Source organism: Centroberyx gerrardi, chromosome 19 (assembly GCF_048128805.1).
Source record: "Centroberyx gerrardi isolate f3 chromosome 19, fCenGer3.hap1.cur.20231027, whole genome shotgun sequence".
Taxonomy (NCBI): Eukaryota; Metazoa; Chordata; class Actinopteri; order Beryciformes; family Berycidae; genus Centroberyx; species Centroberyx gerrardi.
In genome coordinates this window covers 12,033,345-12,105,433 of record NC_136015.1, presented here as the reverse complement: position 1 = coordinate 12,105,433, position 72,089 = coordinate 12,033,345, and the positions used below count along the sequence as shown (strand labels likewise).

General features: G+C 43.0%; 3 protein-coding genes across 4 annotated transcripts; all 3 read left to right on the top strand.

The window, feature by feature from the left end:
• The first annotated feature begins 12,053 nt into the window (after positions 1-12,053).
• Positions 12,054-29,141, top strand: poc1bl (POC1 centriolar protein homolog B (Chlamydomonas), like). Its single transcript, XM_071920160.2, has 11 exons — positions 12,054-12,199; positions 15,627-16,081; positions 17,966-18,135; positions 19,537-19,726; positions 20,243-20,428; positions 21,223-21,340; positions 22,922-23,098; positions 24,711-24,842; positions 25,446-25,556; positions 26,884-27,036; positions 27,236-29,141. The coding sequence occupies exons 2-11, from the start codon at positions 15,696-15,698 to the stop codon at positions 27,365-27,367; spliced, it is 1,755 nt and encodes a 584-aa protein (XP_071776261.1). The 5' UTR covers positions 12,054-12,199; positions 15,627-15,695; the 3' UTR covers positions 27,368-29,141.
• Positions 29,142-31,564: 2,423 nt separating this feature from the next.
• galnt12 (UDP-N-acetyl-alpha-D-galactosamine:polypeptide N-acetylgalactosaminyltransferase 12) lies at positions 31,565-47,322 on the top strand. Of its 2 annotated transcripts, XR_013507495.1 has the most exons (11): positions 31,565-32,486; positions 32,965-33,134; positions 34,184-34,373; positions 34,508-34,693; positions 34,977-35,094; positions 35,923-36,099; positions 38,311-38,442; positions 38,708-38,821; positions 41,621-41,776; positions 43,563-46,446; positions 46,483-47,322. XR_013507495.1 is itself a non-coding variant. In XM_071920132.2 (10 exons), the coding sequence occupies exons 1-10, from the start codon at positions 32,134-32,136 to the stop codon at positions 43,698-43,700; spliced, it is 1,734 nt and encodes a 577-aa protein (XP_071776233.2). In that variant the 5' UTR covers positions 31,565-32,133; the 3' UTR covers positions 43,701-47,322. The 2 variants fall into 2 exon arrangements, 1 of the variants encoding a protein (XP_071776233.2); XM_071920132.2 differs by having other exon boundaries at positions 43,563-47,322.
• Positions 47,323-50,712: 3,390 nt separating this feature from the next.
• spata46 (spermatogenesis associated 46) lies at positions 50,713-52,608 on the top strand. The gene is made up of 2 exons (XM_078290121.1): positions 50,713-50,765; positions 51,718-52,608. Exons 1-2 carry the CDS (start codon positions 50,747-50,749, stop codon positions 52,212-52,214), a joined length of 516 nt encoding a protein of 171 aa, XP_078146247.1. The 5' UTR covers positions 50,713-50,746; the 3' UTR covers positions 52,215-52,608.
• The last annotated feature ends 19,481 nt before the right edge of the window (positions 52,609-72,089 follow it).

The following is a 72,089-nucleotide window of genomic DNA, read 5'->3' as shown; positions in this document are numbered from 1 at the left end:
CCTTGCATTGTTGCTCCAACAACTGAGACCTGACTAGGGAGCACTGTGTGTGTGTGTGTGTGTGTGTGTGTGTGTGTGTGTGTGTGTGTGTGTGAGAGAGAGAGAGAGTGTGAGAGAGGCAGAAGGAGGATGGGGAGCAGAGAAGTAGAGGTATGTGTGTGTGTGTGTGTGCGTGTATGTGCGTGTGTGTGTGATTGTCTTGTGTGTGTGCATCCTCGTATTAGTGGCGGGTGTGTGTGTGTGCTGTAGAGTAGTGAAAATGAAGTCATATTCTGACAGGGGTGTCACTTGATTGGAATGTAAATCCGGGTACGGATGCTTGCTGTTTTCAATCTCCCCCACCCAGATTGTTTACCAGAGGGATTGAGAGGAGGTTGTGTACTGAATGCTGTGAGCTGATATTGGCTGACTGTGTTTGCCCCCGAGTTGGCGCAGATGTCTCAGCAGCAATATCATTTATTTACTAGTATCTGGCACCAATGCTGTTTGTCTCAAGCTCAGCCAAGTATTTTAGTGACTTACCTCCTGGAGTATTTCCTGACCTGATCTTGAGGTAGGCTTGCTGTGAAATAACATGTTGTGATTTGTGTACATCTTTTCACTGCTTCTCCGAGATGAAACTTTGACATGAACGCTTCAGGGAATGGTAGCTTTTTCCATTTTTTTTTTTTTCAGTTTGAAGTTCCCCTTTCCTCTTGATTTGGATGTTCTCAATTGAATTTTTGAATGCCAGGGACCTCAGTGGTCCCTGTTTTGCTTGCTCAGCTCATGCAATGATCACTGAATTATTAAAACTTCACAATGAGTTCTGCCTGTTGTCATCCCTTGATGTATTCTATCTCACTTGCTCTGCTGTCCGTGACAACACAATTCACAACCACACACCCCATACTAACAAAAGCCTAACCTTATGAAGTACCTCATTAGCTAAATGAAACATTTGCATCTTATACCCCGAGAAGTGAGAAAGAGAAGACACTGTGAGATCTAACAGATTGCTTGGTCTTAACAAGGATTTGCTGTGCTGCATATTTTTCCACGCCAGTGCACTTTGCGCCTGCAATCAGCAGTTACAGATTGAGGGAGAGGGAGCTATCCCCTGCGCTGTTGCGGTTTAAACTCCCCCCAACGGCCTAGTCGGTATGGTAATGCTACAGCATCATTATCAAGTCAAGGAATTTATTCAGTTCACAGCGGGGGAGACAGAGAAGACAGAGAGTCAAGGCAGGGTTAGGAGTGGGAGGCAGCCAGGAGCAAAGTCCTCTTGTTACAGGTGTCTTGTCACTTTTGGTTAGGAGATTGGTTATGTGTGCAGCGTACGGCATGGCAGGCACCCTAGGCTGAATGTCACACCTCCAGGTTAGAAGACCCGACATTTGTCTGATGATGACATGCTGTGAAATGTAGTCGCTGCTGCGTTCTGAATAAGAGAAAAGTAAGTTAGAGACAGACAGATGAAGTGAGAAACAGAGAGAGAGAGAGAGAGAGTTGTACCACTGGCGGAACAACTGGGCTATTTCTCACAGTTATCAGTTCCGCTGGATTTCAGTGCTAATCAACTATTATTTATGTGCAGTCATTCATTATCTCAAACCGCAGGTATAGATGAAGGAATAAACGATTACATGGTTGGATACTCATAATCAATTACAGCATTTTATATGTATTCTAAATACTGTCAAAGACAAAAAATGGACACCAAGGCCTCATAAAGTCTGGCTCGCTCACTGTGATGAATAATAAAGAGGGTTGCCATTATACCTCGGGCTCATTTGTGAGTTGGGGTATGTAGCAACTTAATCAATTCCTCAGACTGCTCCATTCACTTTAGATTCATTCACACACATACACGGTCGTAATGCGTTTTGTGTTTTGACGCCTATTAAAAAGGGAGAGGAAGCGACAGAGAGAGAGAGAGAGAGATGGCTGGAGAAGGAGAGATTGAGAGCATGTGGGCTACGAGAGGAGAGATGGCATGCTGAAAAGAGAGAGACAGAAAGAGAAAGCTTCTTCTCAGTTAATTATACCGTAGCTCTGCCACTTTGCAAAGAGTGTGGAGCCCACAGTACCTGACTCCATCCAAGGACTCTGAGCTTTTAGAACAGGCTCAATATACCAGCACTCCCGGGGGAGACGATAGAGGAAGTGGCTCTTTTTGAGCAACTCAGCACCGATAAGAGCTTCGAGAGAGAAAGAGAGAGGGAGAAGCAAAGCAATAGAAAGAGGGGGAGGGAGAGAAGGTAGTCAGGAGAGGGAAGGAGGAAGATGGAGGGAGAAAAGAGACTGGCAGCTCGGAGAGATAAAGAGAGAGAACCAGAAAGGGAAAAATGAGAAGAGAGAGAGAAAGAGAGTGGCAATGGAGAGATAGAGAGAGAGGCGAGGAGAGAGGGAAAGGTAGACTTAGATAAGTAGTGAAAGGGACGACGTAGAGAGGGAGAGAAGGCGGGAGATAGTGGAGGAGAGAGAGAGAGAAAGAGAGACAGACAGAGGAGGCATGGAGAGAGTGGAGAACACACTGGCTGAGGATGATTTATTAAAATTGAACCAGGCAGCGCTTCAGAGACAGCTGCCACTTGTCATGGTGTTTCAGACAGGCCGAGTGACACAGACACATCAGTCAATAGACACAAAATCACTGTCCAAGTTCTCAGTGAAAAAGTTCTGAGCAATGTTTGAAGTCTGGTGGTTAAGGTCAGTGAGGTTGTGAATACACAGAAAATGTCAAGAGGAGAAAAGGTTTCAAGGTTCAGGTTAGCACTGACACCTCACATTCAAGTTCATCTGGGTTTCCTTCCTCCCATTGCATGCTGGGATAGGCTCCAGCTCCCCGTGACCCTGAAATGGAATAAGTGGGTTAAGAAAATGAATGAATGAATGAATGAAAATATCCTCCATACTAGAGTTAGTGTTTCCAGTGTGACAATTAGTGTGATCTGGCAGTAGGTCTTTGTATCTAGACTGTGTGTGTCTGTGTGTGCATGATTTTATGTTTACTTGTGTGTGTACGTGTTGTGTGTGTTTGTGGGGTGGGGTGGGGGCTGGGGTGGGGTTGGGGGGGGTGCACTGGGGGATGCCCTTGAAAGGTTCATTGAATTGATGGGGAGATAGTCACAGATTCCCTGTAAATCCACTGAGCTGTGTCTCAGGAACAGGCAGCCAGACATTTTGCGATGCCCCTGGAACCACTTGTACGCTGTTGAAGTGTGACTTTGATAATGCAAACGCCACCATACGCCGCGCTTCGCCGGGCTGATGCCTGCAGTTTGGGGCAAATATGCTTGAGATTTTAATGAAATCCCCTATTTCATCACCGTGTTGATACCCGAGGTGAAATCGATTCTGCACTCCTTCAAGTTATGGGGAACGGATTGAAAATCATTTTTTCAGGGCTGTCGCTCTCGTTGCAGAGAGAATAAATAGACTTGAGCTTTATTTCCCAGGAAAGAAATGTATTCAGACTAAATAAAAAATTGGAGTTTGTCTTTTGAATGTCATATTCACAGCGAAATGGCATCATTTCTCGGGGAAGAAGTATAGCATCAGAATGAACTGTCCTCTCTCGTCTCCTGTGTTGGATTGGGTGACCGCTATCTCTCTCGGTGTCTCTGCTCCCATCACCGCCACTGTTCCAGCCCAAGGGCTCTGGGTGTGGAGGGTGGGGGTGGGGGTGTGGGTGCAAAGATAGACACAGAGAGACAGACAGCTGAAGACACGGAGAGAGACAGACTCTCAATCAAGATGGAACAGCATCCAAAATTGGAGTATGGGGAGGGAGAGGAAAAAAGAGAGAAACTTTTACAAAAACAAACAGACAAATAGAAGATATTGTTCAGAGACAGGCAGAGTCGGGGATGCAGAGGAAGTGGTAGACAGAGATCAAAAGGGAGAGAGAGAGTATGAGAAACAGAGAGACAAGCTGGTAGAAAAATAGAGAAGCAGGCAAACCGACAGAGACAGATTAGGAAAAAAGCAGAGAAAGAATGAGACTGTTACAAAGACTCAGTCAGAGAGGAAGTGGTAGATAGACCAAAGGTTCTTGGGATAAAAAGTGAAAAAAGAGAGGGAGAGAGGGAGAGTGGGAGGGAGACAGGATGGAGAGGGAGAAACAGAGGACAGAGAGAGAGAGAGAGAGAGAGTGATACAAAGAGCTTCAAAAGATGAGGAATGAGAATAGCCCAGAGTACTGAGTAGACGGCAGAGTGGGGCTGCCAGGCAGGGGTCAGTTATGATGAGTGTCCCCCTCTCTATCCTCAGTGGGAGTATAGTCCAGTGCTGAGTTATCATCAGCCAGTCCTCTGCTCAGGTCTTCCAGACACAAGGTGACCTTCTGTGAATCAGCCAGTCAGCCAGTCAGCCAGTCAGCGGCAGGGAGCTGGAGACTGCTGACAGTGACAGGTGTTCACTTTCAGCTCCCGGCCCCAACTCCCACCGGCACACTGTCATCATGGTTTATTCATCCATTCCGAATTCACACAAAACTTTAAAGGGTAAAGAGGGCCCCCGCAAGGCTGACATGAATCAAGTGTTTATGCAAATATTCCATGCATGGTTGCAAAAAGGGCTGCGATGTACATTCATTGAGGGAAATCGCACCAAATGCGACGGGGAGCGCTTAAATGTCGACACCCTGTCAGATTCACTCTGAAATGATGCGAAACCAATTATGAGGGCATTTCTTAAAGGCGCAGTGCTTTAAAAATGGGTGGAGACAAAGACATAAAATGAAGTACTGCCATTTCCAGAGTGCCTGGGATAATGTGTTTTCAACACGGCCCGCTTTGCCAGTAAGAAAGATAACTGTTGTAATATATCAGTGAAATGTGAAATTAATGTGCCCAAGCTTCTCGTCAAGACGGAGAGATATGAGAGGGGAAAACAAGTTATTAATTTTGATTTGCTATCAAGACACACTTTTCCATTCCTTTATCAATGGCACCATATGTTTCATTTGTCACCAGCCAAATAACACATTCATCTTATATTCATCATTAGAAAAAGGAAGCAACCAAACTCATCCCTGATGAGGACAAAGCACACAGCTGTCCTAAAAAACAACAGTAGGCAAACATAACTGCAAGTCAGCTAGATGTTTTCAGGGTCCTCTAAAATCTAAACTTGGTATGTGAAGCAGTGTGTTGGTTGTGACGACTGGACTGGAAAAGGCAGATATTAAAAATTCTCAGTCATGCGCCGGCAGTTGCCAGTCGCTCATTTGGGAGCAGGATTGCGGTGTGGCAGCCGCCTGATGATATATTTGCCGGTGGGTTGAGGATGTTTTTACGAGGCCAACGGCCATGAAAGCACCACAGTGAGAACTGGCTCTGAACAATCGTATTGTCCCAGGGCTTTTGAGTAATGTGAAGGGGGTCTGAGGAACAATTCCAGCAGTGTTATCAGGAGCAAACAGAGGGAGACAAGGGACCCGAGCTCAGTAGGGGCCCCATCAGAGCACCGCAGAGTGGGTCCCCACACCGCCTGGCTCTGACTCATACAGCTGGATTGATGCTGTGCGATTTGTGTGTTTTCCTGCATGTGTGTGTACGTGTGCGTGTGCATGTGTGCGTGTGCACTTGTGCTCACAATTGGGAAGGAGGGAATTGTGTTTCTGTGTTTACCCTGTGATTGAAAATCTCTCTTCCATTGCACTTAACTGCTGATTGATTTGACCTTGCCGACACACTCCATTTGCTATAGCAACTACTTCAGAAAAATAAACTCCATCGCACTGCATTTCACATCTAAACCTATTTGTGTTGTAAATATTTGGGTTTGAAATAAAGATTATCAGATCAGGGCAAGTAATTATTTGCCTGATGTAGCAGTTCCTTTGAAGACCAAGCAATTAAAGTAAATACCATGGTTATTTAAAGTCTAGACATGCACTTTTATCTTTGGCAGCTGTGAGATAATTCCCTATGATGATATCTGTCTCGCTTCTAATTAGAAATATTACACTGTTTCCCTACAAATGAGGCTGATATTCGAACTCTTCCAGTCTACCAGTCCTTTGGGTGCTTGGTACCCAAATGATGTCCAAAAAGTAAGAGAAAAAGAGAGAAAGGATTCTTTCTCATCAAAAAACCCCCCAGAGCGAACCATCAGCAGCTGTCACACTCATTTAAGATGGAGCCAATTATAGCAATTGACAGTTCTGCCCATTTCTGAACAGATCCCATTTCAAAGGACCAGACCTGGCAGTCTGCCTGGCACTCAGAACTTTGTGCCTGTTCTGGCTAAGCAGCTTGGTTTTCATGCCTTACCCCCCCTAATTTTCTCTTTCTCGCCCCTTTCTGTCTTTCTCTCTATTGCTGCCTGGCTATCTATCTCTCTCTCTCTCGCTCTCTCTCTCTCTGTGTGTCTCTCTCTCTCTCTCTCGCCACCTCCCCCCCTCCAATTGTGAATCAGAAGTGAAACAAACAAGTTAGATGCTCACTAGACTGAATGTGATGCGTTGCCGGGACGACGGGAGGACGGGCCTGGGGAGTTTGGTGCTGGAGAAGAGAGATTGGAGAAGAGTGAGGTGGTGTGTGTGTGTGTGTGTGTGTGTGTGCGTTTCTTTCTTTTAGACACTCCCAGTGGGCCCCCTGGCTGGCGAGGAATGGCTGCTGAGTGGGCTGATTGGCACATAGACAACCCCCCCCCCCAACCCACACACACACACACAGATACACACAGACACCCCTTCTCCTCTCTCACTCTATAGTGCTGATGGTACGTTCTGCTCCAAGTCTACTTCAGCTGCATAAACAAGTGGATGACGCTCTGTCCGGTAACCTTGGCATGGTCAACCAACACACACACACATAAATGCATATACGTGCATGCACGCACACACGGCATCAGCCTTGGTTGGCAGCCACTCAAGAGGATGAGACACTCGTCCTCCATGACCAGACCCTTCTCCGCACACAATTAGAGACAAACACACACACACACACACACACACACACACACACACACACGCACACACGACAGTATTTGAGTTTTGATAATCTAAATCAACTTTGTTTCATGTGTGGACAGAACATGAGACTCAGGGAGTTAGAATGTTCACCACAACTGCCACTGGAATGTACATCCAAATGATGCCGTTGCCATGGTAACACATCAGCTTTCTGAGTCTCAGGCACCAAATCAATACTGATTTCCATGGCAACATTATCAAACAAACTATGGCAGCCATAAATGACCATTTGAGAGTGTAGATTTTAAAGGGAATGACTGTTCTATCAATTCAAATTCTATCACACACATACACACCCTGCTGTAAAATCCGAGACCACTTGGAGCATTATGAGCTGGTTTTAGCTGGTCATGAGACCAGATTGGTCGAGCTGGTCATAAGCTGGTGCACCTGGTAGATTGGTCTGGTCATGAACTAGCATTGCTGTTTATTTGTAATTGCTGATTAGGTGGGACTGGTGGACCAAGACCAAAGGAAATCTTGACTCAGTGGAATGAGTTCATGTGCTAACCAATTAAAACAGGGTTATTATGCTCTATTTATCAGATATGAATAAAGATTACTACCCACTGATTTCACTTAATTTTACTACAATTACTAATTTATTTTATACTCATTGATCTATAGATAACACCATAAAATGACAAAAAGATTACATAATTAACATTTATTCTTCAGATAAAAATAGGAAAAACTTTCGAAGGATGAAGAGCTGAGGTTAGATCTGTGCTTTAGCTGTCCCTCTGTACCACACACACACACACACACACACACACACACACACACACACACACAATCACACACATGCACACAGCAGCAGCAGTAACAGCATCAGTCCTTGGCAGAGAATCAAGAGGGGAGTGGCAATTGTCCTATCTCTGACCCTGCACCACACTGTAAATGCCCGGCTCAACTCTCCCTGCAAGGTGAAAAGCATCAAATTGATACCAGAACACGAGCAGAAGGCATGCTCACTTTCTACAATGTTACATTTCTATCCTGTCCTTTTAGCCAGAGAGGAAAAATTGTGTTTTTCGCAATTGTGTGTGCATAACTGTTCGACTGATACCGAAAAAGTGGAAAGTGAATTGGGCTTTTCTCTGTCTCTGCCTCTCTCGGAGCCACTCATGTATCCACCCACTTCCGAGAGAGAACACAGAGTGCCAGTGTCTCTGAGGGAGAAAATGTAAAATATTAACCAGTGCCGTGGGCGTGATGCATCTCTGATTGATTGCGTATACTCTCGCCCATCAATTTGGGGACGCCTAGTTAAGTGAGTGAGGTCTGACTGGCCTATGTAATTATGAGTCATTCGCTCACAGTGTGGCCAAGGTTAAAAAAGAGGCCTAACCTTCATTACTGGGATCACTAATTGATAACCATATTCACTCCTTATGGCTGAAGGTCAGCGTGTCTTCTGCTCTACGGGGAGCTAATAAGCTAAGAGAGAGAGAGTGTGGGCCAGAATCCATCTCCATTAAATTAAAGGAGCCTGGTCCCTCAATGTGACCTCTAGTCACTGTGATTTATTGCACGGACAGTGTAAATGAACAGCAAGTACAAGGGACACCCGACTAATGAAATCATTGGCCCAAGAGTTAGTCAGTTCAGATTTGAATAGAGCGTTAATTGAATAGAGTTGTAGAGAACTAAATGGCCCTGTGGCACTTTCCTTGCGTCACTGTTGTGCTGCAGCAGTTATTAGCCCATTGAGATACTTAGAATTCATGTCCTTATAGTCGCTCTGTGCTCTTAGTTTGAGGGGTTAAGTGTCTGATTTGCTCAAAGAAACTGATGTTCATTTGTGGAGAACTGAAACCAGGATTTTTCGCAAAGTGACCATGCTATAAAAGCCTTGCATGTAATGGTCTTTTCATGATTTGAACCTTCATCCAAAAAGATGAGTTGACCCTGAGTTATTGTAGCCCTCTTGGATACACGAGTGAGCACATTCCACTTACTTTTAGTATTTTATTCTTTATTTAGTCTGTGGGAAAGTAACAAGGGCAACAGAGACACAGGAGAGGAAACTCCAGCGGGACCGGACCGCTGCGCCCACCTGGCTCCAGAGGTGAGAGACTTAACTACTCAGCTATTTCTGAGCACAGTGCATTCCTCTTTTAGGGTAGAAAAAGTGCCCTTTCTGTACTTATATTAATTTAGCTGTGCAACCAATGCAGAGCAGGTCTTCACTTCCATTACACTGGTGAGGTATTTAAGTCTCAAGTCTGGCCAAGTGTAATTAGATGAGATATTCTGTACAGTCACTAGATGGCGCTCTTTACTTTGACTTATGTTTTCCACCTCATCTTACTGCCAACAGCACCAGGTCAAATACTGACCAATGCCGTTCTTCAGAGCCACTGTTTTATTTATACACACACACATACGCATCCTCTGAGTCAGTCAAAAGAGAGAGCTCTCGATCATAAGCTCTGCAGCTGCTGACCTGAGGCCAACTGCAGATTATAATAAAAGACAGCAATAGGCTTAGTCAGACTCTGACCAACACACAAAAAGGCTCTACAAGCCTATTTTAATAGGATAAAAACCCTTGAAGTGGCCTGGATTTCCTTAAAACCATTTTAGGATTTAGGTCATTTTTGTTTCATTGTACAGTAAGTTAGTGGGACAAAGATGTTAGGATCCTCAACAAATACATATGGGTAGGTAGAAAAAATGTTGTTTACTCAACAAACAGGTTAAGTAGAATAAAGTATTCTTACAGAATCTCTTGCATTTGTTGTCTCTTGATGTAAAAAATTAGAAAGAATGCTTGATTCTAAATGAATTGAAAGGCTTTTGTCAATAATTTAGTTACAAACTGTAAATGGGACATGTTGTGTCTGTAAACTAATTAAGAGTTTGAATGGAGGAGAGGTTGAAATGCAAGACCTGTACAAGAGCCCTCCTTGTAACTGTGAAAGCCCCAGATCCCTATCACGGAAACGGGACCCCTTTCAGTTCCGGATGGGGGCACATCAACCTCACAGAAAAAGAGGTGTCAATTGGTTTCAACTGGGGAGAAGAAAGGAGGAGGAAAGGAAAAGGAAAGAGAGAGAAAAAAAGACATTGGCATGCCACCAAGTGGTGCAGGTGTCTACCCAACAATAGGCTGCAGTGGCGCATTACACACTGTAGGCAAGTGTGGTCCGGCCTGAGCAGGACCTGGAGACTATGGGAAAACAAACCAAGCCCATAACAGCAAATACACAGAGGGGTGGGCTGTGTGTGTGTGTGTGTGTGTGTGTGTAAACACTTGATTTTGCCATTTTCTTAAACACTGTCATTGTCTATTCATGCAGTGGACAAACAGATCCTTTGAGCATTCTTGTGAACTTGAAAACAGGATTTAAGACACTTGATGACTTTAAATTCTATCAGATCTATCACAAGCTAAAGTGAAGCTACATAATTCAGTAACTTCAGTCCATAATTCACTAATTCTGAAAGCTGAAACCATAAGCCTCTTCCCAAAATAAGCCTGTGGTCTTGACACAGGAATATAAGAAATGTCTCATATTTGCCTGATAGTTAACATACATCTGTCAATTAAATAAACTTCATTTCTCTTTTTCTAGCCTTTGATCTCGATGACCTGCAATCTATAAAAATGTGTCACCTGTTCACCTACACAACTTTACTTATTGCATTGTGCCTGATGTATTAACAGTTGCAGCTCTTGGTGTGTTGAAATGTCAGTACATATGACAAATATTAAAATGAATTTGTGAGCAACTCAAATAAATTTTGAGTTAATGTGTTTACATTTGTTAGTTGTGTTGGAGTGTGAAAACAGAGACAATCTGGACACAATCTAAGGCCAAAGTTCATTCTCTTCTACATAGCCCATAAATAACATTTTGTATTCTGTATTGCCACATATGCCTATTAAGTAGTAGCCTAATATTATTTGACTATAGCTTTGAGTGGCTATAGTCCATCAAAAATTGATCAGCTTCAACATATCATTGATATCAAATCAATCAAATTGAGGCATTTGCATGCATTCAGTCACGCACACTCACTGACACGCGTGCACACCATAGTGCACACACACACACACACACACACACACACACGCACACACACACACACACAGACTGGGTTCTTGCGAGACTTTTTTGTCTTCTTTTGTAATTATTATTTTTAATAATGAATTTACCCCTGCCAGATGTACAAGTTCAGCAACAGTATAATCAAAAGAGATAAATAATGAAGTTAATATTTTTTTTATTGACGGGTCACGTGGTCTTCCTTGACATTTCCTATTACTTAAATCAGCTGTCAAAGCTTTTGAAATATCTTCACTCTCTTTAAATGTCAAAACTGATATAAATTAACGACTCGAGGTTTTCAGGAGCTACATTGTCATCCAGTACAGAGTACAGACTGACTCAATCATTCATTTTAAATAGCTGGAGTAGCCATTATAACGACAAATCGCAGCAAAGACAAGTGACAGCTAGGTGGCTAGCATTAGCCAAGTAGCAACAGACTAGCCTGCCACAGTCACTGCTGCTTGACGACTGAAGACTTTAAACTGCTGCGTCAAGCTAACTACAGGTAGCGATAATAAGACCGGATGTTAGGCAATTTCGCAGTCTAAATAAAAGCATACATGTATTTATTTCTGAACAAGTAATAATTAATTAGCAGTTTTGCAAGCAAAGGCAATTTTATTGGTGGCTTATTCTGGCTAATTGACACCACCAGGTAACTTACTGGGGCAGCTCCCATTTAGTAGCCTGTAGGGCCAATGGAGTCACTGCTGTGGGTTAAAATAGACTTTTTCAAGGTTGTAGACCTTCCCAGGTTTTCTGGTGTAAGTTTTTGATTAAGTCTTTTTTTAATGTCTGTGTAGTTTTAGCAGCCCATATTTGCGTAGGCTTATGGCTATGGATAGGACCTTTTGGAAAACAAAAGCAATTATTCATTAACTACAGATTCCAACGTAAATACATTCTTCATACTCACTTGTACTTTGTTTTCCCCATAAAACGTTGCCAGACGTTCGTTAACAAGGATTTTATTTTGAAGGTCCTGACCAGAAGTTGTGTTGTTTTTCTGTCTGTCTTGACACTGGTCAGACCATCAACGTGGAGCAGGAGAGGATGTGGGTATGCTGACATCTGCAAGCCAGAGGTTTAACGAGGAGAAGACAGGCAGACAGGCTGACAAACAACGGCCTTAACAGCCTCGAAGAAGCTACAAGAAATGTAACTCGTGATTAAGGTAGAGTCATTTCATGCTAGCAAGCTAACCTCGTCATTTCTTTTCAGAAGTTTTGTTTCGCTTATTGGCAAATGTTGCTGTTGCCATGTCTGCTGTAGTTTGGTTGTTAACTTCGTAGCCGGAGTAACTACCGTTTTAAAACCTAATTTGATTTCCCGACTTGCTTACTTGTTTACCAGCAAAGCCACGCAGTTAGTCGGTGTGATGATGGTTAGGTAACGTAACTTAAAAATGAATAAGAGGTCATTATCCTACTAATAGTGCATTGCCCTCTATTACAAGCGTTGGGATCGTCAGATTTATCTTTATTATCCCTTTGAGTCACGGCTGTGCTACTCTGCATATTTTATGAGACGTCAGATGACAGATGAGGTGAAGTTTTCTCCCTTTCTGCTGATTGTAAGACAACTTAATATCCGAACCTTGATATAATCTGACAAATGATAGAACCTGTTGCTGTACTGTGTGTTGACAACCCAGCTATCAGACTCTTGACAGACATTCACAGCCTGTCTCTTTCCTCCTGGGAGGTCATAAACCCCTGCAATCAACTGAACTGGGATTTTCTTAAGGGTAATAGCTGGACTAATAGCTTGGCCATGAAGGCGCTGACTGTCATTTCATTGAGGGACAGGAAGAGGAAGACTGTTTAGTTTTACTTTTGTTTTTAAGTGAAGCTTTTGTCATGCCTAACCATCGAGAGACAAGCAATGCAGCTCTTATCATTTTTATATTTTATATCACCGGTCAGGGCTATTTGGCTTTGGTTGTGTGTGTGTGTGTGTGTGTTAGAGACCTTTTGATAAAAAAATCTCTATCCACCATTTAGATTAAGTCCGTCATCACTCATCACAGCCTGGCTCACTTCAAATGGTCTTTGTATTGTATACACTGAATGAAATCCCCCAAGTGCTGTTTGTGTTGTTGAGAGGCACTTCTGCTTTCAAGGAGTCAAGTATCTTATCGGTTTTCGGTCTGAAGATGGCTAACTGATCTGGGTTTGTTTTTTTGCATTGGGTAGGTTATGGTCAGTGGGGAAGTTGCTCAGCTTTGTGAATGACAATGGTGTAACCTGTTTGACTGGTGTCACTGTACATTACACACTGTAGAGGTATTTACCCTTCTCTCTTGACTGTCTCATGAGGAAATGAGCTGTGTATTGTCTGCAGTGCGTTCGTGTTCATTCCAGATTAACCAAGAAGTGTAATGTGGATCGTTCCCAGATGCTATATAGTGAACCTCAATGCTGACAGTAAACACAGCATTGATCTGAGACTCGTATAACATCACACCACTGACTTGTTTCTTCTGAGCTATGCTACTGTAACAGAGGCTATATGATCAACCTATCTTGCTCATTTGCAAGCTTATTAAGGTGACAGTGTGAACCCCTCACTAGAGATTGCTGCTTGGGAAACAAATGCAAATCTTATCCCTTGCCTACTTTTTTTGTTGCACTGCCACTTACCCAAAAAAAGTGGGGCAGGATTTAGGCTCAGGCTGCATCTTAAGCCCTCTGTCAGATCCTGCTAGTTCCAAACAGCTCCCCACTAAGGCTATCGGATTCAGAGAGGGAGGAAGGTGTGATGGACAGCCAATAAAAGGGGGTTTTGTCTGCAGCCGAGAGGCTGTCTCCATTTTGTAACCTCAGGACTCCCAAGTCCTCTGGCCAGGGCCCAGGCCGGAGTGAAAGAGCTGCGCTGACGCCTTGAAGGGCTCCAATGGAAATGGAGCCTCCTCTGACTCCGCGACTCCACAATACAGTGCGAGATAGGTCTATAGGCTCTCACATAGCCTATGCACACAGACACTTTCTCTCTTATTTAACTAGCCTACATTTTCTCAGAAGCTAGATTTATTCAAACTGGTTCTCCCAGAGTTAGGAAATGTGACACGATCATCCTTTCTCAATTGGTAGGAACATATAACATTGTTTGTTTTGTGCTCAGGTGTGTGGATATCGCAACCTGTGTGTGTGTGTGTGTGTGTCAGCAGTGGCATGAGGCAGGCAGAGTGGATGGGGAAGGAGGGTTGGTGTAGCGGGGATGGGATCAGTATTTCTGCTAAGCCTGTCTGGCACTGGCACTATGGGCCTAAATAGCACCCTGCTGTAATATTAATGCAACACAATTATGTGATTACATTCAATGTCAACATAGCTAAGTGCTGCTTTTTACCACAACCCGCTCTCAAATGCTCGCATGCTAAACCGAGCTGTCAGACCTATTGGTCTAAATTGCTGTCTTTAATGTATCTACAAACCCAGGCCAAGCCTTAATTTAAATGAGCAAAAGTGAATCCTTGTGCAAATATATCCCACTTAGGTTTTTAGGCAACTATTGTTTTTGGCTCCTTGAAATGAATGGCAATCCTAAAATGAGGAGCTCTTCAAAGGCCAGATCCCTAATCTAAATCTAAACAAAAGGCCAGCCCTGCTGTCAAAAACCAGACTATGGGATTACCGTCATCCTCTGACTCTTCAATTGATAGATCTTTTGATACAAAGGCATCATGCACAAGTTAGTCATGCTGTGACAAGTTTGTATGTACTTGTAATGACTGTGAAACTTTAGCACAAAATTGATAGATAGGCTACTTTGTGTTAGCATTGGTTAGGAAAATTGCAAAAGCTTGACTGAAATCTTGATTACTATCTACAGGTCAAATTATAACATATTACATACAAAATGTATATGGTTGGGGAAAAAACACCAGATGTGAATACTTGTTACAAGACTTGAGGCCTTCCTGGTAATGGCACTGAAGTGAACAAGTGTGAAATGGCTGATCGGAAATTTCACATAGTGTTGCTGTAGCTTAAATGCTGCAGAGGGGTGCAGCACCACTGCAACACAGTCTGGGTAGAACTCTGCTAGATTTAAATTCACTGTGAATGCACGGTGAATAAAACTGCACATCTCCTGCCGCAGTGTATGTGAGGCTGTAATTTAATCAGCACATTACTGTACTGTAAGCCATAATTTAGCCTTGTCCGTCTTTGCAATTTGTTTTTAATGAGCATCTTAATGCAGCCCTGAGCAGGCAGTCATATTTATGATGTCGGTGTTGATTACCACTGCTCTGCTCTGTTGGGGCTGTGTCATCAGCACACTACTGCATTTATATGCAAACACTCTATCTTTGTTGTGTGTTAATGTTTAGTTTAATGTTTAATCAAACTCATCCAAATGGGGATAGCTTTGAGTGAGATTTCTTCCAGTCAGGGGGAGCTTTTGTTGTCTCTTTGGGCCTATGATTTGATTTTTTTTATTTCTTTAATGCCCACACTCTGTTCCCCTCATGTTTCTGAGATATGATATAAAATGTTGATGATTTCTATGTGGCTTCATGATACGCAGTGGTGGTGCATAATGACTGGAGTGTTTTTTCATCCTGTGTCTGTTTGTGTTTCTGTGCTGTCCTCCAGAGGCCTGTGTCCTGTAGGACACCCTGACGCTGCTCTGCCAGTCACGCCGCCTCACTGGGGCTCGCCGCCATGAGGGGGCGCTGCTCGCGGAAACTGGGGGTGCTGGCCAAGGCCTTCTTCCTGCTCTGGGTCCTGTGGCTGGCCTACCTCCTCTTGGCACGCTCCTCTTTCCCCTCTTCTTCGTCCGCGGGGGAGGACGAAGAGGAGCGCAGTCTCCTGGCGCGACAGCTCTCCATAGAGGAGAGCGGGGCCGAGGGGCAGCTGGCCAGGCCGCTGTACATTAAGTCCCCAGCGGACCACAGCGCACCAGGGGAGTGGGGCCGGGCCACGCGCCTCAACCTCAGCCCTGATGAAAAGAAACAGGAGCAGGACAGTGTGGAGCGCTACGCCATCAACATCTACGTCAGCGACAAGATCTCCCTCCACCGACACATCCAGGACCACAGGATGACTGAGTGAGTAGAACGTGAAGGGATCCTCCATCCGAGCCCGTTAAGTGACTAAATCACCATGACAGCCTTAGTTGACTAAGATTTGTTTTTCAGTTGATGAGTAATTCTTTTTTTCTTTCCCGAGTTATTTCCTGGAAAACTGTAGCCTAAACACATCCTTGGCCTCGAATGCTGTATGCAGCGAATAACAACTTTACAACTGGGCTGTGTCAGGGATAAATTTGTCAATAGAGATGAAGTTGAGCCCTTTTACTGAAATCAGTTTTCCACGGACGACTAGAAACTAGGATGAAGGCTCTCAGGGTGCATTGCAGGGCTTATTGAAGTTGGTGTAAGCAGCTCTCTGCCTGAATACATTTATTTTCCGTCCAGGGCTGTTTTCCACAGCTGTTCTCAGCTGAGCCTCTGTGATGTTGGCAGTCCAACACCAACTATGATAATGTCTTTTATTACCAGTTCCTCCTTCCGCCTCAGCCTTACCCCTTACTGGGCCTCCTTCCTAATGAAACCCAGACGTGGTATCCATCACCGTTGTGAGAACCATCGTTTAAAATCGTGTTATTTTTTTTTTCTGTTTTCTGTTCGAGCCAGACAAGCTGTCCCTGGAGTGTGCCAACAAAGCTGCTTAGTCCACGCGTGTAGAACGTAAATTCTCTCTAGTAGTGGATGAATGGTTATGTCTGAGGACAAATTTTAAAAAGTTGAAAAGGTGGTGCAAAGGTGAAATTCAAATAAATCATTTTACCAGGGAGCCGCCTGCAGATCCAAAGTTTGACTGATAAGGTGCCGCCTTTGATCTTCTCCCTGGGCCGGGGAAACTGCCGGGGATGTTACAGCGCTGTGAGATGCTGATATGTGATAATCACAAAGTCAAACGCAATGTTTTTTCAAAGATAAGATCCAAACAAGAGACAGCATGCTCACTAGCAGGCTACAGCATAATATCCTTCTAACTCTGGTGTTTTTCACCTATGGAGAATAAGTCATAGTCATGCTTTAGTTATTTTGTAACTAATTTCTTTATTAGATTTATTTTGTAGGATGAGATTCTGCATGATTTTAATATTTTACATGATTTTAATAACAGAATAAGAGTGGATTGTGGCTAGGCTTGTGGTCAGCATGGAGAGTGGCCAGCTGTCTTGTGTACACCCAAGCTTTTTATCACAGATACTGCAAACAGAGTGTCTTAAAGGGGCTTGCCCTCTCCCATGTAGCGCTCGCTCTGCTCTCACGTTTTCCCCTCCCTCTCCATGCCTCCTTTTGTCCTCATCTGTTTCTCCTCTTTCTGTTTTTTTGTTTTTGTTTTGTTTCCATAAACCTGTTTACTTTCATTTTCATCCATTTTGCCCTCCCTCTCCATCCCTTCTCCCCATCCTTTGCTCTCTCCGTCTCTGTTTGCTTGTGTTTCTGTGGTCTCTCCAAGAGCATTGCTGTGGTATGTTGCTCATTGGTGTGATACCCACCCCCGCCCCCCCATCCATATTTCTCTGGCCTTTTATTGTTTTAATGGCTCCCATCTGGATTAAGACCAGACACTGCACTAGCTAACTGAAGCCACTCTGGCCATATGCAAAAATATTCCTTGCATAATTATGTTTAGATATTTAGGGTGCTATTTTTTCACTGTTTGTAAAACTACAAAAATTCAAATTGTTAAAATGGGGTGAATCAATTGCTGCCAAAGCTATTTTGACTCAGCTTTGGCTCCTTTTGACCCCCTCTTGTTTTGGGTTGTGTGGGTGTATGATAATTCACACCCCTGTTGTGCCGGAGCCAGGGATTGAATATACATGTAGGCTACAAATGCACGTGTATACATATACATGTGCTCCATTGTTTACATCACAAACACTAACTCGGTCCTCTCTCTGACCCTCCCCATAGATGCCGAGCCAAGAAGTTTGACTACCGGCACTTACCGACCACCTCGGTGATCATAGCCTTCTACAACGAGGCCTGGTCCACCCTGCTGAGGACCATCCACAGTGTGCTGGAGACCACACCTGCCATCCTGCTGAAAGAGATCATCCTCATCGACGACTACAGCGACCGAGGTCAGACACTCTTCCCCACACAAGACAGCATGCTTTCTTTTTTGTTTCTGTGAAAATGGGACATGGCATAAAAAATCTGCTCTGCACTGAAAAGATCACTAGCAAATTTGTTGCAAGTTGATTTCCAAAACAACGAGGACTGACAGTCTTGGCCCAGTTTAGTAAAGCCTGCAAATTAAAGCTCAATTGTGCTTTGATTTCAAAGTCTTCCAGTTCTTACAAATGCTGATAGTTAACAAACAAGTCAAACAGGACACTCTATAGGCTATATGTAGAAGAAAGATGATATCTCTGGAACAATGGATAGATGAATTAAAGGGCTGTTACAAAACACCCTCCAAAACAAGACGAGGTGCATTCCTCTAATGATGGTATGGAATGCAAGGTTACTTGAAGAGGTACTTGAACTCCTTGAAATGGTTGGCTTTTGATTAGACAATTTTTAAGGTTATGAAAATGCAGGCGTTTTGTTAACACTACTACCGTCCTAACGAGAAATAAGAAATGAGAAACAGTAAATTCCTGTCTTGGTTTGAGTCCCAGTGGGCTCTCTCTGCCCCAACCTCTGCTTGTCTCGTTGTTAGATTGCGTGTGTGTGTGTGTGTGTGTGTGTGTGTCAGTGTCAGAGTGCATGAGAGGACCTCTCTTGATAGCAGGCCGTCTATTTAATAGATAGACAAGAACAAGATATAACCTATTTTCCGCTGTCTCAAATCGAGTTGCTACAGTAAACTATAATTGCTTGTGGAGTGCAACTGGCAGAAGATTAAAAGCTGCAGCATTGTTTATGGCACAAGTGTGAATTGCCTTCCGCAGCTCTGTACGAGCTCTGAGAATGATACTGCTTAGTCTCAGAAACTGGATATAGGAGTGTCTTGATGTCTGTCTGTGTTAATGGAATTAGTATTCGGTCCCCGCTAGTCTTGAAGCCTGTCTGCGTGCGTCTGAGACATTACACCATAATGATGACCTCAGTGCGCACTGACCTCCCATGACATAATTTCCTCTTCTCTGACCACCCTGACCAAGTGGAATGTTAGACATGCCACTCCCCGACCAGAAGTGCTTTACTCCAGACAGACGGGGACTAGAGAACTGACAGCTATTATTTCATTTTTCCAAGGGGGTTGAACAGGGTTCAGCATACCAAGCCTTCTGTTGATCTTAGTGGTAAAAGGAGTGATGGGGTCCTTATGTGATAAAAGGTGTGTTAATCATCTGATATTGGAGGTCACATAACTGGTAAAATAACTCATTCATTATATTTATTCACTCAGCTTAGGAATGCATTTAAGTGAACAGGTGGTTAAAGAAAGAGCAAAGATATGCAGGAAGAGGACAAAGACTAACATGTTTCAGATAATGATCAGGTGTGTGTGTGTGTGTGTGTGTGAAATGTAGGTTACCTGAAATCCCAGCTGGCGGAATACATTAGCGACCTGGAACGTGTGCGGCTCATCCGCACCAATAAGAGGGAGGGGCTGGTCCGGGCGCGGCTCATCGGCGCCACCTACGCTACGGGTGACGTACTGACATTCCTTGACTGCCACTGCGAGTGTGTCCCTGGCTGGATCGAGCCCCTTCTGGAAAGGTAGGTTGGCCAAATTCGATTAGTAAGACCTGATTAGGCTCAACTCAGCTGCTGTAATTTGCAATGGGGTGCAAAGATATCATTTAAAAGATGGGAGAAATCGATTTAGGAGAAGTATTTCTTGCATTTCTTGCAGGGTCATATTTTGATGCAAAACTGAACTGAACTAATCTTTGTCTCCGAAACCAAACAAATTAAAATAAAAATCAACAAGAATTCTTGTCAGTTTGATTTTTGAACCCTGTCATAGTGTGAGTAAATTGAATTGACTGTTGATACAATGATAGATGCTATGTCTATCCAAAAGCAATCTTTATGTATGAAAATACATTCTACGATTACATTACTCATTGGTCCAATGATAGAAATATTAAAACTGAGACGAAATAAGGCTTGAAATGTCCTAAAACTAAACTGAAATACAAATCAAAAAGCCAAAACTAATGTACCCTGCTGAACTATAACAACCGTCTTTTCACCTCCCCTCTCCCCGCTGTCTGCATGCTGCGTGTTCAGAATTGGCGAGAATGCGAGTACCATCGTGTGCCCCGTGATCGACACCATCGACTGGAACACCTTTGAGTTTTACATGCAGACGGACGAGCCGATGATCGGAGGCTTTGACTGGAGACTCACCTTCCAGTGGCACGCCGTCCCCGAGGTGGAACGCAAGAGGCGCAAGTCGCGCATCGACCCCATCAGGTGACAATATGATACTTCACAAGGCCTACTCACATGGGAGAGCACTTTGTCAGGTTGGCACACACCAGTGTTGGGTTCCTTACTCTATTAATACACCTCGTCGTTCCTTCTTGTATTAAAACTAAACTTAATATTATGACTTGATTTATTACTCATTTTTTACACTACTTGTGTTATTACTTTTATGTTACACCTGAAAAATTGGTGACTGCATCCTATCTTACTTTTTAAAAATTGGGATAACTAAATCGCCTCTCCTGTGAATGATCAGGGAACCAAATAGAGTTAATGTCCAATGTTCTTCTAATCCTTTTGCTTGATTAAAAAAAGTAAGAGTACAAAGTAGTGGGAAACTGTGAATACTTCCACCTGGAGAATGTCAACCTTTCTGCTATTTTTCATCGAGCATTCTAAGAATTCATGCTTAGTGTGAGAGGATGATGACTAATCATGAGGAAAATTAACCGGGAGGAGGGGGGGTGGTGGGATGGGGTGGTGGGGTATAGTTTTTGGATAATTCAACTTCAATCTGATGTTTAATGGAGGTGATAACAAAAGTAACACAATTTTTTTTAAATGCTAACTGGAATATTATCACTGAAATTGAAATGGTAATTCTCACACACACACACAAAAGCGTAACAACACACCATTCAAATTTAAATGCAAGAATATACAGTGTATTGCTCTGGTGCCATAATAGGCTTCTGCATTGTCTTTTGCATTTGAGAGCCAGGTCCATGATATCTCCTTGATGTGTTAAACTGACCATACTTCCAATGTGTTCCTCTCAGGTCTCCTACTATGGCAGGTGGCTTATTTGCTGTGAGCAAGGCCTACTTTGAGTACCTGGGCACATACGACATGGGCATGGAGGTGTGGGGAGGAGAAAACCTGGAGCTCTCCTTCAGGGTGAGTGCAGTTCTCCTTCAGAGTCTCTGCCTTTCCACTGCGGTGCAGCTTTGCAACATGAAACTAGGGCACCGCTTTTTCAAATGTTGAGAAAAACTGACTTTGATGTGAGGAGAGTTTTGGAGCATTTGATGAAAGATGAGTTTTAGAACCTCTGACAGTAAAGTATCATCCTAATATAAAAGAATGATTAATGTGATTTGATGTAATCTAACTGGCTGTGGTACCATAATCTCTTACTCACAGACAGAACAGCATTTGATCTAGCTTGTTTGTTAGTATGATAAAGAATAGACAGAAAGATTAATGAATGGGGTTTATTGGTGTCTTATCACCAAAATTAATGTTTATTTGTCATAGTTTATGTAGCCTCTGATCCTTATTCATCCATCTCAGCTAACAGTCAGTGCGCTGTGGGTAGCTGGTGTGAGAGAGACACATCTCAGTGTTAGATCACAGTGAGCAATGACATCCGAAACTGCACCCTGATAATGGCTGATACCTTGTTGTTACGCTGGTGTCGCTTTTCACTTGTTTGCGTCAATCAAATTGGCACAGATTTTAGGCTGTGTGTGTGAGTTTGCTGCATGAGTGTGCAAAGGTAGCCAGTGTGAAATGTGTGTGTGCATGATTTATAGTGTGCATGCGGTCACAGTGTGAAGACGAATATGCTGTTCCCCCGAGTGATGTATGTATGTGGAAATAAAATGCCTCTCACTGGGACTTTGGCCCATACATAATTTATGTTTAGTGAATTGGTTTTCAACTCTGTTTTGGGAATGCTAAAGGAAAAATATGGTGCAGAGTAAAATGTCTGGCATATTAAGATGGAAAGGAATGTCATCTAGTGGCCGTTTAGCTATGGATATATGATAATGATTTCGCCTTGTGTAATTGGAACATAACTCAGCAAGTATTAAGAAATACCTAGTTAGCAACCTTTCATTCTCAAAGGGTTTTTTCTCTGTGTTTCTTTGTGTGGTGAAAAAGCAAGCAATTATACAATACAAATTGATGCCATGAATCAGAGCGATGCAGTCATATGTGTCATGACAAACAGGTTTTACCTGACATGGTTGAATTGCATGGTATAAATGAAAGCAAAGGTAAAGAGAGCACACAGTTTTGTCATTCAGAGAGGATCTCTAGCACAGCATCAGTTGCCACCAACATTATCACTTAACTGATGAAGTTAAGAATGATATTTAGACTTCCGCTGTGCCAAACAAAGGGTTTGGCACAGACATTCACTGGCATTCACTCAATATACAGTATGTGCAAGGACTGATGCAACCAGAAGGACATACTGCAGATCAACTCTTGTTGTAAAATATTTTTGTTAATAGTTGTTTACTAATTTCCGATACCTGGCCTTGGTGCAGGTTATACACACATATACTGTATACAGGGGTTAAGTGCACTTGCTCAGGAGTATTATGTAATGCAATGCGAGAAAAACTGGTTAAGGCATAGAAATTACACAAAAGTCATAATACACAGAAAATGTAAAAAAAGTACCAGGTTAACAGAAACTACGAGGATCTCAACTACCATATATCATGTCTCTGCCCCCCCCTCCAGGTGTGGCAGTGTGGGGGCAGCCTGGAGATCCACCCCTGCTCCCACGTGGGCCATGTGTTCCCGAAGAAGGCCCCCTACGCACGGCCCAACTTCCTCCAGAACACAGTGCGAGCTGCTGAGGTTTGGATGGACTCCTACAAACAGCACTTCTACAACAGGAACCCCCCAGCCAAAAAGGTAAGGCAGTTACAGAAGTTTGAGTTCAATGTCAATGCTACAGTTTGTCTAAGACTTTCTACTGTGCAGCTGATCTGTGCTGAGGTATGCGGAAAGCTACAATGACATCTCTCAAATCATACTTGGACGAACACACACGCTGTGGTGCAACATTTCCAGGCAATTAGCTGTACCTTTGTCTGCCTGTCACATACCTGTTATCCATGAGCCTGAAGTGAAGGTAGACTGGGAAACCCCATTCAACTGATGCTAAGCTGAAGCTCTGCCAATGATACCATGTAAGACCCGGCAGCACCATGTTAATGAGAGTGGATTAACTTGGATGTTGGAGTGAGATGCTTCATATGATATGATTCACCTGTCTAAGTGTCAACATTTGAACATTTGAAACACTGTCTATTTGACTGGGTGAGGTGTGTGTGTGTGTGTGTGTGTGTGTGTGTGTGTGTGTTGTATGTGCGCCATGCCTCTCAGGTTCGGAGCATTGGCCGCCATCAAACTTTCATGTATCTCAGTTTCACCTCTCTGAAAAAAGTACATTATTAATGTCAGGGATCTTTGATCAAACAATAAATTACCTGCTCAGGGGGAGATTGAACATGGGGCTGCCAGACCAGAGCAGCAGCTCCAAATCTATCGGGGAGTTTAGTTATCATAATGAGTGTTAACAGACAAGCTCTCATCCCCTGGGACAGGACCTTTTCCAGACTGCTGAGCTATAAGCAATCATAATGGATTGGAGTATTACATAGTGTTTTTCCATCAGGTGCATTTAGTTACATATTGAATTGCAATTCAGGCTTTTCACCATGTTTGCACAAACTAACACCTCGGGTGGAAGAATACTTCAAGGTCTCGTGCAGATCTAAACGGGCACAAAGTTGCCATGTCAGCCTGCTTTTCACAAGAACAGCTGACGTAATGTTTTTGTCCTGATCTTTTTAAGTTTTTGTAGGATCACTTAATTGGAGTAACAAAGGGCTAAAATCAAGAGTTTACATTTTTTTAAAACATTTTCACTCAATTTGAAATCATGGTGAAATTCCTGCATTGTTTTCCCCATGTTGATTCAATGTGTACTCTTGATCTTGAAACATTAACTTGCACAATAACGTATGCATGTTGTTATAAATGTTTGCCTACAAGAAATCCTGCAGTGATATTCCACCCTCTGGCAACTTCAGAGTAAATAGGTGTATTTATGTTCAAGGCTTTGAGTTGCTCAAGGTGGGGTGCACCACCTTAACAAACACAGCTATCTAGAATATGTAGGCTGGACCAATCACCTGCCATCAGCCCATGGTTGTTGATTTATCAATGTAGGATTCAACCATTGCGTCCAGGATGTAAGCCACATGTTAAATATTAACTTTTACGGTGTGACGGCGCGTTTCAGATGCATCATAACATGGCACGAGCACAATAAAAGAACAATGTGTTTGTTGTAATAAATAAAGTCATAGGTGAAACTTAAAGATGGAGTGATGCTGACATGTCACTGAAGTGTGTCCTTAATAAACTATAGCATCCTCTCCTGCCAACCAAATGTAACCACTGTTTCATCTACACCTTTGGAAAGACGGCTCATGTGCAGTGTGTGCTTCCTTCACAGGAGACATACGGCGATATCTCAGAGAGAGTCCTGCTGAGGCAGAGGCTGAAGTGTAATAGTTTTGACTGGTATCTGAGAAATATCTACCCTGACCTGCATGTCCCTGAGGACCGGGAGGGCTGGCACGGCGCTGTGAGTGTCCACTGTCTACATCTGCATTTCATTATCTACATTTGTTCTATTACCATCAGGCAATTTGCGTCCATTATTGGTTTACATTAATCATAGATCTGATGCTAACTCTGATCTGCAGCTGGGTGGCGTAGTTATTCAAGTCAGAAAGTAACAGGATTTCAGTGGTGTCTTACTTCCTTAATTCAGCGTGTTTTTGATTGAAGCAGGATGTGGGGGCGGGACATTACACAGGGGGGGGGGCTGTTAAAAAAGTGGGCGGGTTGGACCAGGGCAAACAAAGGTGTGAAGTCTGTTACATACTCAGTGGGACTACGCTCTGGAGTTGTAGTTCAGATAACAATCCACTCTGAAATTTGCTTTGCGCATAATCATAAACTGTCACAATTTCCAGATTCTTTAAAATGAACTAATTCCAGCCACCGCGACGCAACCATGTGTCTTAGGAAACAATTTCATGGGGGCATTTATTGTTAAATAGGTGTACGTTATGATATGGAGAATTAGCTAACAAGGTGAAAAAGTTTTTTCATTTCATTGTGAATTTAAGGAGACTGTCCATTATAATCAGTATGATTTATTGTTCTTATCTCTCCCTCCCAGGTGCGTAGCTCAGGGATCCATTCAGAGTGTCTGGACTACAACGCTCCAGAGCACAGTCCCACTGGGGCGCACCTCTCTCTGTTTGGCTGCCACGGCCAGGGAGGCAACCAGGTAGTTAAACATTTCACACCTTGTTTACTCTGTCTCTCTCCATCTCACATCTCACTGTCTCTCTCTCATGCACGTATTCTCTCTCGCTGTCGCAATCTCCCAGCCTCTCTCGGCCCAGTGGGAGATGTATCTTAAAATGTCAACGCTTTCTGCTGACCCCCTAAGAAGAGCTGCCACAGTTGATTCACACCAGAAAATTGCACTCTGCTGGCTTGTCCAGCATGACTTGAATGTAATGAAGGGAAAACTAGGTTTGGTATTGCACATATATACCCACAGGAATCTTGCAATCCACTCACAGTACTTTTAAACTGAATACTCTCCAACCTCCATATTTGATGGATGGATTCACGACCAGTATATTATTTGTCTGTCAGGATGTATATTTAATGTTGGGTCAGACAGTAGGCAGAGCTCATTTCTCTGAATCTCCGCCCTGCTCGATATCTCTGATTACCCCATTGATGCACCGCATCAGGTGTCCCCAGCCACAAAAAGCACCATGTGTGACCGAAAATCAATGTTTCCACGGCTCGCCGCTGAAACCAGAACCTCAGGGCCCTTACTGCCCCCCTCCCCCCTCCCTGGCCCGCACAAGAACCAGGTTCCATTTAAAAGATACATGAGCCTCGCAGGCAGAATGAATGGCACAGACTGGGTAAATAAGTTTGAAGCCAGACACGGGGCCCCCGAGTGACTCTTTTATTAGAAACGACCATTACGGGCCCTGCTGCCCCTGAAAGATGTATGAGATGTGAAGAGAAGGACGGGGAAGTATGAAGATTGATTACCTGGCCCTCCATTTAAAGGGCAGCCCAGGGAGCCTGGCATCTTTTGTCCCGATGGGTCGGGATGTTGAAACGACACCAGAGGGGAGAGCTGGGTTTGTGTTCACGTCTGGTTGATTGAGAGGGCCAAGGCCCTGTCTTTACTGATGAGATCCCTCGACACACACCCAGACACGCCATGCAACGGTGGCTTACCAAGGACTTGATCCCACAGCAGAGTGAGAGAGACAAACATCCTGTAATCCTAGTAGAAAAAAAGAAGCCAGCCCGCTCTATTGTGCTTGTTGAAACGCTTTCTGAATAAAGAAGAGGGATTAAGGTAGAGAGAGATATTTACCGAAACGATAGAATAGGAGAGCAGTGTTTTAATCTCTGAGTGACAACTGCTTATCCAGTGGGCTTGCTGTCAATACTCTTTTCCAAATGCAGACTCATGGCAAAGAAACACGCATTCATACAATAAAATAAAAAATCGAATTTACCAGACTCGGGATAGCAAAGCTAACCGTCCATTTCACCATGCCTCTCTCCTGCACCAGTACTTTGAATACACGTCTCAGAAGGAGATCCGTTTCAACTCGGTGACGGAGCTGTGTGCTGAAGTGACCGAGGGACAGACGCACATCGGGATGAAGCACTGCCCCCGAGACCGAGACCCCAAACCCCCCAACGTCATCTGGGAGTTCAGAGATGTAAGGGGTGAAAGCACACACACACACACACACACACACACACAAACACACTGTCTCTATCTCTCTCTCTCTCATGCAAGCACAAACCCCTGCAAGCATATGTGCGCACAGATATCCATTACACAGGACTAGGCTTGTATAAAACACACACACATTCACTTCCAACCCCTGATCTCCCGTTTGTCCTCAATCTTTTCAGGACGGGACCATCTACCACCCTCACTCCGACATGTGTGTCACAGCCTACCGCACGTCGGAGGGTCGCACGGACACGCAGATGAAGCGCTGCGCCCCGGGAGACACACACCAGCAGTGGAAGTTTGAGTGGTAAAAGGAAGAAATATGGAAGTTGGAGGAAACCTCAAGTGGCCTTCTTTGACCTTAGTGCAATTACTATGGCGGACGTCTTCTCCGCCGCTCCCAATTCTCTAGCGCTCTAAATCTGCACTCTATTTGAATGGGACTGACTAGCAAATGAAAGTCACTTTAGGCCAATGATTCAACCAGTTCATTGCTTTTATACCCATGGGGACGACTGAATAAGTGCAGATTGTGGCTGAGTGGATGAGAATTGCAAGGCAGGGTTTATTTGGTCCTTTGAAGGGGACCAACTGAACTTAAAGCTTTCGGTTCACCGTTGAATCATGTGCTTTCATCCAAGTGCCTCTGCAACCAAAATGGAGTCCAGCACACACCTGAAGTGTCAATATTTATGCCCAATTTAATGTGTTCTTTTATTTTTTTTTGATCTTTTAAATCTATTTGTCTGATGTAAGGACTTGAAAGCAGTGAGAATGATTTGACTGTCCAGCTCATGAAGAAGTGCCTTTCAAAGAGTTTCCTTGAAAACAAAGCGTTTTCTTTGAAAACTAAATGGAAAGAGATGTTGCACTACAGAATGTTACTCTCATGTGTAATGAATATTTTTGATAACTTGGGGAAATTTAAATTAAATTGTGATGTTTACTGAATTTGTTTGAGGGTCTAAAGTTAACTGATTTTGGGATGGGTTTGCTCAGAGATTATGTAACTTGTGCCAGGAACGTGAGGTCAATGGCTTTGCCCCCCCAACTAGCGAGTAACTAACATGCTCCATCATGTGAGAGGAAAACAGGGAGAGAACGCTGCAGTCATGCTAGTCTGCTCCTCAGTTCCACTGGATTTGGAGCCAGTTTCATGGTAGAATGCTGCCTGAACAAGACTTGAAACGTTCATTGAGCATTTTTACCGAGTGCAATTTGCCCCAGAGGGCTTAGCGAGATGACAGGAATGTTGTAGTCTTTTCTTCCCTGTTTTGTAAAATTAAGAACTCATCCATCACCGTGCCTTTGAGAGACAGTCAGCTTAACAGTAGTTGTATGTGCCGAAATGAACTGTGCCAGTTGAAGTAATGAGTGCAATTTAAATGTTCTTCATATTACTTAAAAACGATAACAATGTCAAGGAATGAGGTAAATCACCCCCAACTTTCAACAATACCTGGACATGGTAGGCTGTAGCACGCGTTGCAGTTTGACATTCAATAACCTCAGTCATAAATCTCTGGCTTGACGCACTTGATTTTATTTAGTCTCACAAAAAGGCCTTAAAAGATAGCACCTGCCTGTTTAAATGCATTTCTTCGACAGACTGTTTTGCTAGAGACACCTGTCTTAGTACTTGAAACAATAGCACCAACACACTCCTCTTTGTTTCCGCTGAAGACCACATTGGTGTTTCTACTGGGATTTGAGGACCAATAGATGTAATTGTTATTGAAATGTTTGCGGAATAGCAGCTGTATTGCCGAAGACTGCTTATCACAGAACAGTGCTTGGTCTCTGTGGTCTTTTGCATTTATGAATATGAGATATTCATGCTAGTTGATGGGTGGTTGATCATTTAAAATGACTCATGTTTTGTGTTTGTAAATAATGCTTGGTTTAAAGGGACTGGAGGGGGGCAGTGCTAACTTTGAGCATCTCTGAAACTACTGATAAAGCAAAAGGGATGTTGATTGCTTGATATGAAGAACAGGGTGATTGAAATGGGATGGATGTTTTGTAATTGTTTCAAGTAAGATCAAAGCTGTTGGAATGATTGAAAGATTAAAAAAACTAACCACAGATGCACATTATCCTCTTCTTTTTGTTGTCTTGGCTCTACACGGTATACTGGACAGTCAAACCATAATTGTTGGGACATCAAAATAGAGTTGGTCATGTTTTTTTTGTTTTTTTTTACTATAGACCCATCTAATTTAGTGAATATATCATGTCAAAAAATGAAGCAAAATGCAGACTATTATCTCTTGAATCAGGTAAACGTTTGCCCTGTTATATTCAGCAATGTCCGTTGTGGCAAAACCGACTGACCTAAGCTGCTGCTGTCCCAGTACTTGTGCTTTTTGACTGTATAAAGGGTTGAGCAACAACATGAAACAAATCTGTAAACACACTTCATAGTTTGACATTTATTGAAAAAGCTGCCACAGTCCGACTTCTTTCTGTATACCTCCCTGACTCAGACATGGATCACAGTATTCCCAATCATGTAGCACCACCTACTGGTAGAAAGGCAAACTACTGTAATGCCCAAACTTCCTTAAAATGGTCACAGTAGACCACAAAATTCAAATCCAGAGATTAACTCTTAAGCTTGATGGCAATATGGGGTAAACCATAGAGACAAATGGTGAGATAACGTACCTTAAATGTTTAAACCTGTATTTTCATATTGTTTTCTGTGTTTTCTCTATGGGCTCAGTGAATGACTAGTGATTTATATTAGGCAGGCCTTAATGTTGCTGGTTGATGAAGTCATGAAGTTGTTAGATGTGTCTTTGCCTGCAGAATTAGAGTGGAAAACAGAGGACACAGCAAAGAGTGTAACAGCAACCGTAAGGTGAATGCAACTCACCATAGTTATTTTTCCATTTATTATATTTATACTTTCATGGAAAATATTATCCATCAGCGTGTCCTAAATGAAAACGCCCTCATGCATTAACACTAATATTGTGCCTCTGGACAGGATGACAAGCCCTGTGTAGCATGACATATTACAACACTCCGGTTGCCTTGTCTCTTTGTAGTTTTGACAATAAAGTCTACTCAATCAAACAGCATATGCCACTCAAATTACCTTCTCGCCCCGAACGATCGCCTTAATTATTTAACATTTTAATTTGCTCAAACTTACATTTTGTGTCAAATTTCATCTTTGGTGTCAGACTGGGTTGACTTTTCATATCAGTTTCATATGAGTGACATGACATAAAATGGCCTTCGTATGAAATTAGACCTAGGCCAGTGGTTTCCAAACTGGGGTCCAGGGTCCCCCAGGGGGCCTTCAGCGGTTTCCAGGGAGTTTCCAGTGAGTTTTAGTTCATTTTACTCCAGATCAGAGGTTTCATTCTCTCCACCTACAGTAAACAGAAACAGATTACACAAATCTCCTCAGTTGGGGATGAAACTTTTATATAACGAGGTTTGTGGTATAATAAGTGTGTCTATCTGGGGGTCCCTGACACGAAAAGGTCACATGTGTTTGAATACTGACAGGCACATTGTACAGTTTGGGAGTGGCAGCCAGCAAGAGGAACTAGAAGTAAATTCAGTCACATGGTACCGCACACCGTTATCTAAACAAACTACACGTTACGAACCCGGAAGGAGTCAGTAAATTCACTCTTTGATACATGAAGGAACTCGCTGGACTTTTGACTGCAGTATAAATGTAATTAGTTTGTTCGTGATAAAGATATTTATTACGAGCAACAGGTATTCCTGGCTATAATTTGACTTTCTCGTGACAGTAGAAAAAAAGATTACCCGGCCGTCACGCTGCCATTGAACTTCATCCGTTGTTAAGCCCACAGAAACTAACAGAAATAGCGCTTCCGTTTGAACGATTTCGCCTTTGAGATAAAAGCGTGTAAATTGACACTTTAAAAATACAATTTGAATGAAATATAGGGGTGTATGATAAGTTCTAGACTGAAGATTTTGTGAATTTAGAGCGATAGAAATACAAGACAAATCATACAGTATTATGGTGAATTTCCCGAATTCATACTTTTACAACTAATATTTAATGGTTATATTACAAAATACATACAAAACTACTTGGAAAACCTGAAATTACGTTCACAATGTGACTTGGTGGGTACTTTGGTTGACGTAAAGAAAAGGCCACCTGGAGAAATTGCTATTCAGCATTGGGTTTGACTCTGATTCGTGGAAGTGTCTTAAGTGGTAAGTAATAAGTAATATGGTATTCATGTGATTATGTGTCGTCTCTTGATTTAAATATATGGACACACCCTTTGCAAAAAGCACTATTATATTATTATTAAATGCATTTTTCCCTCATGTTCAAACATGATTAATTAAACTTTCACTTTACTTTGTATATTGTTTTGGCGTGAGGACTTTTAGTTTGAAAATCGCTTACCGGAAATGTAATTGCTAATTCTGCTGCCTTGACAGTGGTTCGAACTTCAACTCAAATTCACCTAACGGGAAGCTAACTTTAGCCTGTTTGCTGGCAGTTGGACATTTCATGTTGACATTGTGTCCACAAGATTAAAAAAAAAACTTCTTAAGGTGTAAATGTTATCCGAGTAAAGATTTAAAGGGTCCAACGCAAACGTCTTGCCGCAAACTAAAACGAAGCACTGGATGAGGCTGTTTGATTTGACCTGGATTTTTGTTTTGTCTCAACCGAGTCCTATAATCCCAGGAGATAACTAATCCGAGTTGGCAAATCCTTTTCACACTTCTCAGCCACAGCGCAGAGGAAAACCGAGGAGGAGGAGGTGGAGGAGGAGGAGGAGTGTCCCAGTCCAACTCCCATCAAGTTAACCGTTTTGACGTGCTGCTCAACAAGTTTTACACTCACTAGTTTGTCAGTAGAACATTTCTTCGACCGAGCTAAACTGAACTTTAATGGTTTATAAGAGTCATTGCGACTGAAAATGCTGGATATGCTTGAAGTTACCAAGAGGCATTGTATGGGGACTGGTGAAACTGAAAGGGTGACATCAGTAGGTGCCATTGCAGCGGAGCTCCTCTGGGCATGAAAACATAACTTTGCAGTGCAGAAGGAAACGACACGATGGCACTCTTCGGGAGAAGGGGTCGACCCAAGTTGCTCCTCTTCCTCTTCGGAGCCTCTTTAGTGGGATATCTAATTTTTCTCAGGCACAATTCCGGAGACATGAGCGTGACAAATCGACGAGGGGCCCCCGGAGAGCAAGAGGTGGAAAATGAACAGCTTAGGAAGCCCGTCTACGAAAAACCCCCCTTGGATTTAAATGCCCTGGGTGAAATGGGGAGAGCTGTCAAATTGAATCTGAACGGAGAGGAGAAGAGAAAAGAGGAGGACAGCATCAAAAAGCACCAGATTAATACTTATGTCAGTGACAAAGTGTCACTACACCGCAGGCTGCCAGAGAAATGGAACCCACTGTAAGTAATTGAGTGGTTTCGGCCCTTGAATTACAACAAAGAACTGTAGTATTCCTATAATAAACTCCAGGAGGATACTGAACAGATATCACAGACAAGATAAAAGTCCCAACAGGAGTATTATAGAGACACCATAGGAGATACAAACATAATGCATTTTAAGGTCACTATAATGACTAACACAGACACACTATAATCCTTAAAGAATGAATGAACATTAACCTGAATCATTGTTGGGTGGGGCAGGATTTCTTGCTGTGACATTGTTGAGATAGCTGAACCTTCCCTACTGTGTTTACTCAAGCACTCAACCTTAATTATCACACCCTGCCCAGTTTTCAGGTGCAGTGTGCCAGCTTGGCCTGAGTCACAATCACTACTTTACTATGGTTGGTGTGGTATGGCTTATTGGTTTTGAATCCAGACTCTCTCCCATTAACAACTAAGCTCTGTACCCTCCCCTCCCCTTCCATCCCAGTTGCAGAGAGCTGAGCTATGACTACCTGTCCTTGCCATCGACCTCGGTGGTGATCGCCTTCTACAACGAGGCCTGGTCCACCCTGCTGAGGACGGTCCACAGCGTGCTGGAGACGTCCCCTGACATCCTGCTGAAAGAGGTGGTGCTGGTGGACGACTACAGCGACAGAGGTACGGGGCCCGGACCGCACAGGGTGGCAGAGACAGGCAGACAGAGTGATGGACAGACAGAGGGGCTCTGGGCAGGCGGGCATGCAGAGAAGACAGAAAGGTAGTCGGACAGACAGACAGACAGACAGACAGGCAGTCAGTGTTAAGGAGGATAGCCTGACATGTAGGCAGGCAGTTAAGAGAGTCAAACAGAGAGATGAGCAATTAGGTAGACAGGTAGTGAGTCTAGCATGTAGATAAATTGCTAGACAAAGTGAATCTTCACATACTGTCCAACTGTAGACAAGCAGATTTCAGTGTAGCACGTGTGGAACATTAATTCTACTCCGTATGGATGTGCAAAAACACCCTCTTGCAAAATGACAGTTTGAATCATTTGCATAGTTGGTAGATTAGAAGACCAGTCATAAAATCTACTTTTTGTGACTTGGTACCAAATAGCCCTCCTAGTTTGTGTGTATTCTTTGTCATCATCTTCTCATATTTCTAGCAGGCTTTTGTGAGACAAACAAGGACACGTGGAAATTTTGCCCAAGGAAATGAACGTGACGGCTTTAGAGTACCCAGAACACCCCGGTTTGAAGTCAGTCAGTGCTTCCTCTTCCTCTCCACTTGCCCAGACTGAACGCACTGAAGGCACAGATGCTTTAGGGGAATGAGATAACTTTCCAAAACCCACTTCATAGATCATCCCAACCAAGTGCTGCTCTATTACTTTCAAGGACAAGACACCTGATGAGTGATCTGTGTTCAGCACTGTTACTCTGAAACACTGTTTCCACTTTATTCTTTGTCAGCCGGAGACACAGAGACTCAGGTGGCAGCTGGTATTTGTTCTGTTCTGCCTATCGTCACTGTTTGTTTTGTTTTCCATACAGCTGTATTTTTCATTCAATGTAAGATGTGACTGCTCTCAACACAAACTTGGTCTTCACACGCACTCACAAAAGCACACTCTCACTCACATGGACATACACACACACAATAAGTAAAACACTTTAAATGTCGCTAAGTTGCTTCAGTTGGTTTCCTTGTTTGTTTTCCTGTAGCTCACCTGAAGGAGCCATTGGAGAACTACATTTCCAGTTTGAGGAAGGTGCGTCTGATCCGGGCCACCAAGAGGGAGGGGCTGGTGCGGGCCCGGTTGCTAGGGGCGTCCATCGCCACAGGTGATGTACTGACCTTCCTGGACTGCCACTGTGAGTGTCACCAGGGCTGGTTGGAGCCCTTGCTGTACAGGTGAGAAACCCCTCAGCGGGAAAAGTGAGGACTTCCTTTTTCTGTGGGTATTGTAGACAAACCGCCTGCTGGCTTTGCAGCACCACCCTCCCCCAGTCAACAAATGCCTGCTACTCTTTACTCTCTCCATCCAGGATCCAAGAGGAGCCATCGGCCGTGATTTGTCCCGTCATTGATGTTATTGACTGGAACACCTTCCAGTATTTAGGCAACTCTGGAGAGCCTCAGATTGGGGGATTTGATTGGCGGTTGGTTTTTACCTGGCACACTGTGCCAGACTATGAGCAGAAACGCCGTCGCTCGCCCACCGATGTCATCAGGTGTGTCTGTATGACCTTTATAAACGTTGAGAATAAAAAATACAAATGGCCCACTCAGTGCATAAATTCTTTGAGGATGAGTTTACAGGATAGGCAATATGCCCAGAACAAATGAGGAACTGCATATATTAATATTACAATGCTGTCAATTGGTGTAAAATCAAGCTGATGTATAACTTTCTGGCTCAAGTCATTAAATCTTAACCTGTCTCATCCAGCTAACTCATAATTAATAAGATACAGGAAAATTAGTCTGTGAAATCTTTTTTATTTTTTTCCTCAGGTCTCCTACTATGGCAGGTGGTCTGTTTGCTGTGAGCAAGAACTACTTCCATTACCTGGGAACATACGACACAGGGATGGAGGTGTGGGGAGGAGAGAACCTGGAGTTCTCCTTCAGGGTGAGAAATTGTGTGTGTGTGTGTGTGTGTGTGTGTGTTCATGTGCATGTCTTGTGCTTGTGAGAGCCCAGGGATTTTCCTGCATGGAGAATTTTCCGGTGGCTGCTGATCTGATTTTCTGGGCCGCCGATGAGACATTTTTGAGCCCAGAAATAATAGCTGTATACATAGCAAGCAATATTCTCATTAAATGTTCTAATTTTAACCTCAGTGAGCGACATAGTCGGTTTTAGCCCGGTACCATAGATACTTCTGTGTTTTTTAATGGTCTGAGATCACATGAAAACACATAAGATTTGTGTCAAATAACGCAAAGCAAAAACACATATGTGTTTGTTTGTGTGTGGTTATATAAACACTGAATTGTGTTTATCCAAGCACCTCCCTGACACGTTGTCCTTTAGCTGTGAAGCTTTTAGAGGTGTGAGACTGATGGCCTCCACGTTGATGTAAAATATGCACAGCCATTCACACCAAGCCACAATGCACTACACACAGTACTAAAAAGGCAGTCCGATCTGGTATACATTTACCAAGAATTACACCAGAAGAACCTCTTCGCTCCCTATCAAAATCATACTGAAAGAATTACGACCAGTGAAAACAAGCCAAAGACCTTAATACTTTAATTACAGTGAAGAATTTGAACATCCCTTTTCTCCAATAACCACAATTTCCCCGAGGGAAGAAACCAAAAATATTTCCCTCAAACGACCAAACAGCTTTTTCTATTTCCAGTCCCCTCCACTACAAGGCCATGCATTGTGTTGCCTGATTGAATCATGGCTGACAGGCTAACCAGATCCTCGTGGTGTTGATGTCGTTTAGATCTGGCAGTGTGGGGGCAGCCTGGAGATCCACCCCTGCTCCCATGTGGGCCACGTGTTCCCGAAGAAGGCCCCGTACTCGCGGAGCAAGGCCCTGGCCAACAGTGTGCGGGCCGCTGAGGTCTGGATGGATGAATACAAAGAGCTGTACTACCATCGTAACCCCCACGCACGCCTGGTGAGTCTGCAGGGATGGTGCGTGTGCGTGTGTGTGTATGTATGATAAACATTTGGCATCAAGCGCATGCAAAACCATTCGTTGAGCATCCATTCCAACATATTCAATAGCATTCATCTGTGGAGTGATTGAATGATTTGTTTCCTGTGTGGAGGATTGTGAAGGCAGTGTATTTTGAGTGCAGCTGCACCCTTCCACAAAATTGGCCCGATTGATTGATTAATCACACGCTTTCACCACTGAACACACTCTCACTATCTAAAAAACATGTACACACACTCACACAGCATTGCATATACTTTCTCTCTCTCTCTCACTCACACACACACACAAACTTCACACACGCTATGCTCCCCGCTGCAGTGTAAATGCTCCCCTGATTGAGTGACACTTGGGATACATGAGCGGCAGACACCCAAGGTGACAGGGGCGTCAGGCGTTCCGGTGTGTGATTACCACCTTTCCGTGTCACCCGGTGCCAACGGGTGTCACCCACCTGTCCTTGACATGGTGAGAACCGTGCCGACCCACGGGGTGCCCTGCTTTTGTGTGTATGTGTGTCTGTGTGTGTGTGTGTGTGTGTGTGTGTGTGTGTGTGTGTATGAGTGGGAGGGGCTGTGCCAGTGTGTGGCAGTGTAGTTAAGAGGAGAAGCTCTCTAAACACAGATCAGGTGGCGCTCATCTCCCTGAGAGGAGGTAGCCCTGCCAAGCCGCAGTGCCGGGACAAACCCAATACACCACAGCTTCAAAAGAAGCTCTGGTTGTCCTCCTCTTCTCAGAGAAATAGGCAGAGAGACCGGCAGACACACACGCACACACACACACACGCACACATACACACAGGCTTCCACAAATACTCTGTAATATATTTAATTAAATGAGGATTTGTGTGTTGTTGGTGTACGAAATTCGAGTATTCTCAGTGAACACTCTGGGGCTCTCAGATGTTCACAAAGCAGAATGTACAAGACAAGTTTCAGTTTACAGTCAACAGCTACACACACACAGAAGGCACATCGACCCTGCAGGCTCTGTTGACTTCCTCTGATACGGATTCAGTCAAACAGTCACATGTTTCTCTGGAAAAATGTATATTTTGGTTCAACTACGCTACACCTCCACCTTTATCATGGCTTGGTTCAACACCTATCCAAGCCTTTACAATCTAGATACTTGAGTTGATCCAATACAACCCATACGTAAGCTTGCTTCTCTTGTTTTCCCACTGTCACTCTACTGGTCCCTCTCTGGCCTCCTCTTGGCACCTCATTGGCCTCTGGAGGCCCATACAGTTTTTCAGTGTCCCCTTACTGATCACTATACTGAACTGTCATTGGTCCTTCAATTACCCTTATATTAGCTCTTCATTGGCTCTTCACTAGCACCTTTACTGGTCCCTAATTTGCCCCTTATTGGCCTCATATAGTGGCCCTCACTGGCCCTTATTGGCCCCTGTTGGCCTTTACTGTCCCCTCCCAGTGACAAATGACTACCTCCTTTGGGATTCCTTCTCTTAACCAAATGGATTGATGAAGGGCCAATTAGAGCTGTGTTCAGGTGCAGCACCGCCATCCATCATCCTGCAGCGCTGCTAAACCCTTCCTCCACCAGGACGCTTGTGGCAAGCAGATGCTCGCCGGCAAATAATAATAAGTCTCCAGCCAGACTTATTTCCCCTCCCCACAACACCTAACTCACCACTCATGATCACTGTGGTGGGGAGGAAATGAAGTGCATACGTGTGTCTGTGTGTGTGTATCAGTCTTTCCTCCTCATATGCACACACATATAGACACACAAAGTCTGGATCCTCTTTGCAGTTGTTTGAGCAGGACGTAGGAGTGGACGGCCGTTGGGAGGTCTGTTGTATGCACGTAGCAGTGTTTACAATTGAGGTGGAGGCCTGCTGAGTCTGCAGTTATTACCCTTATGAGTGTAGTGTGATTGTGTAGAGTTATGGAAGGACTATAGATGGTGCTATTGTATACCATTTCAGCACAGAGACATGCTGTGAAAGCCTCTTGTGTTATAAGTCTTATTGTATTATAAGGCTATAAGATGCTATTGATAGATAATTATAGTTGGGTAATGTCCATATAGCAGCAACTCTTATATTGTATCCTGATATTGTGTTGAATTTCAGCGGGATAAAGCAGTAAGGTGGAACTAAAACAATGAAGTGGAACTAAACTTTGTGGGCTTTGTCTCCAGGAGGCATTTGGAGACGTGACTGAGCGGAGGAAGCTTAGGCAGAAGCTGGGCTGTAAGAACTTCAAGTGGTATTTAGAAAACGTCTACCCCGATATCCACGTCCCAGAGGACCGGCCGGGCATGTTTGGAATGGTGAGTCGGTGATCTTCAACCTGAAAGTATAAGCTCAGTATAAATATGACCAATTCTCACACAGAAGCTGAACGGTGCTGCGAAGAGGCGCCCTGGTCAAATGAAAAAAGCATTCAAATTAAGCATTAAAAAACATTGAAAGTGTGATATTTCTACAACACAAGTTTTTTTCCCTCACCCCTATGTGCTATGACTTTCTGTATTTTACTGGTGCTTCAAAAGAGCTATTGATGTGACGGTCGCAATTATTTTTTGTTTGTTATAGCTGAAGAACCGGGGCAGGGTCAACTACTGTTTTGACTACAACCCCACAGATGAACACATGGTGGTGGGCCAAAGGGTCATCCTCTACCCCTGCCACGGCATGGGCCAGAACCAGGTACTGGACTTCAGTCTTTCCCTTGCTATGGAAGAGCTGGGCTGGGCCTTCTTGGTGATACTCCAACCCTGCCTAAAATAATTTTATCAGGTTGTCTGCAGGTCCTGGAAAAAGTCTTAAAAGGTCTTAAGATATTATTATCTAACCTCAAGGCCTCAATTGTCTTGAGCACAGTTAAATATAGAAATTTAAGTAATTTTGGGAATGTTGTGGTTTCTTGGTGTACTGTTTTTCTGGTGAGAAATCAGCCCAGTCATGCTGACCCATATTGGCCTCATATTCCATTCTAACTGGCATTAAAAAGGTCTTTAATGTAACTTGATGAAACTTGAGCACACCCTGTTTTATTAGTCTTGGTTTCAGTGGAGGGTTTCCACTCCGCCAAAAAAAAATTCTGGGGTAAAAACAAGTTCATGCACTATGTCACTCGTCGCTCATTTGAAAATGGGCTAAACCTGGACTACTTTTTTTTGCTTAGTTTTTAGTCTGCTTCATACAGGCTTCATTGAGGTTTGCATTGATTTTGAATTGCAATTTCACCCAAATCATTGCTGTCCTTTTGTCTTCAATGACCTGGATCTGCGCCCAACATATTTGCGAATATGAATTGGAAATGGTTGATTAGCTGAAGGCCTCCAGCTGTGAGAAGCCCCTATACTGCCATGATCCTGTGATGAAGCAGGGTTTAACACCCTGTAGGATGCATGCACTCCCTGATGCGCTGTCCTCAGAGAAAAGTGTTGTACACTAGCCTCATCGAATAACCTACTTCCTCTTCCTTTTGTTACCCGGCTATCCCCCCCCCATCTCTACTCTTGTTACCTCTTTCCTTTGTCCATATCTCTCTGCCCTTCTCTCCCTTCCTCCTCAGCTCTCTCCTGATCTCATCCCTTTTGTTTTCTATTCATCTTTACTTGGTCGCCTTCCTTACTCCCTCACTCCCTCCCTCCTTCCCTCCTTCCCACAACCGTCTCATATTATATCAACCTCAGACAGACACCACCCCCCATCCCCCCTTACTCCTTTCCTGCATCGCTTCCTGTTTTCCATTTCCATAAGACGGCATTAATCATGGTCATAAATCACTGCCCTGACTCCCCCTATAGTCTCAACAAGGTCACTACAGAGGGCCCTTCGCATCAAACCGCTGCTCTGCTCTCTGATAAGGACCGTCTAAACAAAAGGCTTGGGCTGTCCAAGGCTGCCCCAGCGCTGCCAACTGGCCATGACCCATTCAGTATTGGACACCGACACATAGGGAGATGAAGATGGACCTTGCACCCATTTCACAGCTCGGGCTGAGCCGTCGTTATTGGGGACATGGGAAGCGGCACTTAGGATTTCGGAGAGACTTTATGGCGTCTGTGGGCTTTATAGTTGAGGCCGGGCTCGAGTCGACACTAGAGAGTCATGGGATTGTCATTGAGTTGTCATTTCAAAGTATACTACCAGTCAAAAGTTTGGACACACCTGATTCAATGTACTATGATTTTCATTATCTTAAAGCCATTTTGATCTAAAGGCGTATGCTTAAATGCTTGAAATCTGTTTTTTAGACAAATATAAATAGTGAAGTTGATCCTATCTATGAACTTCTTTCCAAAGCCTTTGCCTTTCCATCAAGGCAAAGGGCAGCTACATTAAAGAATTTAAAATATAATGTAGTTTGGATTTGTTTAACACTTTTTTGGTCACTGCAAAATTCCATTTGTGTTATTTCATAGTTTTAACCTTTTACTATTATTCTAAAATGTGAAAAATAGTAAAAATAAAGAAAAATGTGTGTGTCTTTTGACTGGTAGTGTATGTTCTGGTTTGATGGGTCCAAATTCAGATTGATTGTGGTGAAAATAAGGCTGTTGAGATTGAACATATCAAAGTAAGGGTGGAATCGTAGTAGTTCACAGTGGACCATAATAGTTTGTAATTCTAGTGCGAGAAAACTTGGAATAGCGGACTGACTCGCATATCCCAGGTTGAAAATGATACGTGTAAAAGCAGTGTTCAGTGTCTGCACTTTGATGTAAAGAGAGGAGGAGGAGGAGTGTATTTTCCAATGTCTTTATCCTCTGCGGTTGACAGTCATCCAGGAAACACAGAAATTGACCATTGTTATTTCAGCAGCTCTCTGTGGACTCACACTGATGTTGTCTCCACTGAAAATGGGGCCTGCAGTGCTTGGGTTGGCTGCCATGTGGGAGTGCACTGCATGCTGCAATCACATAAATTCTCACTATCAAATACCACACTCTCATTCATAGTCTGCATACACATTGGCAATGCAGGCGTGCACTCACACACAAGCCGTCTCTCAGTACACTTTCTCCATTTGACTGCTTTTCTTGCTGTGTACCCTTTACTTCTTCACACACATACACATGCATGCATGTTCAGATTCCCTGACAGTGACTAGGTTTCCATCCAGCTGTTATGAGTGAACTTTTGAAATGTTGCATAAATGAAATGCAAATTGTGTGTTTCCGTCAGCGGAATTGAAGTGAATAAATAAGCTTCCAGAACGTAGACCGTTTCTACATCAGAGAACACATGCATCAAAAAAATGGACTTTAGGCTACATCATTATTTATTTGACGAATGTGTTTCCATTGCTATTTATCACAGAATTTCTTTATCGGCAAAAAACTTTTCTGCCTCAAGCTAGCATTAAAAGTTTAGTGCGATTATTGAAGGAAAATAAATCGAAATTTGCCGTTTCTATTCAGCCTTTCTAATTTGATTTAACACCATTTGCATAAAAATATTTGGATGGAAACCCAGCTAGTGCCTCTCCTCCCACAGTTCTTTGAGTACTCCATGGACGGTGAGGTCCGCTATAACACGAGGGAGCCTGCCGGATGCGTCGTGGGCGACAACATCTCTACCTACCTGACCGTCCAGCTGTGTAGAAAACGAGGGCAACCCCTACCAGTGGACCAGAAGTTTGTCCTCCGACAGGTAAGGAGCGTGTGTGTGCGTGTTTGTGTTTTCAGTGAATCTGTCAAATCCAGATTTGAGCAGAGAGGCAGGAGCGGATGGGGTCCAAGAGAGGTGATGGGAGTGATGAGGCAGGGAGTAACAGGACGGCTGTAAAAGTGAAGGATGGAATGAGTAGTTTGAGCTGGATGTTTTGAAAGAGAAGCCAGAGAAACCCTGTGGATTTGAGATCTGACTCAGGGGTCCAAACACCAGTTTCCTTTTGAATTCTCTCTGACTTATTGTTCACCGCTCTGCATTATTTATACTTTCTCCCATGAACCACCACTAAGGCTTCACAGTATGCTCAGAACCCAATTCTCAAACACAGACTCTGAGCATCCCTTGTTTTCCTTCAAACAAACCCAACTCCACACCCGTCCAATCTCCTACCTCCTTCTCCTCCCTCCGCCTTCCCTTGCTCCTACAAACCCTTCTTTCATAGGTGCAAATACCCCTGCTTTCTATCTCTTTCTCCTCATGCCACTGTCAAAGTCTCATCTACCCATTGCTTAGCTGCTCCACAGGTGTCGAGAGCCAGTGCGGCTGACGCTAAACCATAAATCACAGAGCGCCAGCTAGCTGGGTATTCACTGTGCATCGGTGGGAGTTGTTTAGCATGTGTTCAGTGTAGTTGCACCGCACTAATGCCAGTAGCTAAAGCACGCTATCTAAATGTAAATGGGGCCGAGAACGAGAGAATATATATAACAAGGGGGGAAGGAGCAGAAGAGAGGCGAAAGGGACAATGGAGGGAAGTGATAATGTAGCGAACAAGGGTGGGGAGAAGGGTAATTAAAGGGTGGAACGGGTGGAGAGATGGAGAGCAATCAGGGCAGAATATCTACATTCAAACATGAGGATTTGGGTGGTTTGTGATACTGGTCCTTTACAAGCCTTGTGTACCAACAATACTGACTGCTGCATCAGTGGCAGTGAGCAAATCCATCAAGGTCCACCATGGTTTTCCTCTCGATTGATGGGCTGGTATTGATCCTTCCACTCACTTCTGGGCTCATTTAGATAGAAGAGCTACAGGATACCTGGATAGGGGATTTTAAAGACTAGAGCTCTCCACCTGCTGTTGGCTGTTAGAGGGTTATCGAATGGATAATGTCATCCTACATACATACATACATACATACATACATACAAGTCAGGTCTGCGTTCAGCTCTGCAGTCAGTCGCAAATTGGAAGTGTCCAGACGTAGGTAAAAATGGAATAGTGTTAAATTTTCACTCACAAAATTGTATTCTCCCCTAAGCTGTGTTAAGGGTAAATCGGAGTCACAGTGATATCACTTAAATGAGTAGCTGTTCTGTTACACAAGATATACTTTCTAAAAATTGAGTAGTAGATACTTTTTCAAACAATACAGTTAATTTCAGAGTCATATTTTTATCAATAAGGCAGGCTGGTAAACAGGCTTATTTCCACTTTGGATTAAAATATGTGACCCTTACATTACTAAATTTATGGATGACCAACATGACTTGTTGGCAAGAGTCAATTGAGTGATTGTGAAATTATTGTATATATATATATTTTTTTTTTTTTACCAGCATTTACTATTATTTTATATTATTGGATTTTAGTATTATTATATTATTTGAGTATTTCTGTATAGTAAATACTCTCCACAGAAATGAATGTTGTAATAGAACTTGATACTTTGAAAGGGAATATGTAATATATATTCTTGGAAGTACCTTACCAACTCTGCTCCTGAGTAAACACAAACACGCTCACCCACCATGCTGTTTTCAGGACGGGAGCCTGTACCATGTGATGAGCCAGAAGTGTGTCGAGGCGGTGGACAAGACGGACAACGGGACACCGGCCCCCGCCCTGCGACCCTGCTCCGACAGCCTCCACCAGAAGTGGTTCTTTGAGGAGAGAACGTAATGGGATCAGCAAAGAATATATTGGTATTTGTTTTATTCAGGGCCCTTGTGCCGAGGAGAGACATGGTTGCATTGAATTGCTTTGATTTGTTTGCCTTGCCCTGAAGAGAACCCAAAAGAAGAAGCTTCTGTGCTTCTTTCCTAGCATTAACCTTTGCACATTTTTGTGCTAGCTGGATGTAATGGACCTATTGGAATTTATAATGACTAATACTGAGCAATTGAAGTATACATGGGGATGATTTTTTTTTTCTTGGGATACAATGCTGTTGCAAACTCCTGGGAGACTGGAGCCAACTGGAATATACATGATGTCATTTGTTTTTGTTGTTTTTTTTTATCCAGGAGTAGTATGAGAAGTAGTGATAACCTGTGCAATCGTACATGCTGGCAGTTTTCTTGTTTTTCATTGGACATGCTATATCCACTCCGCTACTGCTGCAATGTTTGGGTAAGGGGTGAACTTGGCTCACTTGCTTTACACACACAACATGAATAGACACACAGTTTGTGTCTATATCTGTCTCTCTCACACTGAAACACACACACGTACACACACACCTATCCATCTGACTGAGACCAACTCGTATTTTATTACCTCTGTCAACAAACCCAGCGCCACTTATGAGCTGGTGGCTGCCATTACCGTGATGTTCACAGCAAAAACATCGTATGAGGCATTTTGTTATATTTCAGTCTTATCCTGTAGAGGGGGCCATCGCACCTCTCTGCAGGTGCTTTTCTTCCACTGTGTTCTCTATTTGTCAAGTGAAAGTGGGACAATCCTTCAGGTATTTTGATAAGAACCTTTTCAGGACATTTTGAGTGCTAGCTACTCTTACATTCTAGTGGCTTAGAAAAAGCCATAGATCATAGGCATTATGCAAGTACCTAGTACCTCTTACACTTAATCACTTAACTACTGATAACAGGAGAAACTCCAGTCTTATGTTGTTCTGTTCTGCTTTGATTTTAGTCATTTTGTAATGCAAACCTAACTGAAGGAAAATGACTTATAGTTTTTTTTAATGTCTTGTAGATTTTCTTTTTTCAGTGTGGTGTCACTTGCTGCTTGCATTTGTACGGTGCTCTTTGAATGATATGCAGCTTCACAAGACTAAATCATAGCCATATTTTGTGATTTACTTCATGCGGTGTCAATGATGTTTATTTTAAATGATGTATTTTGTAGATGAGGCTAAATGACTGTATTATATCATAGCTTTGTAGTTGACATGGAAATCTTGACTTTTGCGATTACTATGTGGAAATTTAGTCACTTGACTTTATGCTGTTCAGTACAAATGCATCAACGTGGAATGGAACAGTTGTAAGGTATGAATAGGATCTTCCTTCCTCGTTTTGCATATCCTTCTGGAGCCCGTAGAAAGTGCCTTACCTGATGCAAAAACATCTAGATATGACTCAAAACAATGCTATGAAATGGAATGTATGCATGCTTGTACATGTACATGTTGTCACGCAATGAGACATTCAGATTAGTTAGAATCGTGTCTGTTCACTTGTTATGCTCCCCTGCTGAGACTGTGCACAGACAAGGAGGTGTTCTCTTGAGTGTGGGCATTTCTCTCTTGTTTCCACCTTGTGGTTTGTACTGATTTGTCCACACTACCTCTGCTCCATTGGTCAGAATCAGCCAGCCATGGACCCCTCCGTTCGGCTGAGCTGTGGTCACCGTGTGGCTGTCCCTCAGTCTAAGCAGTGGGACCGAGGGACACACAGCGGCAGGGTGGACAGCTGTTGATTCCTCCAGAGTGCTGGGATGCCAGATGGCTGCCTGATTGATTCTCTGGTCCTCTCCCAATTCTTTATCACCACCTCTCCCTCTCTGTCTCTGAGGTGTGCAGTGCAGTTGGATAGGAGCGAGGGCGTTATCTACCATGCCAGTCAAAGTATCCTTCTCACATATAAGAAAGGAAGTTGAGCACTTGTGTACTTGCGCGCTTGAAGTGATTTCCTGTTTGATTTGAGAACGGAAGTCATCAGCGCACAGTTTTTGACAGCAGAGTAGAGATCCGGGGAGACTGAATGGAGCAATTTGTGACCTCTCCTTTATCATTAACCTCCACAGGCTGTCTGTCCCCAAGCCTCTAATGGGCTCTGTTGGAAATGGATGTTGTGGGATCATTGCGCTGCAATTGATTTTTGGTATTGATTCTGAATGTATACTCACAATATGATTGGGAGTTGGGAAAGGAAGATTTGGCCAGTGCCACAATGGGGACTTTAATAGAATCAGAATCACTTTATTCGCCAAGTATAATTTACAATAATTTGTCAAGGTGACATTGGTGCAGGAACATAGTACCATCTTATGTGCATATGGGCACACACAGTACAGGACCTCACATTCAGTCCAAGGGGCCAGCACAGGACATGCAGTAGACTATACATATCACTCCACATATAATACATTCAGGATTCTATTGGCGTGTGTAGTGGATTGGAAAAGTGAACCATGAGATAGCTATATTGAGTACGATGAAAAGCACAACATGTTCCAAGCATAATGGGAGTATGGACATAATTCCTGAGGTTAAAGTTCGCAATGGTACACAGAGACTTTTGGAGGCATTATGTGTAGTATATGATTGTGCTCGGTAATAATAAGTAGAATGGACTGAACAGAAACGGGCAGATTAGAGTCAATTCCAAAGGGGGAGGGGGTGGGGGATCTGTGGAGGGGTTGTATGGTTGTTAGGGTTATAGGAAAGTTTTTGGGGCAGGTTGTTTGAAGCAGGCAGACCATACACACCAGGTAGGTGTGCATGGTCGGTAGCAATCCTGCTGACTCTCATAGGATGCATTTCCCTGTTATGATTTAAGACTTTTAGACAGGAAAGCAGCTTTGATGGTGATCATCCATTAAAAGTTCTATCTCACCAAGAACAGGTAGAATTGGCCTCTTAATACTGTGCTTAATACTGTATGTATTGGACAGTTAAAAAGCAGCAGCTTTCCATTTCCATCTGTTTCCGTCTTTTGCCTGAGAGTGTGGCATAAATATTCTATGCTCCTCTTATTAAAAAGGGTTATTTATTGTCCCCTGTGGCCATCTGTTATTCCAGGCATGTCCTACATAGTAAAACATTTTTTACTGTGGCGTTAAATTGTATGCTAATTTGATATGGTACACGGCTGCGATAAATTTGATATTCGCCGGTTGGGGATCATATCTTTCTGACAGGTCATAGAGCTAGGGCTTTATATTGACCAGACCTGGGTTGTAGACGGTGGTGATGTTCCAGGGATCCAGATGCTGCGTGACTAGATTGAACACCTGAACCTGCTAAGTGGCTGATTTTGCTGCCACCCAACCCCTAATGGACTATACAGTGCTGTTTTTTCCCTTAATGCATGGGAATCTTCTGTTTGTAATAGTTAACAAATCTCAGTGGAGACATTTCAATTATTCAAGTTGTGGAAGTGGTTTCACAGATAATATGCTGGAACTTGACACTGTGTCCGGTGGATTTATATGCTGTCAGTAACTCCAGTGGCCTTAAATTGTAATCAGGAAAATGAAGGATTTAATTAAGACTATTTTTGTATATGCTGGGTCCATTGACTGGACTATATCTGATGTCAGTGCACATGTTTACCAGTCAAACTAAAGTAAAAACTTAAGTAATGTTTGATTTGTGTGTTTGTCTTTACTTTCACATTGTGTATTCTGTTTAAAATATTTGGTTTAATGTCTTTCAGATGTGCGTCAACATTGGCTAGACTGATGGGGAGCATCATTTAAAAAGGAATAGTTCAGCCAAAAATGAAAATTTTGTCATTATCTGTTCACCCTCATGTCAGTCAAAACACTGGTGAGGTTTGTATGTCCACACAACGCACAGAGAGTTAGCTAGCGCAGCTCTGTGTCAGCTTTCTCCAAAACAACTGAAGTGGCCAGGGATTGGTTTTTTAGAGTTCCAAAAAAGGCAAAAAATGACCATAAAATCACAGCTTTTGCAGCATAATCCAAATGTTCTGAAGCCAAACAATTGCATTGAATCAAAAAGACCTATATTTACACCAGTATTATAGTCTTCACTAAGCATTCATGTTCAAGCTCTGCTCGACATGAACACGCAACCTTTCCCCAATTTTCATTTTTGGGTGAAGTATTTCTTTAATCCTAAAAATACCTTTGATCTCAGTATGCACTGTATCCTGTTTATCATGTTCACATTGTTCCTTTAGAGTGTGACTCATCTGCAGCCACGCTGAGAGAAACCGACTGTCAACAACCACATTTGACCGAGATGGAGACGTGAATCGAGAGGCTTGGAGAGTGATGGGAAAGGGAAAGAGGGACAGAAAGGGGGCAATGAGTTTTTCAACCATATCTGATTGGTTTGAACACCAGCTGTTGAGTGAGATGGTGAAATGTCGCGCTCGCGCCAAGTCGCTCTGTTCCCCCTGGCGTCACGGCGCTGCCCTGCAGTCTCTCTCAATTACTCATTCATGATGCTCCGCTGTTTGATATTTCATAGGATCCTGGATGTGTGGGCCATGCCTTTGTGTGGTGTCAACTGTATGCCTGCCTCTGTTGAGAGAAAGAGAGAGAGAGAGAGAGAACTGTAGATTTAAGATGGTAGATACAGCATAGAACTGTACAAGCATTTAAAAAAAAAGAGAAACTAAATGGGCTACCTCTTTCTCCAATGACAGTCTTGTCGCTACACATAAAAAAAATACTAAAACGTAGTTCAAGAGGTGAAAATATTTCATGATGTTGCAAAAGGTAGAATTTTAAAGCAATATTCCACTTAGTTTTAACATGGGGGTTATTCGGCACTTGACCACCATGGAAACCAGAATATAAACTACTCATCAAGATCGGATGCAGCTGGACGAGTTTGTAGCTTTTGGATTTTTACTTCCCATTCATTTTAATGAGGCCGAAAATAGCCTGAAAACTTGCCTTTAACAACAGATCCCGCTACTGTGATTTTCAGTTGACTGTGGCTCCAACGTTTTAGAACATAATTTCGCCAAATAGCATTTTTGTTGATAGAAGAGAACATAGCGGAGGGATACCATTTAGGAGAGATAGGTCCTGTTTGGGAGACCGGATCTACTTTTATTTTTAAATACTATTTTTTGTGTAAATGCAAAATGACAACGCACCCAAGACTGCTTTGTTCTGTTTGTCTTAAAAGCAGGATCTGTTGTTGAATCTGATCACAAACGTGTTAAATGTCAGTTTTCAGGATATTTTCCTGGCCTCATTCAAATGAATGGGAAGTAAAAATCCGAACGCTACTAACTCATCCCCACTGCATCCCATCTTGCTGAGTAGTTTATATTCTGGTTTTCATGGCGATCAAGTGCCAAATAACCCCCATGTTCAAACTAAGTGGAATATTGCTTTAATTAGAGCACACACAGATCTTTTTTAAAAATTTTTTTTAAGTATACTATAAATCTGTCTCAGCTGACTGTTTTGCCTAACTACACTGCTTAAAATAATAGCGTGGAGCATTTGTACCCCACTGAAGGCACTGCATGAGTCAAGCTGGTGCCTCTCTCACACAGGATGACATGCTCTGAGGGAGAACTTGCCAGAAAGCTTCACATTCTGACAGGCGCTAATGCTGCCTAGACGCCACTCGACTGCTTCTTAGGAAAACGAGAAGCGCCGCTGAGTGCTGTGAGGCTACTGTAGTATGCACGACTCACTTCGGGTGCCTCGTCATAATCTTTTGGGTGCGTCCCTGTGAAGCGTGCGGTGCAAATACTGAGTGCTCTTTGCAATAAACTGAAATTCTGTAAATGCTCTCACTGATATACAGTATGTTGTTGTAATGTAGGCCTCGTTTTTGATCCAGGGTGTGGCACACATGCAGCACAGTCTCCCACAGTCTCCCACACCCCATATGTGTCTTTAATGATAATGCAAATCAAGGCTCCCTACGGTGCAAGTCTTTGGAGATGTTCAGGCTCCGGTTGTCAGGGAGAGAGAGGAACCATAGGAGGAGTGGCACGCACACACACACACACACACACACACACACACACACACACTCATAGGAGGCCATTTTCCACACTGCATGTCAGTTTAGTTTATGTAATCCCCAATACCCACAAGAGCTCAGGAGCAGTGGCTGTTGGCTGCATACATTAGATGACACACTTTCACTTTCAGGGGAGACTCCAGAAGGTGCAGTAAACATGTGAGGCCTAGATACAGAGATAGCACTCCCCAAGCACCTGCACCGCGCAGGATCTGATTAGGTGGATCATCATGTGGCGAGGAATGCGGTAAAACTCGCATGAAAATCACTCATTTGGTAAATTAACTGAAATAAGCATGAGTTATTCAACTATTCCACAATTCATCAATCAGTCATGTCTGTAATTAGTGTTGCAGTTTTCATTGCTGGATCATGTGTGTCATTTCCATTTGATAGAACCCTCCAGTTTCATAGAATTCTGGTTTCCTGGGAAACGGGGAAACAAAGTATTTGAAGAGCAATAAAACTTGCCAGCTTTTAGCACTGCAGGAGTTCAAAACAGAATTATGAGCACAACTGTGAAAAGATAGGCGACATCTAATGGATTTTGTTGTGAAGAAATTTCAAGGTGAGATAACAACAAATCATTCTGAATAATTGAGTATGAATATGATGCTCTTCTAGTGCAACAAAAACATGCATTTCTATAGCATTGATGTGAAAATGCATAGAACACTGTATAGATTAACATGGTAAGTGTGTGAAAAATGTATCTTTTACAAATGTACTTAAATCTTTCAAAATTCTTAAGAGGCCAGTTTCACAGACATGCCTAGACTAAAAGCCTTTTTCAGCTGAAAGCTTACTTAAGTATAGGATCAGCCTTATCTAATCCATGTCTGTGAAACCAACCAGCGCAGCGCTGAAAGCAGGACTCGATTGCTTGTTGCTTATTTGCCTTGAGTTATCAGCCACCCCCTGTGTTTTTCCGCCAGAGCTGGACCTCACCAGCAAGGACTATTGTAAGAGGCTTGGCTCTCCAAAATATGATTCAGCTGCGAACCTCACAGATCACATGGAGGCTACAGGCAGAGGTATTGTATTGTTCACTCTCTGTCGTGCAGTGATTGGAATCCCAACTTCACCGACTAGCTAAGCCAACATTACAGGCATTTGATAATCCGCCAGCTTCCAAATACTCACTTTTACATTTGGGTTTCTCAGGAAAAATCATTCTTATGCTCATGTGCTCAACCTGAGCGCTTTCAACACAAGTGTGAATCATTAAAACAAGTAGATGGCAATATGTGACTTTGGTTATGGAGGTGATTGTGGGTAATATCTTGCCCTTTTTCATTACTGCCACTGTCTGAGTGTAGTTGTAAATATTAGACCAGAACTTTGTTAATCAATAGACTAGTCCTTGATGATGAGTAGCGTGTCGGTTCAGCTTGTCACTTGTTCAGACTTGATACACCGATGGTTCTCAGCATGGATGCTCTGTTGCGGACTAAGAAAAGACAGGTTGTTTTAGATCAATCATCATGTATGTCTGTTTATGTTCTTGCTGTTCTTGCCTTTGTGACACTCAAAGGAGCACTTTACAAAAAACTATTCTCTTATCTGAAAATGTGCCATCTGTGTGTCATTTAGAGGACACTTATTCCGAGTGTGTGCTAGGTGTTTTAATCAAAATAATATAAATCAAGCTAAATATCTAATGAACTAGGGACCAAAGTGTTTTTTTTTTCCCCTCGAGAATAAATTACACTGAGGCCTGGAACAAAATAGAGTTCAGGAGCATTATGAGTGAAATGCCCCTTTTAAGATGAAACATGCCGTATCAACTAGTGAAAGATGGATTAAATCTTATCTAGGTTTAAGTATATCAAAAATCTTTGGGACAGAGAATCCCCTTTTCTCCAGGTATTGGAAAAACGTCCTGTCTCATCTAGACGGGGATCACATTTCCATTCAATTTTGTCGTCTTTCTTCCAAAGTAATGTGAAATTGGAAGGCATTCAGCTGTGCCCGCTGTCCTTCTAGGTTGTGAAATCCACCCAGACTGTCTGAGGATCCTGCCCCGAGCCAGTGGGTGCGGAGAGGACCGCTGCTTTGTCCCACAGCATGACACCGTCCTGCAAGCCTCTCTGCACGCGGACATCGACCCCGCCTTCATCTGGTCGGTCACGGCGGTGGAGCTGGTCTGCGGGGCGAGGAGGTACAAGTGCCGCGGGTGTCTGCGGTACCACGACCACCGGGTCAGCCTGCTGGAGCACATCGACCGGGGCTGGAGAGAAGGCTTCAGCTGCAAGGCTTTCTACTGGCAACTGAAGAGCACGTCCGAGAGGGAGCTGATGACCGGCGGCGGCTCCCAGGACGGGAACGGATCCCCCTGGAGTCCCATCTCACAACCCAGCTCCCCCTCGCTGACATCAACCGCCGCTACACCACAAGGCACGAGGCGCTTCTTCTCAAGACACACCAAGACAGACATGATCCACGAGTGGCTTCTGAAGGCTGAAGCTGCTTACCTGTCCTGAGTAAAGTTTGAAATTAAAAAAGCATTCTGTTTTGTGTAATTGGTGCAGGAGTTATCATGTTGCTGTTGTCTGACATCTTACTGCTCGGACAGAAGGAGTGTTCTCACTTAATCAGCAAAGCAACTGAGCGTATTTTCTTTGTCATGCTGGATGGTTTTTGTAATGACGGTTCTCTGCAAGACAAGAAACAAGTTTTCATGAGACAAGTTCAGTGAGGAAACCATGTATGTCGTTACTAATACATCAAAAGGCTAGTTTTCATCTACAAGTGTACAGTTCTTCTACAGTTTATGGATCCTCTTGCCTATCTAAAAGGCAAAAAGCTGCACACACAGACTAATGTGTATTTGAGTTGTGTTTTAAAAAAATAAGATATCTACCATTTGACAGAAAGTGACATAAGCCACTTTCAACATTTTTGCTAACCAACTCTATGGACCCTATTGTTGACATGGAAGTTATATATTTATTTTAGTGTATATAACCTTTATTTTACCAGGTGAGTCCCACTGAGAACAAGTTTCTCTGTTACAAGGGAGACCTGGCCAATAAGCAGCATAGAAAAAAATGTTTGCCATTTGAAGGTCTTTGCTCATAATATTGTGATTTTATGATTGATAATAAGTACAGTTGCACATGGCACATTTTGCTCAAAATACCAACATTTTGAATTGCACTTTGAAACAAAAGCTTTTTTCAGTTGTATTATGTTGTAAGTCGAATTCACAGGAATCAGAATGAGGATCTTGTGTGATGCGTATGACGACACTGCCGATCTTACACAGGGATTTGACTCTGAGAAGCATTTCCCTGGTGAGAGAGAGGAGAAGAGTCACAGCACATATCACACTTGTTTGCCAAACGCTGGAGTCTGTCGCTCTCCCCTCTCCCACAGCGAATGGACACGGCAGAGCCTGGAAAAATGAGTATGTGTGACTTCCAATGTAGACGACATGGATTGGGATATAAATAGGAATCTAGGCGGCACTGTACTGTGGTTTCTCATGTTGTGTACGTTATAGCCTATAGGTTGGAGTTCGCCTCTTCGAATTCTGATGAATGTTCATGTTTCACCACCGCTTCATACTCATGCTTTTTTTTTCCCTGACAGAAACAATGTTTAACCGTGGCTCAGAGCAAATTATGTTTGGCAGAAATTATGTATTCTGCTAAAGAGAACACCAGAGTCACATTGATTCACACCCCTGCAGACTGTGATTTTTCACAGCCTCCCCCAACATAGCCTACATTGACGGAATGCCTCTTTAATGTGTTCCTATGAGATAAAATGCTTCCACAGGCGATTTACCATTCCACCCCACTCACATTCATTTCACTTCATCAGATTACTTGATTGCTTGCTAAATGGACTGCTCCCCCTCCCCGGGGAAATATGCGTATTTCCTTTGGACAAGATGAGGTGTGGTTGATTTATTTTTCCTTGCAGTCTTGTTTTTTAGACATTCGATCAGCCTTACAAGTTCACTGAAGTGTACCGCAGGTTTTCAAATATTATAAACCCTTATTTTATATTCAGGTCTACTTAGTGGCCTAGAGCTATTTTGGAGTTTGAGATTCTGTATAGTGAAATAGAGAAAAATATCAACATAGTTTCCAAATCATGTTTATGTAGACTGAATTGAACAGTGTATTTTCTTCATTTTGTGTTCCTGTTCCAGTCCCACAGATTCCTTCCTGCATCCAGGTTATGAGAGCAAACCTGGAGAGACCGTCGCATCTGTCTAAAGGCTGCCAGCCTGACTCTTGGTGACTGCTCAATATACAGTGCATGCACTAAAGCCCCACAGCCAGAAGGCCCACAAGCAATCTCCATCCCAGCATGCTCCGATCCCGGGTCAGGGCCACTCTAAGTCGGAGGAACCTGGATCATCTGTTCCTCAACTTCCTTTGGGTAGTTTGTAGGGTGCAGCAGGTGGATGGGGAGATCTGCTATTGCCTGCATGTCCAGCCCAATCTGTCGGAGGGCTTCGGCTGTTGTGCCTACTACAACTCCTCCAGATGCACCACAGAAACGATGCGCGCGAGCTTCTTGAGGAGACGCCGGCCGCCAGCGAGGCCAAGAAGAGGCTGCTCAGGACGGCTGTGGCCAGCGAGGCAGTGAACCCCATCACACTGAGCAAGAGGAGGGCGGCGGTGGGGAAACGAGAGAGGAAACATGAAGGACCATCAATACAGACACAGTGGAGACAGTGAGCGACTGAGCGAGATCCAGCCGCCTGATGCTTTGCAGTCATTCTCCCAGGAGATGGAATAAGTCCTCCACCTTGACTCGCTCCTCATTTGGAGTGCTAAAGACTCTTGACATCGCTTTTCACAGTGTATGATTAAATTGAATTCTGCCTGCCCTTGAGGGGTAGTTTCACTCAGGGGGGTAGTGATGCAATTCACATGAACAGATCCCTTGCTATTTGGGTGTATGCATGTGTGAATTAAAAGCCTCATCACTTTGAAGAGGCAGTGTCAGCTGTGTTGGAGTGAATCGCGATGGTTTTGCACAAGTATAAATGTGCAAATATACACAAATGTGCACACACACAAGCATGCATGAGCGTACACGCACACACACACACACAAACACACACACACACTCACACGCATGCACATGCAACCTGACACACCAGGTCTTAGAGAACTCTGTCATCCTCATCTTATTCTGCTCAACAGCGTGCCTGAGTCGCTCAATTGAGCCACATTACCATATTCTGGGCTTATACTGTATGAAAGTGTTTTTAAAAAAATCATTTTCCAACCATGGAATTAATTACTGTAGTCTATTAATCTTATCTGGTGGTGCAGAGGCAGTGGATAAGGAAATGGTGGGAAAAAAAGGAGCAGGAAGCAGTGGAGCTCCAAGCTCAAGCATCTGAGAACCGGCTAATGTTCTTTTAAGAGAGAGGCAGAACTTAGAGTTCTTGAGCAGTCGCCAAGCTTAGGAAAAAATCTATTCCTGCCTCTGCATAATTCATTACAGACGTGATGATGATGTGCTTGTGAGATAGACAACCCTGACTACCCTGGCAATGGAAATTTACTATAGATTTATGCAGCATGTATGTGGTATAAATCATTCAAGACATTGAGCTGATGCCTTATCCAAAATTGATAAAACATATTAATCACGGATTGTCTGTCGATATGGTTCCTCTCCCACACAATGTAAATTCCTTGATGTTTTGTTTGTATTTTTACCAGTAGTTTTTTAGTTTTTAGTAGTTCATTCTCATATTCTTATATTAACCACTGTAATACCAGTTCTAAGGATGTAATACCAGCTTGGCATTGCATTCTTCCTAATGACACCCACTGGAACCCACTGTCGTTTCCACTCACCTTCCTTCCTCAGCACACAATGTGCTTCCACTCTCAAGTCACCGCATCGCTCTGCTGAAATCCCCGCTGACATTTCAGGATCCCACCTCCAGTTGATTGTCATGAGCTGTTTCTAATTCAGTGGAAATTAAACTCTCCTGTGATGCAAGTTTGAGTGTAGATCACCATCAGATTCAAGAGAATGATGAGAAATAAAGGCCTGGTGATGGAAAGTTTGATACACTTGAAATCCCTGCACATATTATTAATTTGCTACATACATCGCCTCTTCCAGTGTGTGTCACCAGGCTGGTATGGCAGCACAGCATTGTGGGTGCAGAGCTTCAGTGAATGCCAGAGCGGGGGGGCTCCGGCAGTGAGCCAAGTCACCGACCTTTCCAGCGGGCCGATCGATAAGGCTCAACACCGCGGGGTTCCGGAAATCTCTCAGCGGAGGGACAAGGGGCAGAAGACTCACACTGCCAAATGCTGCACTAATTGCTTGTGGTTGCTAACCTCATCTACCCCCCGCTGGGTTGATCTCAGTGGTACAATCCAGCCCTCCCACCCCTCGGCCCTTCTGTGGACCCACACCATGACTGGAGGCCACGGGGGGGGGGGGGGGGGGGGTCTTGCTGTGTGTCTGCTGGGTCACAAGAGGTTGAGAGCACAAGTTGTTTTGTGCTGAATAGTTCAGCTGGAAATGCACATGCAGTATATATACTGTAATGAGTATATTTAGAAAGTATACATACTGTAGCAGAGTTGTAAATCACTTGTGTTAAACTGTTAACCTTCATTCAGTTCAAGAGTGACATTTTTAACTGGCTTGATCAATGGTGTGGCATACACCACCGGTCAAAAGTTTGGACACACTTGAATGTATTGAATGTATATGTTTTTCATTCATATAGTTCTTACCACTGTTTTGTTGTCCCTTGCTCTCCTTTATTGATAGGATACATGATGAGGGAGACACAGAAATGTTAGAAAATGTAAGCCACTCTGGGTAAGAGCATCTGCAGACTTTTCCCTTCACTTTACCCTGGTAAGCTAAACTGTCACTTGTCCCATTGCCCTCTGTAAATGCCCGGTTCTTTGAGTAATAGAACTTCAAAGTGACAGACAGGCGCTGAGCAGTGCTCATTGGTATTGGTATGGAAATGGTGCATGTAGGACTACCCTCATTGAGCCTGCTTGCTGGTAATGAGCCTGTAGACATGTGGAGGAGTGGCAGTGAGCAGTGGGCCAACTCCTCTTACTGCCTCACTCCGCTTTCATCGCCCTGCTTTCATCAAGCTCAAGTGCCACAGCTATTAGACCTTTGTACAATGTCGAAGGGGGGGAAGTTGAATGTGCCAGCATGGTTGGCTAGGTTACTTCCAAAATGCATCTCATAGCAGATCATTGATTACCTGCTCAAAATTGTGATCAGCATAAGCAATTTGATTCTTTAAACGTATTGCATAAACGTAGTCTATCCCTTTTCATTTTATTTTTTGGATTCCTTTGCCTCAAAAATCCATAAAATATGAAGTTACACGGACAATTTAATCCAATTTACAGACGACTGAATGGAGCTATTAATATAATTGCGACCATTTTTAATAATTTCAAGCTATCTAAAATAATGTTTATGCCTATAAATTCATAAGAAAAAATTATTTTCCCTCAAAAGATTTCGTAGAAATACAAAGTAATGCAAAAACCAAAATCCATTATTTTCAACATATGTGTAATTTGATTGGACTGTTTTTTCACTATTATAATTGATAAATGTTTCTAATCTTTTGTAACCAGTTTATTGTACAAGCAAGTGGAAACAAGTGTGCACATGCACTCACACAAGACAGGGGTTACAGAAAGAAGACACACACACACACACACACACACACACACACACATGCACACACACACACACACACACAGACACACACACATTGCCATTCTACTTTATATACAGTCCCTCTGAATGGACTGTTATACATCACTTGGGGATTTTAACAACAAATTCACTAGTTTCACCGCCCTCCATTGATTCTCCCTTTTATTCTGTTTCTCATTCTCCACCTTCATCATTCCTACTTTGGGCTCCTCAGTCTCTGAAACTGAATTATGTTGTTATAGTACACTGTTTCTCTTTACCTGGGTGTAGAGATTAGGACTGGCTGCATCCTGGTGGCCTACAATAACTTCCTCTCATCATATCCCTCTCCGGTATCTACAGACCTTCCACTGGATGCCAGAATAATGCGCTTGATGGATGTCGGCACTGTGGCATGGTATGTTTTTTTCTTCTCTACCAACATCCTTTCATGAAGCAAAGATACAAAAGATGCGAGGAAAGACATGGAGACACAAAATCTATTGAGTGGAGGCAGCCAGAGGCAGACTATGAAGATCCTGGCAGAGAGTGAGTGGCAGGTGGCCCGGCCCCGGGGAACTCCTAATGAAGAGAGTCTGCCTGCCTGCTTATCGATCCAGCCACCTCAGCTGATCTGATGCCTGGCTGACTGGCAGTCTGGGGGGCCCATAATGGGCACCTGGGGCCACACACAACAACACACACATACAGAGGAGATGAAACCTGGTGCTCCACAGGTGTGTGTGTGTTTGGAAGGGAAAGGGTGGAACGAGGGTATATACATGTTGCAAGGGCGTTGGCACGTGTTCTTGTTTGTTCTTGAGTTGGTGCATGTGTGTATTTGACTTGCTGGTATTTTAATCTATTTTTTTATCTCTTTTGTCTTTATGTTTTTTGTCAAAGAATTTCAATACAGTACATAAAAAGACAAGGCAGAAGAAGCCTGTCTCATAATAATAGCATTTTTAAACCACTGGCCAACATAATCTACACACATACACACACACACACACACACACACACACACACACACACACACACACACACACCCATCCTCACCGCTTCACAGGTGCTCCTTCAAGCTCATTATTTCTGGGACTATCAGCTTGTGGCTGGCTTGTTGTGTTGGTTGGGTAATGCATATTAAGCCCAGCTATCAAATATGAATGAAGCACTGATTTCCTCATCTATCTTTCATGGCTTTCATTTGTTAAGCTATTTGCTTCCAAACATATTTTTGGATGTTCTCTTACTGTTGTGAATAAAGTGCTTGAGCAGCAGTAGTCAGTCTATTACAAAACTGAAAACACATTGTGCTGGGTTCTGTTAAAGGCACAGTTTGTTCGACACCTTAGATAGAAGACCAGCATCCACCCAGTTGGCAGCTAAAACTGGGACACACCCGTGCCAGTGCTTGATAACAAAGCAATGACTCTCTGGCATCTGGTCAGCTTGTTTTACACCATGAACAGCCATTTCAAATGAACAGAACCTGATGTAAAATCCTCTGTAGAGTTGTGCTCTCCGTGTGCGTGCGTGTGCTTGTGCGTGTGTGTGTGTGTGTTGGAATGGCTTGTGCTCATTTTTGAGACAGACCATCCGTTTGACGTAGCCTTCTTAGATAAAATGACCTTGACCTAGGTTATGTTGGTAAGATAATGCTCCTGATATTTGACAGCTTTGGACATGTTCACAAACTGGCTGTTAGGGCCCTACTGACTGCAAGTCCAACTAAAAACAGCCAAACAACTACTGGGTTCAGTCTCTGCAGTAACGGCTGCCTGGATCATGTGGCAGAGACGATGACGATGCTTTCTGTATCTTAATGCTTTTGTTTGGAGGATTTAGTGGAATATTTGTGTGAATGGGGCTTTGAATTCATAATTGATATTATAAATTGTCATTTCATGGTTTGTGTGACATTATGATTGAGACTGCATAATATGCAATACAATGCTGTGTTGGTGTGTGTAGATGGATAATGTACTCTGTGAATGTATGTATGTATGTATGCACGCTTGTCTTTTTCAATTACGGTCAAGTGTGTGTGTGTATGTTAGTATTTGTGCCCACTGCCCATACACCTGTTTGTATGTGTGTGTGTGTGTGTGTGTATTTTTATCTGATGTGTGTGCCATACCTGCCTTTTCCATGCATATCTGAGTGAGTATATGCATTCATACATTTTACATGCATATTTGAACATGTTTGCATATACTAGCCCCTCAATCTCAAAAAGGAAATAGCAGTTAATACAAGAATTCATATATATATTATTACTATGGCGTAGGGCAGTCCTATCAATATTTGTAAACATGAACACCACTCTGCCAAAGCCAGATACCACAAAAGACATGGAACCTGCAATGTCATCAAGATGTCAAACCTGGTGCTACTCCATTGAGATTGAACTGGGAATGATGGTAAAAGTGACTTTGTGAGCATCCAGGAGGGATTTTCTTGGGACAAGGGCACGTTTTCTGGTTTAGAACAGATAACACTACTATAGAATAAAGCTCAGGTGAGTATAAAAAAAACCACAAAATCAGTCTCTCATTTATTGTCCTGGACTACAAGAAAAACATCCGCATCCTTAGATTGAGTTGTATTTCTGCTGAAGTGCACGTGAACATGAACTCCACACCCGGAGTTGCTGTAGAGCCATTAGGACTTAGCCAGCAGCATTCCCCAAGCCATCGCTGATCGATACACACAGTCGAGCTCAGAGCGGCCAGGCATCTCCAGTCTCCATTAGTACAATCACTGGTTTAGAGAGACAGAAACTATACCCCAAGTGCTCTTCGCTCGCCCTGTGGAGCCATCTATATCATGGAGATCCACACCAATAGGCTCACACATGTATAAATCATCCGCTGGCTTTTAACCTCTTAAGAGCACACGCCTCTTTGTCTCGGTGGATGGAGAGGGTTGTGTATAATTGATGCCGGTGGGGTGAGCTGAGGTGGGAGGTCTTGGAAAGCCGCCGTCTCTCTCCCACCTCTGAGCACGTGCACAGCGGGGCAGCACGTGCACATGCATCAGTGTTGGTCATTAACTTGCCCCAGAGAAATGCCCGGAGATTCTTCTTCTCTGCCTTTTGTTTTTGCAGCGCTTGCCTCATCTCTCTATTGAATTTCCCCTCCATTCCGCCCTAGATCTGTTTGCTCTCTCTGCCCTCCTCTCTATCTCCCTTTCTCTCTCCTGAAAGTGTCTATATTATCGCTTTGTGTAATGGTTTATGCGAGACTTTGATTGTGTGTGTAAGACTGGTTGTGCACATGATGCAGAGTGTGAGAGTCTGCAACTGAGAGCTTTGTCTGTCTGTTTGTGTGTGTGTGGCTGTGAGCATGTTTGTGTCTGTGTAAGTCAGCGTGCTTGTGCGTGCCTGTGTGTGTATGTGTCTGTTCATACCCACTAATTAGAGTGACAGTTTTTAATAATAGTTTGGGGGCTAATGTGCGACAGTGTGACTCTAGCTCTCCTACTTGCTGATTTACCCTGCTCCCTCGCCACCCCGGGCCCTAATTATCAAGCTGACGATCTGACATCCGACCACTAAAACAGAGACGACACATTGACATCTTGTCACTTGCGACTTTAGAGGGGACCTCTTTGAACCTCAGGTTACATTCTATTCCAAAGGCTTGTTCCTTCTCATCTGTCTGTCTCTCAGCATGTCTGAGAACTGTGTAGTACCTGCTGATCAAGATCAGGTTCACTATCCTGAATCTGAAAATGGTTTAGAAGGCAAATTAGTTTCTATCCAATTTTCCAGATTCCTGGTTTTCCAGTTTCCAGCAGATTCAAAATCTGCATATAATTCTGCACGCCGTGAGTGATTAGCCAATCACAGAAAATAATAACATGACAGTCGACAGCGGTTGGCCTTCAGTGTGTGTTAAATTTATTGATTAAATTGTAGCATGTTGATTTTTCACATAGTGCAGGCTACAGTGTACAGAATGGCTAAGATGAACATTACATGTTGTTAGGTGAGGTTGAGTTTGTACTGAATGGAATTCAGACACAGCCATGTTTCCTGTTATATGAGGAAAGTGAACAAGTAAAGGACAGAGGGATGCCAGTTTGTGGAGTGGGATCTATCTTCTCACTGACTCTCTTTACTTGTCAGAGAGAAAATAATTTCCTGTTTTTCTGTATCCCATGACACAGCTCCTTGTATAGATCACACAGGCATAATGATGCAGAGCCGTATAATACTAGAAAATGACTCACACAATTACCTCATATACAGAAAATATCTGTATATCTATATCTATCTATATTTGCTTGACATGCAAGTAGAACATTTTCAACATTTACTATATTTGAATCTTGTTACATTTAACCAAGACTTGTGGGATTGTGGGTATGACTAGTATTACTACAAGGCAACCATGCTGCAGACATAGTAGGCAACATCATACTATAAAGCAAAGAATCTCTGTCTGTGTCCTCTACTTCACACTTGGCGGGTGTATTGCTGGGGACCCAAGGACGTGCAGTGTCGGATTTGGTGCAATTTGGACACGCGACACGTTCAATATTAATAAACTTTGAATAAACAAGCGAACAGCGCTCTGTGCAGCACTGGGGTGGGGCGAACAGCGCTCTGTGCAGCAGCGGGGCGAACGGGCACTGCACTAGTTCATTGTAAATGTGATTATGTAAGATAGTTCTTGTTATTACTAGGACTTGACAGTAATCAAAATAGTGTCATCCCACAGCACCGCCACAACTGGTGCTCTCTTGAAGGCAGTGGCCTACTTTACCCAGTGTCCCATCTCAGCCTGGACAGCCAGCCTGTGGAAGTTAGGTGCTGTGGAGTTGTAGTCTCATTCACTAGTTTACTCAGGGAGTTAGGGATTCGTGGTTAGGGATTACAGCAGACCACATGGGCAGCTTCTGAAGCAGCCAATAGGAGCAGGCAGTGGCTCTGGCTGAGGAGAAGGTCACCAGTAGGGGTCTACCAGGCCAACCAGTCAGAGACTAAGAGGCAAACAAATTGCTGTGGTACTGCAAAGAGCCACATCATGTACACACAGGCACACAAACGCACTCCCACTCTCTCTCACACACACACACACACACACACACAGAATGAAAATCTAACAATTTACAATACCTTGCAAAGACAGAACATCTTTTGTCTTACCCACCCACCCACCCACACACAAGCACACCTACCCTCAGAAACACACACACACACACACACACACACACACACACAAAATGAAAATATAACAATTTACAATACCTTCCAATAACAGAATATTTTCATGTGACAAAAGTTTTTATCTTACCATGCATGTTGCTGCTTTTGACTTAGTGGGACTTCTGGCATTCCTTGCCTTCAACAATCCTCTTTGAATCTAGCTTGTATTCAGTTGTGGCCACTCGAAGCAATTCTTTCACATGTGTGTCAGTAAGAACAGATCGATGCTTTGATTTCACGTGTTTCAGGGTAGAAAACACAGACTCACAAACGTACATTGACCCAAACATTGAGAGTAGCTTGAGCGCAGCCCGTTTGACATTGGGATATTTTTCCATTGGCACAGTTTTCCAGAACTCAAGGGTCCCTTCCCTCAGAACAGATGTCAGTCTGTCATCCTCAGAAAGTTCAATCATCTCCATCTGAGACGTTGCTTCGTCTGTGGCTAGCGGGGCTTTTAAACAGTCCATCTCCGCAGTAAAAGGGTCAATGAGGAAAGTAATCTGTGGCCTTTTCAGCTGTAGATCATGGAATCGGGCCGCAAAACTTTCCTGAAGGTTTTCAAGCAGTGTTGCATATCGGGCTGTTTCCATTTTCAGGGCGGTTGCTTGTCCGCTTGCTTTTAGCAGAGAGGGAAAATGCGCTAATTCTCCCTTTTGAAGATATGTCTTAAACAGCTTGAGTTTGTTGACAAACGTGAACACACTTTGCACCAGGTCAGGCAGCATTTTTAACTTCCCCTGTAGATCCAGGTTCAGTCTGTCCAGATGACACAGCATGTCTACCAAAAAGGCCAAATCCAAAATCCACTGGGGGTCTGAGAGCTCAGGATATTCCTTGTGTTTCTCTTCCATGGACAGTTTCACAGCGTCCAAAAGATCAAAGAAGTGAGAAAGCACTTCACCTTTAGAAAGCCACCTCATGGTACAGTGGAGCGGCAGGTCTCCGGGAAGCCCTTGGTCGAGTTCAGCAATGAGATTCTTGAATTGTCTGTGGTTAAGAGCATGTGTGCGAATATAATTGACGATTTCCATCAGATAAGTCCAAAACTCAGGAAATGTGTTGTCAGCTTTACAGAGCCCCACAAGCCCGTTCACAGATCCGACCATAGATGGCGCTCCATCTGTGGCAATTGCCGTTAGTTTCGGTAATGGCAGATTTGCTTTCACAAACACATCTGTCATTGTTTCTTTCACATCGATGCCACGGGTTCTGTCCTTTTATGGTCAAGGAGTGATCATTAAGGAGTTCTTCTTTTATTACACAATCTTCTGAAACGGACCATGCAAATATTGCCAACTGAGGCTTGTCTTGTATATCACAAGACTCATCCAATGCGACACTGAAATACTCGCATTTTTGAAGATCAGAATGTAATTGTGATTCAATAGCATTGTTTATGTCCGATATTCTGTGTTCAACAGCGTGGCGTGACAGTTGGACGTCTGATACCATTCGTTTCAGTTTGTCATTTTCTGGAGACAAGATTTCAACATCACTGAGGCATTTTTTTTTACAAACTCGCCTTCATTGTATGGCTTTTTAGCACAGGCAATGTTCCACGCCACTTCATATGATGCAAGCGTTACTGTCTCCGAATGCTTGGGAAATTTCACCTTTTCAAGGTGTTTAATTTGTGCTTGCGAAGTTCAGTACCTTTCGGGAATTCCTGGTCGATGTTAGCATGGAGTGAGCTGAAATGGCGCTGTAGATTTGAAGCCTTGAAATGTGCTAATGACGTCTGGCATATCAGGCAGAATGGCTTGCCATTACGTTCAACAAAAAAATATGAACTCTTCCACTCTTCTAAAAACGTCCTGTGTTCGTCTTCATATTTGCGCTTACTTTTACATTTCCCTGCCATTTTTTAGAGCGAACTTGCCTTAAAAGAAAATGTCGCTCAACGCTCAACAGCAAAATCACTGCAAAGTTGTTTTTTTTTTTTTTTCATTTCCAAGGTGATTGGTTCGCTGGCATGTTTTTTTTCATTTCCAAGGTATATGATTGGTTTGAAGTGGTTGGCTCTCACACTGAAGCAGTGGTATAGAGCTCAACAGTGACTGCCTACTTTTGAACGGCTCCGGTTCCAGGAAGTGAATTTCCCATTCATTCCTCCATTGACGTTTCAGAAAATCCTTGTATAAAGAGTTTTAAGCCTGGAACTAAGCCAACCAACTACGAGATGAATTGTGACCATAAAACATTTGATTCGGAGCAAAAAAATAAAATAAAATTGGAAAACAGAAAAAACAAAACAAAAAAAACTTTGCCTTTTTTTTCTGTTTTCCAAATTTTTGGCTCCGAATCAAATGTTTTATGGTCACGATTCATCTCGTAGTCGGTTGGCTTGGTTACAGGCTTAAAACTCTTTATATAAGGATTTTCTGAAACAATGGAGGAATGAATGGGAAATTCACTTCCTGGAACCGTTCAAAAGTGGGCGGTCACTGTTGAGCTCTATACATAAGCATGGCCTACATGGCCGCATAAGAACGAGCAAAGAGCCGCGGGGTGGCCACCCCTGGTCTGGGTCTAAAGCATAGAACTCTATGATGACTAAGACAAGAGTTACATTTCATGTTATGACATAGTTGGTCATACACCGTTCCCAGTGCTATGTATAATTGTCTTACATATATAAGGTTAGCTCTACTGTATGCATTATTTATAAATATTTATTATTTGTATTCATTATTATTAGGTCTATTTATTTATCTTTTTATTATTAAATACTGCTGCTTGGCCAATTTGTTAAGTTAAAACCAATTTTGTTGAGACACATTAAGTTCATCGGCAATAATTTGAATTCCAACAGTCAGAAAAAGTTGCTAAAAGAGCTGGTCGTGTGAACCAAGGAGGTGAACCTGCAGTGCTTCTACACATGACAACAAATGCGGAGGACACAGAGTACAATATAACAACCAAAACCTGCGGTGAGTTACTAGTGCTGGCGTTAGATAGCTATATTTTTGTTTGCTAACATTAATAGTGCCTGTGCGCCAGCTGTTGACCAACAAGATAGAAATCATGGTCACTTAACTTGCTAGCTAGCTTGCTAGTAAACATTAGCTTGAGCGTGCTAGCAAACATTAGTTTGACACTGCTCCCATGGAAATTAGCAGTTACTCAGTCACTTACATTAACCTAATGTTATCAGGCTACATTAGCATCAGTTGTGAGAATTATATATAGTTACGTGTCATCTTTTAAATTAATCACCTCTCAAAACACTTTATTACTGACAGGCTTTACCTATTTCTTTAGGTTAGTTTGTTTTTGCTTGTTTGATCATCATGCTGCCTTGTTCTAAGTCATGCTTGCATTTTTATTGTTTACCTTTCGTCTATATTGTTTTATTTGTTTAATTGATTTTGCAAATCAATTTGTAACAATCTTTTAAGTGCTATACAAATAGTGCTAGTTTTTACTACTACAAGTGTTAAAGTGGCGTAACCGAAATGTCTGCAGCCCCTCAACCAACTCTCCTCTCTTCTGTTTCATTTTCTTATTTAGTTACATTCTGTTTACTTTAGACTATATATGGTCTGGTTTCTTTTTCATCCTAATATCCTCCTAAGCCTATAGGAAGGTTGTGTCTGAGTGATAATTTTGTCCATTTTAATTTTGTACTTGTCTTGTGCCATTTAAATTCTGTTGGTCTTGTGTTTGTAGATAGCCAGTGGAACCAGGTGAATGGATACATATAGTATGTGTGTAATATACTTCAAGAGTGGAACTTCGCCAACTGTCTGATACATTTCAAGGTGAGTTCCCATTACTGAAGATGTTCTAATAGTTAAAGATGCTATGTGCCATGACCTTAATTCTCTTTCCCATATGTACTTGTAAAGAGAAATCAACCTTTATCATGGTATTACAGTTGGCACAGAACAGGCCTATTTCTTTGAAATAAGCTGCCCAGCAGGAATAGCCTACATGCTAAACCAGGATAGCTCAGTTATTCAGTGACCTCCAGTTGAAGCCAAATAAAATAGCTAGCAACGTGAAGTAAATGTTAAAGCACAATGTCCCTGCACGGATGTTGCAGAACTGCTTAGACAGGTTTGAGCATACAGCTCTTTGAGGTGTATAGATTTGCAATATATTGTGAACAATTCCAGCAGTACCAAGTCCCAACTGCTCGACTACTGAGAGTTGTAGAGTAAAAATATATTTATAGCCATTCAATAATTTAAAAATGGCACACCAAATCTGATGCTCACCGACCTGACACATGCAGATCTGAAAATCCTGCATCAGTCTGAAGTCATATCGGCTACCATATCAGTTGCATCCTACTAGCTTTTTTCCTCAAGCACGCACTGAAATAGAAAGTGGAGGTGTAGCCAGGCTATGCACTGTGATGCCTCCACCATCTTCTAAGAGCTAGCTCAGGAGGTGATTCCATTCTTCTTGAATATTCTCTTCTTACTTCAACATTACATCTATAATGAGTGTGTGATGTTGGTCTCTTGGGCATGGCGGTGATATGATCTCATATTCAATAGTTTGTTTGCACATCATCATATTCTGTTTAATTCTGTCCTGTTCGATTATAACAAATGTAGTTTGTAGGTTCAATGTTTATTTCCTTATGTTTAATGTTTTTTTTTACGTATAAGAGAACATAAATAAATGATTTGTATGTTTGTTTGAGTGTATGTGAGGACTGCAATTTTTTATGTTTCTGCCCCGTTGGTATCTAGGGAACTCCCCACTAGTTTTCTCCAGGGATTGCCTCACACAGCATATCTCACTAAAGGAGACACGCAAACTCTTCTCGATCAAAAATACAAAATTCTCATTAGGAGATTCTAGCATCAAGCACTCCAGCGGAGGCCAACCCGGCGCGTCCCTCCTTTTCCCCCGAGGGGAATTCTCCTAGTTGGCAATCTGCAATGTTTTCATGTTGCCAAGCTCATAAAACATGCATTCTCCCCCGCCATGCACGCAACACACCCCGGTGACTGCAGCAGAGAATCACTCCTCAACTTGTTGGTATGCATGGAATTCGCAGGACTGTGACTCCAGATTCTGAAACCAATTATTCAAATAGCTGCCACTGTAACTGGCAGGGCAAGCGTGTCGAGAACAAGGGAGAGGCGCATCTCAGAGATTCATAATAAAATGTTCTCTGCTGTGTATGGTGGGGTTACTTGACTGCACCATTTTGAGATAGAGTCCATTGTCCTTGGGTTTGAGTTTTGAGACCAGTCATGTGTGAGATGACTCTGATCTAAGGGGTTGATCTGGTATAAATGAAAGTCTATTCTAGTTTTCACTTCTAGTGCACATAAATGTGTCCTTGTACTATAAAGAGATCACTGTGAAATCGTTTCTTGCTGCAATTTAAATGTTCAAGGGGGAATAAGTACTGATCATTGATAAACCACTGGTGATAATGGTCCATATGTGGTGTCAAATCAAACCAAACCTCAATGACTTTTAGATTTTACACAGAACTCAACATAATGTCACATTGCATGCTCTTTGTATCAACTGAATGGTGAATTAGTGAATGGACAGATGAATGATCAGATGAATAAATAGACTACCTTTCCATCTCTCCTCTATACACAAAACACTGTCTCAGCAGAAACCCAATGTTAATCAAAACACCATAGAGAAATGGTGTGATCAAGTGTAGTTGTAAGAAAAAACTCTGTAATACAATGGGCTTCCATGCAATGAAAAGGATGTGGAAGTTGATTAATTATCCATCAGGCAGTTCAGTTATCTGTTCATCCTGTAAACAAGTTACGAAAGACATGCAGCGAAATTCCATTGGTGAATGCAACCATCAGCGCTATGAAATATGAGAGCATCAGAAATATCATTTTTCATTCATCCTGTTCTGAATACCTGGCATTTAAAATTCATAGAGCATCCAGTGGCGTATTGTCAGAGTTGCAGTGAGGGATGTCCTCAGGCCACCCCATTAATCTCTATTAAACAGGGACATGTCAGCCAGCTGTGTGTGTGTGTGTGTGTGTGTGTGTGTGTGTGTGTGTGAGAGAGACAGAGAGAGAGAGAGTGTGTATATTAGGATGATGCATTTGTGAGTCCTTTGAGCATAGACTGTCAGGTGTTTGGTGGTACAACTGCTTAAAATAATGCTCATCCTACAGTTTGCCTCTGAGTGGCTTCTGAGACCCTTGCTCCCAAAAGCCCCAGCCAAAAAAAACAAAAAAAACCCCCAAACATTTGCTTTGTTCTGAACTCATCCTCAAAAGACGAGACAGGAGAAACAAAATCAATGTTTTTAGAGTAACCAATCATGAGAATAGCTACCTGAGGTCTCTCCTCTATATTGTTGCATCAGTGAGCATGCTCATTGCATCTAATAATATACTATTTCATCTCTGATTGCTCTCTCTTCACTCCAATACCAACATCCGCATAATTATCTCACTGTATGCCCTTCATACCATACAATTGTGTTCCAATTAGTGGTGATATATTGGTTTGACATCTCATTTAGTGAGGAAAGACAGATTGCAGAACCATGATTGAAAGCCTGATGAATGATTCATAATCTGAAATGAAATGGATATTTTCATCTGGGCGTCGCCAAAGATCGTTAGATAAAAATGTAGCATGTCCATATGTTAGAAAACTGTAAACAGTGTCAAGTGATCGGTGCTGATTAATTGTACCTGCATATGTTCACAGGTACTGCTATGCTATAATACTATACATTATGCTAATTCAGTATTTTCATTCCAGAAAAAAACAGTTGAGGAACACATTTTCAGAGCATTCCATTATTGCTACCAGTTGTCATATTATTTTGTAGGCATACAGTAATTTAAACAGCTCTCAACATTAATAATGTTTAAACAACAGATCCAATAAACCCTCCATTGCTCCATATGTCGCATGTTGTGTTCTAAACCACTCTGTTTGTACCCTACTTCATATTCCTATTTCGCTGCTGTCTGGGTGCTGGAGCAGTGTTTTTAGCAGGGAGGGATGTTGTCTTGTGCGAAACAAACAGATGGGACGACAACTTGACCTACTTCTTCATCTGGACCTCTCTGAAGAGAAAAGGAGGATGCACTACTGAGGAGAGGGAGAACAGAGCTGTGTGATTAGTTCCTTGTCTGGATGATTACAAAGTACATATAATGTAGCTCTATTTGTTTTGGATTTGCAACACTTCTTTTCCATTATAGAGTTTCTGTTGATTATATTTACATGCTTTCTGTATTTACTAACACTTTAATTGCTTCAAAATTTCCCTCTTTCCATTTAATTGGCCTATTAATCATGTCACAATTAAATTAGGAACCCAATATATCTGACTTCATAGGGCAAAAGTAGTCACTAATGAAACAGAAATACCAAGACCCTTTGACCCAAGACCCCATTGTGTTCCTTAAGGAGTTAACATGCCTGATTTAGGATTTTATTTTTTTGCATGCTAGTTAGAAGATGTGCATGTGGTAGAGAGAGAGAGAGAGAGAGAGGGAGAGGGAGAGGGAGAGGGAGAGGGAGAGGGAGAGAGAGATACTCCAGCAATCCTCCAGGGTTATACCCACTTCCTTTGTGTATTATGTGCATGGAGCTGCTTGGTCTTGTGATAAATGACCTGTGTTTTAAGAAGCCAGGAGGGTCAGCTCTGCCATGTCAACCTTGACGGCTTTATGCTTTAAGCTCTTAATGAAGATGGAAGAAATTGGTTGCGTTGGAGGTGGGGTGGAAATCATATTGTGATTAGGGGTATTTGCTATGCAAAGGTTATTTCATAATGCCCATTTTCTGATAGCAAGCCCAGCCCACAGAGTGAATTCATCTGGAAAAATGAAATGCTTGCAAAAGTCTACGGGATATTTCAGTGTATGCTGTCATCATCCTCTTTAAGATGATTAAAAAAAGTATATTTATAGTTGTCACGATCATCTTTTAAATGTTTAAAACCTACATCTTGTCACCTGTGTGACACTTTGGAATTTAGCTTGAACAGCTTGATTTAAGTTCTTGGTTCCTCTCCTCTCAATTTTGTGTGATGCAACCACGGTTCATGGCCTGATCATTCACACCTGCATCCCGTGATCATTACAGTAACCGTTGTTTTTGTCAAATTCAGCCTCAGCTTGAATCAGAAACATTACATTCTGGTTTCTGCTTTCATCCCAGTGCTTTTTAAACAAGCCCTCTTGACGCTGATTATAATTGTTCAAGTAATGTAATTGCGTAGGTCAAGCTAGCTGTATGTATGCCTCTGTTTTGAAACACAGTTGATGACTTGAAAGGCTTTCAGATTTTTACCACAGCATGTGGAGAACAGTTACCCCCCTGGCAGCACAGCCTCCCCTCGCTTCCCCCTCTTCTGCTTAACAAAACCTTGAATTGTGTTGGAAACTATTTCAATAATTGCCTGTTTTTTTATGTTGGACCTCGGGGGCTGCGGGAGAAGGCAGGCCGAGTGCACAGAGACGTGAATAAAAAATGCATTCCCCTGAAGAAGCACAGGTAATAGGCTAATGTAGGCCTACAAGTGTCAAACAGGAGCACAGAATGCGCAGGTTCAGCCGCTCTGCAGAGTCGTTTGCAGTCTTGTTCAGCACTCTGGACAGCGCAGCGCTTTCCTCGCATGGACACGTCGCTGTCCGTGGTGCTGATCTTTGTTTCTTATTGGTTTACAAAGAAAAAAAGACACGTGGCTGAGACCAGGGTTTCCCAAACTTTTTTTTATGTTAGGGACCCCCAAGTAGAGACCCGTTAGACCACAGACCCTCATTTGATAAAGGTCTCGTCCCTGGAACCCCCATCTGAGAAACAGTGGAGAGAGTGAAACCGCTGATCAGAGTAGTCATTCTTATCCTCTCCCGGGTCTAACTTCTAGTGAATTAAGTAACCGTGAAATTGATCTTAATCCTCATTTTGCTGGGGACCCCCCAGAATCCACTCAAAGACACCTGGGGGTCTCAGGACCTTACTTTTGAAACCATTGGTTTAGGCTACATTTGACACTTTTGGCACATTTTGTTTGATTGCTTGCTAGGTGGCACTGTTTATTAGCAAAGATCCAATTCCACTGAAATGCAGCACGCGCAGGCAAAGGCCCAATCTGTTGATGACTATGACTATGTTCAAGTCTAATTTAGGTTATGAACACAATATTTTTACTTTATTGGTACGCCAAGGGGAAATTCTCTTTTCGTCGTGTGGTTGGGGCGCAGGGTCAGCCAGCTGTTACGGCTTAAGTAGCCTGTAAGTTATCTTGCTCAAGGACACTTCGGCAGGCGTGGCCACACGGGGGATCGAACCAACCATGAGGATAAGCAGTAATAATGAGTCACTAAAATCAGAGCTCAGATAAGTGACTGACACAAGTCCTATAGGACTTGTGTCAGCAGGCTAGTTAAAATGTAAACTAGCCTGCTCCATGCATGTCTGAAACGCCGTCTGCCTCTTAACACGAAAACCCAGTAAATCACCTTTGGCTGTCGAGCTGCTGATG

Coding starts and splice junctions, on each gene's coding strand:
- poc1bl (XM_071920160.2), top strand. CDS start 15,696: ATGAGGGGGCGCTGCTCGCGGAAACTGGGGGTGCTGGCCAAGGCCTTC. Junction 18,136..19,536: donor CGACGACTACAGCGACCGAG/GTCAGACACTCT, acceptor TGTGAAATGTAG/GTTACCTGAAATCCCAGCTG. Junction 25,557..26,883: donor ACGGCCAGGGAGGCAACCAG/GTAGTTAAACAT, acceptor CTCCTGCACCAG/TACTTTGAATACACGTCTCA.
- galnt12 (XM_071920132.2), top strand. CDS start 32,134: ATGGCACTCTTCGGGAGAAGGGGTCGACCCAAGTTGCTCCTCTTCCTC. Junction 33,135..34,183: donor GGACGACTACAGCGACAGAG/GTACGGGGCCCG, acceptor GTTTTCCTGTAG/CTCACCTGAAGGAGCCATTG. Junction 38,443..38,707: donor GGCCGGGCATGTTTGGAATG/GTGAGTCGGTGA, acceptor TGTTTGTTATAG/CTGAAGAACCGGGGCAGGGT.